Raw genomic sequence first — 72089 nt, forward strand, 5'->3', positions numbered from 1 at the left:
CTAATGTAAATGTGATTCTGGCACATATAATTTAGATGTTAATAAACCTTTCAGCTCAATTCCTCTTTTTGAAACCAAATCATGTGAAAATGCAGATGGAAAAGTTAACTTTGAATTCACCCATTGACCTCTTACAGTGTACCTGGCATTGTACTGAGAGAACAATTTTCTAGAAGTCTTCAGAATTTTAAAAGTCTCCAAGCCTTGGAGCACTTATCAGAGCACAGTGAGTATGAGCTAGCTGGAACAGCAGGCAAATAATGTCAGTAGTGCAGAACCTGCTTTTCCTCACAATTTTTAGAAACTCTCTAATGTTCTAGTGCTCAGCTATTACTGGCATGGAGTTCAGTTCTTCACAGTATCTGCCTGCTGTCCCAGACATAACATCTCTAGACCACAGAGAGGTGTGGATAGAGAAGGAGCAATGGAAACATTATTTCCTTTGGCTGGAAATTTATGCCAATTTTATACTGACACTGCGACCTCCATGACTCTTTGGGGAAGACTTCCATCTAACTCAGCATCTTCTGCTAAAACTACATCTTGCACAAAATGGTCTCTGTAGGTAAACTTCATGTATTAAATAACTGCACATATGGCAGTCCTGCTACAGCTCTCCAGTTTATGAGACCGTGCTAGAAAAGTGCAAGATCTGTGTTCTACACTTTTTATATAAATCTGGTATAACTGAATATCACAGAAGCACATCTCATCAGAACTGTTTTTTCTGGTAAAAGATTAAAGTGCAGGTAGGCTCCACCTCCCCGCTGTACTTTTCAGATGAAGAAGACCACATGAGCAATGATTGTTACTGAGTGATGTGAGCAGACAGAAGAATACTGTAAAAAGTAAAAATTCACCCCACTACAGTGCCATGTGAATCATGAATCCCAATGAACTATTGAAGAACCAGTAGCCATAGGAAGCTTTAAGAGTTTTGGTACAAGGAGAGGAGAAAGGGATATTGCTCACAGCTTGTGTCTAGGAACTAAGAAACAGCAGGGTGAGTTTTCTGTTACCTTAAATGGAAACAATGGTTGGATTCCCAAGGCAGAACTTCAGACCATCTATTTAAGCAAAAATCATATGAAGGAAGGAAACATGCATGAGAGATATAAATATCTACCTCACATAAAAATTGTGCACACCAGTATAATCCCACATTCTCCTGGTAGGATACCCAGTTTGTTTTCAGGAATTGTAGGAGCTTAGAAGAAATAAGAAAATAGCTGTACAGTCTCTTATGCATCTATTATTATAATATTTTTATATTTGTGCACATCCTTTCTGCTGAGAATTTCATACTCATAGCTCTCTAATCTAGTTAGCTACAGTTTTTGTAACATTGGAAACATTAATTGATAAAACTCTGGCATTGAATTGTGGACTAGCATCAGATACTGATAGAATAAAGTTAAATTTCCGTGGTATAGTAGATTGATAGAAAACATGCTACAGAGCGTTTAGTTTGGAAACCTCAAAATTAATTCTGTACCACTCAGGTTATACAAAAGGGAAAGAATCCTGAGTCAAAATGTTTCTGTCTCCCAAAATGGGTCTGACAGCCCTGCTTCATCCAGCATCTAAGTCCTAAGCACAGTTAACATGAACTTCTCTTGCTGATAATAATGTTTAACAGGGCTTCTTACAGATCTTCTCCAAACCTATCATGTCTGGTTCTCACTGAATCATCTATGACTACAATTCTATCTCAAGGTCTCCAAATTCAGTTTTAGAAAAATTAAATGTGATTGTTGCACAGCTTTTATTTCACAACAGGAAAGAAAAAGTTCATTTGATATTTCACTACATTAATAATGGAGAATGGGTAGCAAGGAGGAGAAAAAAAGCCACAAAGACTTAGTCTAAGAAAACAGACAAAGATAAATTGCAAATAAAATTGCATATTGATTGAGTTCACAAATGAAACCCTGGGAAGAAACTGTGTGGGTTGAACCAAAGCAGTTTTTTGGGTTTTTTCCTACAAATAATAATAGCAGCAGCAATAATAATGACGGTTCCAGTGAAAAAGTTACAACTTTTTTTACAAAACTATTCTATGATTATGAGAAATAAACATTATCACATGTTTTAATATTAAGGACAGTAAGAAAGCAGAAGCAAGGAAAAGGGTTATGAGCAGCTCCAGTCTGCGTTATTTGTCTGCAGTTGATTTGAATTTTCAGTCATGGGTGACACAAATTTTCCACTTGCTGTTAATAGATACCATGTCTCATACCACACTAATCAACAGTTCACTGAGTTGACTGGCCTCCAACGTACCTGTCACCCATCACAATTAACTACAGTCGCTGTCGCAAACAATTTAGTAGATACACATCTGTGCTCAGTCAGTCAGTCCCAGCTGTGTTGTGCATATGTCTCATTTGATGAACCCAGCTCAATAACAGGATTCTTGAAAAAAGTGTTAAATACAGTGACCTGAACTAAAGACAGCAATGTTTAATCTGTTTACAAGTGCATCAGGTTTTCATACCTTCTGCTCTCTTACAGGCTTCAGAGATACATTGCAGTGCCACTGCGCAATTCTCTTTCTCTGATAGCTGTCCATTGTCCAGAAAAAAAAAAAATGCAGCTGCAAAGAATCTCATAGAAGGCAGTGAAATAACTAATGGAGGTGGTAATTATTACTATTGGTATGGATTGTGATTGCACCTGAAGAATGCTGACATATGCACACATGCACACACTTGATTGCATTTTGCTGCATTTATTGTTTTGCTGTATTTATTTATTTATGATGAGATTAAGACCTTAAGACCTTGATTCTAGCAGGAATTAAAATTTTAAATAAAGTGTGTTCACCCATGCGTTTGAACTAACCAATCTGCCACATAACTAGAAATCCATGTTCAGTAGCTGGCATAAAGTAGCTTCTAAACTACTGCCAATATCCCAATACCTGATATAAGGAAATGTTTTTCCTTCTTAAAAAAAAAGAAAAAGAAGGGCGTTGAAATCTTACATGATGTACATGTAAGATTTTAAGGTTGCATAGATTTTAAGAGCACAGAGGGAAATATGTCAGACCTGGAAAATGTATATCTGCGTTTAAAAAGTATTTCCCCTAAAGTACCAGTAAAGAATTGTTCCTATCATGCACCCTCCACTCAGAGGCTGTTGCTTTGTTTTATAAGCATGCTTGACATTTCAATGCCTTTTTTTATGTTAGGCTGTCATATACAGCTGTGCAAAATTGCCAAATGAAAATGGCAGTATTTCATAATTCATTTGTCCAAGTAAAAGCAATTACACAAGTCACAAGACAATGAGCAGTTAGTCTCTATAAATGCCTGCCTGAAATGAAAAGCAGTGTGATACTCAAAGAGATTATATTTACTTTTATTCAAGTGTTCAAAACAGTTTTTAATAGGACAGAAACTACTATCATCATATTCTCTAGTCATACTGGGCAGTAAATCAAACAGCCTTGATCAGCCTGTTTTGAGGCCAGACATTGCCTGCCTTACTTTAAATGACATCCAGTAAACATAAGTAAAATCTGATGTTTTCTTTTAGCTCCACATATCTACTCTCCCCAGTTTCAAATGCTGCACTAGTGGAATTAAAAGCTAGTGTGTTGAAGATTGCATGCAAGATGTTTTCCATTACCATCTGTATGGCTGATTACCTTGTCAAGTGAGCAGTTTGCCTTATCTCTCTCTTTGAATGACCACATTCACACCTTCCTCGGGAGGGGACCTCCGCTGATAACAGACTATTGAATATCGGTGCATGACTGATAAGAACTATAACATCCCATTGTGAGATGCTCCGCCCAGAGGGAGGAGCCAAGCACTGCTACCCCATATACTCTGAGATTCTGAAATTGCAGTTCAGTTTTTTTTCTCCACGAGATTCCCCAGAGGAACAGCAGCTACCTTTTCCTCCTGGATCTTCAGAGGAAGACTACATCCTTCTCTACAGAACCCCCTTGCTCCAACAGAACCACACCTGATACTTCAGAGGACTGCAGCCACATTTTCAATCGGACTGCCACCAACACCCTGACCAACAGGGTGTCAGGTTGGGTTCTGACTCTGTCAGTATTGTTCCAGTGGACTGTATTGTTTATTTTATTCTTTTTATTTCTTCCCTATTAAAGAACTGTTATTGCCTGCTCCCATATCTTTGCCTGAGAGCCCCTTAATTTAAAATTGTAGCAATTCGGAGGGGTGGGGAGGGTTTACATTCTCAATTTCAGGGGAGGCTCCTGCCTTCCTTAGCAGACTCCTGTCTTTCCAAACCAAGACATAGTGTCACCTTTATAGCTTTGCCTCTTCCACGAATAAAGTGAATAAAGTAGATTTGGGAGACAGCAGACAGGTTGCTGTGTGCCATAGACTGGGCTGATATTAATTCTGGGGAATAGTTTCACTTTTTCTAGTCAGTGGGAACTTTACTTATCTGCCATAGCCTCTCAAATGTGGTGGTTAGCGGCTTAGCCATTTTATCCATCAGTTTCCTCAGAAGCCATGGATGCAATTCATCAGGTCCCATGGACCTGTGCACTTTCAGGCACCCTAAATGGTCTGGAACCTGATCTTCTCCTACAATGTGGAGTTCTTTGCTCTTCCAGTGCCTGCCTTTGCCCCCCGCAACTTGAACCATTTGCCCATGAAGATTGAGGAGAAGAGTACCTCATCTGTATGACGTGGGTAACCAGCTCTCTCATTTCTCTGTGTCCCAGGGATCCTGATCTCCTTCCTTTCAGAGTGCATACAAAACCAGTTCCCTAGCTCTACTTTTTTTCCATTGACATGCCTGTTTTTGGTATACTTTTCTTTTTGGCTTTGACATCCCTGGCCAGATTTAATTATATCGGGGCTTAACTTTCCTACCCTGATCCCTGGCTGCTTGGACAGTTTTGTTGTATTTCTCCCAAGCTTCCTGTTCTTACTTCCATGCTCTGTATGCTTACCTCTTTGAGTTTTTCCAGGATTTCCTTGCTCAGAAGGAGCAGACAGAAGAGATCTGAACAGACTTATTAAAGATGTTGTCAGCAAGTATGTGAGGAAATAAGATGAGTCTAGATATTCTTCACTTGGTGAATGCTTCTTGGTTCAGACTAATCAAACTTGGTTTCCTGAGTCTGAAATCACTGAGTTTCATCTCACTGAAGTCTGCCCAGAACAAGTGTAAATAAGGGTGCCAGTTGAGCGCTACTGAAGTCAAGTAACAGTGATTTCTCTGTTTTGTCCAAAAGATGGATGGCATCACATCTGAGCAAGGGCAGTGTGTGTGTTGAGATGAGCTGTAGGTGTGGATGATCAGTACACATAAACGTTTTCCTGCTACAAACGTTGAGTGCTCATCTGTTGTAGCCTGCATCTGATGAAGTCTGCAATTTTCTGCCTCTACTAGAACAGACAGAAAATGTTACCTTCCACTGCAAAAGTGGACTTAAAGAACAATCTAATATGAAAGATCTAATAAAAAATACATACAAGCAAATGTAGGAAAAAACTAATTAAAAGGCATCCCCATGCCTTGTGAATCCTGTGAAGACTTCTGCAGAAACTGCCTCAGCTTTACCTCTATTAACTTGTTAGTGGGAGGAACAACGTATAAGTCTTGGTAAAGCTTTTATGGATTGCAGAGTTGTTCACCTCATGTTTTATTTTTTAGTTCTCAAATGCATTGCACATTTCCCAAGAGATTCAGTATACAAATAATTTCTTGGTTCATGGATCATCCCACTTAGAGCATGCAACCAGAGAATAAAAAATTCAGTCTGTGAAATAAATGATTGCTCTCATTATTCAAATACTATATTCCAAAAATAGCACTCTCTCATAGCTGGGATTTCATAGCAGACCTGAATATTTTAAAAAATTACTAGATAACCATTTGATAGAGATACCTTAAATAGTTTATGGGAATTTTCCAACAGAAAGAGGGCAGATTGTCAAGATAAGATAATACATCAAATTTTTTATATGAAAAACAGCAGTAGAAGAAAATAGCATGTAACAAAATTAAATTATGGAAATGCAAAACCATTCACATACTGTACATGCTACCTACAGTGAATCAAAAATAATTAATTGCATATTTTATTCATTTTTATCGAGAAAGATTTTTCCAAAGGGTATGTTATGATTAAGTGGACCAACCAAGTAGCTCATGAATTGCTAAAGACCGCTTGCCCATCCACTAATTTGCTATTAACCTGACCTAAAATTACAGCTTTAAAATTTATGAATCTATCTTTCAACCTTACATGCTATGTATATATAGAACATTGATAGGCAGTGTTACTGATAGAGAATTTAAGATAAAGCAGTTGTTACTTTCATCAAAGGTAGAACAGTACAAGGTTTTCTGAACTCTAGCCACTAAATACTAAGATAATTACATACTCCAACCCTTTCTTCTGCTGCAGTTTCTTCTTGTCCCCCTACTTTCCCTTTCAGTTGCTTTAATTCCCTCTGCACGTACTTCAAAAAGTAAACATGGGATATTTGGTATTGCAGATTTACTCACACTTAGTGAAATGATTTGAAAGATGGTGCTCATGTTGGTACTCTGCCAATGAAGCAGGAGTCACTGTGGTGATTTAATTTTTAAATCTTTACAAGCTCAGCTTTAGGTAGAAGTCTATGACAAAGATTTTCAGTTCTTCTGTTTCTTTTCTAAAAGAGGTATACTTAATTCTCTAGGGATATCTTAAAGAAATTGAAATTAACTGAAAAGCACAGAGCTTTGCATTTTTTCTTATTTAAGTTACAACTATTACTTTAAAATTAGAACTGCTGAGGAGAAGAGAATAAAGTTACAGTTAAATTTTCTTAATTGGCCACATTTAGTACAAACTGAGATCTATAAAATGCAAATGCCATCATAGATCAGGCTAAAGTTCTATGATCTGACATTCTGTCTACTGTATTTATTTCTACTGCATGCCTGTATAGAACGGATATTGTTTTCACTCTTTCAGATTACCTTATTTTCTCAATGAAGACGCATATTTTCCATTGGAAGAATGAATACAGCAATGTTACTGAGACCTATTTAATCCCATAATCTAATTGCAAACTGGCACTATTTTAAAGATGCAACATAAACTGGGGACAGAAGAAAGAAAAACCTATATTAGCAGATATCAAAATGTAATAACTCCTGAAGCATCAATACCCAGTAACCTTGAGCTGTGTGCTATTGACTGTCACAGAGGAATTCTGTTGGTCACAACTCGCCTGCCAGTAATGAAGAGCTGTCACACCTAACACACTTCTGCATTTTTGTGTTAGCTGATGGTATCAATAATTTAAGTTCAAAGAACTTTGATAAAATGAGAAACATAAAATTGCCCTATCTGTTTCCACAAAGGACAAGAAATATTTTGTTGATTTTACAGCACAAGTACAGAGTATGAGATCAAGTTCTGTGTCACTGTTACTGAGGCTATATAATGGACAGTGCATTTCTGGGAATTGCAAACTACACTTGAATTCTGAGGTTAAGGTCAAAGACCTTGGGACTTCAGTCACATGAGAGATGATATAAGTACTCAAATTTTCATACAAAATATAAATTATATTACAAATTAGAATAAGAGTTAATCCCCATATATTTATTATTAGCATAGACCCATTTCATTTTTCATAACATACGGATATTAGACATGATTAAAAGTAAGTATCAGAAAGGAAAGATGTGCAATCTGTCTGAAATAACCCTGTTAGGGTTGAAAATTGCTGCAAAACTGCAAAGATCCATTTATTAAATAAAAGCAAAGACTGGAAAACTATTACCTGCAACAATAACAGTACCTAGATATAATTAGAATAAACATTATTAGGTAGTTTGCAAAGTAATTTATTAAAATTGAACTGTCAATTAGCTCATAAAACCTACTTTCCTAAAGCAAATCAATTCAGTGAATTGAAAAGGATTCTAATCAGAAAGGGGCTTATTAATTTTTTTAAAGGAAAATAAATTCCATTACTGCATACATCAACATTCACTTTACCTTCTTGTGTCTGTAGTGCAAGGTATATTTATTGTAAAAACATAAATGCAATACATCTTCCTATTCCTTCTGAAATTTTGCTTTTACGTTATTTCAGCTGTAAATGCTCAACAACTGAAGATTTATAAAATTACTCAGAAAGTATCTAAACCCAGAAATATTCTGAGGAACAGAACTGTCCTTTTACATGGTAGTTTAAAAGGTCCTTCCCTCAACATTTTCTAGAAATTTTACCTTAGGGAGACATTGGCTGACACAAGCAGGCAGCTCTGACTCAATACTTTTGTGAAAGGATGGGGCAGGAGAGGGGAAGAAATCTCTTCAAAGGCTTTGGCCAGGAGATAAGAGATCAGAAATCATTCACAGGGCTGAATTGAAAAGAACAATATAAATGTTCAGATTTTGGGACACCAGGTTATGGATTATTTCAATTTCTGGAAATACTACTTACTACTACTTTATGAGAAACAGAAATCCAATAGATTTGTGGTGTGGATATTTATACAATAGTTAGCTGACTGACTTCTAATGCTACAGAGAAGTTTTCAGTGACCCCATTTCAGAAAGAATAGAAATAAAAACCTGGTTTTAGTTATTTTTGTGGGTTTTGTTTCTTCTTATGTTTTTATTCTCTCCAAATATTATATTTATTATATATTTGGGGCACATATTGTATGGCTGGGAGACAGGAAGCTATGTCCTCACCTATAGACCACTGAATCGTGTTTTTTACATTTTGTTCAGCGAGGTGTTTTTTGTGTTTCATTTGGGTGGTAGTTGCTTTGGGTTTTTTTGTGATATTTTTCATATCAGAGCATTGCACTGTGGAAGACATCTGAAAATTTTTGAGGGATGAACATGTAGCTCTACATTAACACGTCCATCTTCTGCTTTCCTTGAGCAGGATCTTGAGGAGATATAAACTGCAGCATGAAACAATTTATTTTGTTTCTTATTCTCAATTTTTCAGGAAAATTTATATTGAAAATGAGCAGGATATACTGTTGGTTTTTTTTCAGTAACACCCTGAGTAATATAAATTCTTACAATACCGCCCGATTTCAGTTATTTTTCTCAGATGGTTTATCCAGTGTTTCTGACAATATCAAATGCAATATCTCAAAGTTAAGCTGTTGTTCTTTATGATTCTACGGTGCATTAAAGAAAGAATAGGTCCAAAGATAGATAACAGAAGTTTAACAGAACTGTACTATAGGCTAAACTGCTGGAAATAAATGTACGAACTGTAAAATTATCAAACAATTAACTTTTTGGACTGCATTGTGATCTACCCTTAGGGTAAAATAGACCAAAACACCTGTTAAATAGCATAAAATCTAATTTTACTTAATGGTCTTTATTTCTCTAATTTGCTTAGATCTCGGGAAAAGATGTGAGCAGGAAAAGTATTTTATTCCCACTGTGGAATGAAGTGCCAATTTGTTCCAGTTCTGTTCAGTGTGTGTGTCGTACTTATGCACAAAGAGAAATTCATTTGCAGATGAACTGTATAGCTCCAGGAATTTGCTACAAGAACTATGATATTAGAAAAACCAAAAAACTTTCATGATGTATGCATATATGCTCCTGGAAGGTAAACTTTTGCTTTTGCTGGGGTGGATTTTAATGATTTAGGCCAATAAAAGTACAATGGATTATATTAAAATCATGGAAATAATTCTCTGAATGTGATTGAGTCCTTACCAGCTCAGAAATGCCTAAAATGAACAGCATAGTCTTCTACACACAAAATGCAAAGTGTATGGAAGAGTATTTCAATCTTCATCATTGATTTCATTTAAGTCTTACTATAGTAGAAACCAATCCTTCCATTATATTTGGCTCTTCTTCTCTGCTCAGCATTCAAAATTCTTTGTAACAAGTTAAATGATCTTCCAGAAGTAAATCTTAACTATCTCACCCACACAAATCTTGGTTTCTGTTAAACCAAAATAGTCCAGCAAGCCCAAGTGTTACCTCCTAAAAGTAAGATGACATCAGGAAAGACTTTGAAAAATCAGAAAATAAATTATTTTTCTAGGACATTATTCTTTACAGTCGATTTCAAAATCCTATAGAAAAAGTTGAAAAGAAACTTTTATTCATTTGAAGAAAAATAAAGGGATTAAAAATGCGGGGAATTATCTCCTTGAATGCAACTAAAATACTTCTAAAAGCACTGCTTACCGGTAGACTGTCCAAAAGACAAGAGAGAAGCACAGGAAATGTGGGTGGATATTAAAGCTAAACCAGTTTTAAAGCTAGAACTTGCTGCTTACATGGGCATTTGGTGACTATCTATTTAATGGCAATACAGAGGTTATGGGCGGCATGAAAATTAAGTCATAGCACCTGGGCTCAAATATATGGTACAGGGTAAGACATAACTAACAGAAGAAAACAAATCACATACAAATGAGTCCCACATCATTCATCTGTAATAACAATTAAGTTCAATTTAGGGTTTATATTTCCCCACTCACCAACAAAACTGACTTGAGATTATTTTTCTCCTTTTTCTTCAAAACAATTACAATCTATATTAGTTGAATTATATCATTGCATAGAAATAAACACTTATACTCTCTAATGATGACAATCATTTTCTAGAGAACAAAAGGTTCAGTTGCTTTTGTTTTTGGTTTTTTTTAATATAAAATGTATCTTTGTCTGTAATAATCTGCCATTATTTCTGGCAATATCCCTGCGGCTCCCCTGCCAGCTGGAAGGGAAAACAATTATATAGCTGGCATTTATTTAGGATAGCAGCTTCCGAGTCACTGTACAAGCAACCATTTTCATCAGTGTTATTTAGATACTTAGGAATTACCTTTCCAATTTGTTTCAAGAAAACATTTTCATCCTTTGAGATTCAACCCAAAACTGAAAGATATTTGATAGCCAGAAAGTGATGCTTTCATCTGAAAGTTTCACAGATTTAGAAGTGAGTTTCAGACTGTTTTATGGCATTTACCACTGATTTCTAGTTGTGTATGGAAGAGAGAGATGGAAGAGGTTTCAGGTCAGAGAAAAATTTATCTAATGATAAGATGCCCCATTCCATTGAAAGAATACTTGAAGTATGTCAGTCGCTCTTTCTATTGTGTTTTAACACATATAAGGTTTTGTAAGTAGCATTTTCTAGTATAAGGTAAAAAATAACAAATATGAATGAAAAACCATTATGAAAAAGCCATCCCCCAAAAGGCAAAGGGATGAACTTTTTAAAACCTGAAAGAAAATAAGTACAAGCCTTGTGGAAAATTGTAGCTGCTGTCATTCTTAGTTGGCTGATTTCTTTTTGGCATCACAGAAGATCCTCAGGGAAAAACTGTGAGATGAAAGTGCAGAATGACCTCTGGTATGGAAACAGGCAAAAATGTGATAGATGAAAATGATGATATTGTAAGAAGAAATCTAATATTGGTAGCTGGACTTAGGAGGTAGTACACCCCAAACTTACAGTACAACATAATGTTACAGTGGTTTGGGGAAAATCCTAAGAAAAGGCATAAAAAACATTAAGAAGAAGAAAACTATGAGGAAAAATTCAAATCTGTAAAAAATGGCAAAATTACAATTTATTTAGCCAGGAACAGCACTTTTAAGGAAAGGAATTAACTACAATAGCCATATTTCATGCTGAATGAAAAATATACTGTTTGTGGGTGAAGCCAAAAAATATCCTAAGGACATATATAGTGTGAGGAAGGAAAGAAGATGACTAACAATTGCACACTTAAAATTTAATGTACTCTTACCCCTGAACACAGTGTTATATCCTGTATGAACAGCATTAACACAGGTATAACAAAATGCCACAGATTTTTTAGGTGTCAGGTTGTAATATAGGAAACAGCAGGAGGGAAAGATATTAAAAAAATGTTTATTAAAGACAATAGCAGAGGAGATGTACCTAAATCAGTTGAAACAATCTGATAAGTGTATTGGGAGCAGCAGCTGGCCTAAAGAATTATACACCATAGCAGTATAGACAATTTTGTATTGTTATCTTTATTTAGCAATCTTTCACATGGCAATTTACTGCTGTTCTGTTGGCAGTTCATAGGGATTACTTTGTGCTTCTTCATGTCTTCAAGCTCTTCTTTTTTATTCAGAAGCATGAAATTTTCAGTGTTTGAGTAACTTAGGAACTAAAAGAAAGACAAGATTTGGATTCAGGCACTTACATATCTTTAGAAATCTGCCCTTAGAAACAGAAACCCTATATTTATTTAGTGGATTTTTTATTGCTTATGGAATTTTGTATCCTAAGACACACTGTATTTTTTAAAGTTGGGCCCATGGGCAGAAAAAATGACACATATAAAAAAAAAAAAATAGATTTTATCTGGGGTCATCTACCTACTGTTTAAGACTGGTTGTGAGTGAATTGTGGTCCACGTACTGTAAACTGTAACAGCACACCTTTCTGTGCTAATATCTTTCAGGAAAAGTTATCTCACCATTTCACACATGTGGTTAAATGGCCTTCATAATGCATCTCAAAAACCTAAAACTGAGGTCTGTTTCAACTTTAAAGCAACTCATATACTTAAATACCTAAATCCAAAATGAGGTACCTAGTAAATTCTTTTTCTAGGGAAAACAGCTGAATATGATTCAATAAAACAGTGGAGAAACTGCTCATGCAAGTTAGTGTCTTAATCATGCCTCTTACCATGCCTAATGCTCAGTGAAAAACTGCATACAATTACTACTTTTAGACTGGCCAGATCACTAAATTAAAGGCTGGCACACTGGCAAGCACTACACAACTTCAAAACAGATGTTCCAAGAATTATATAGCCTGTTTGCATTTGCTTTTTATCTCTCTTCTCCCCACACCCTCCTTTTTTTCTCATTCAAGTGTGTAATGCCTCAGTAGTTGATGATGTTCTGACAAGAGCGAAGCTTCTCCAGATTTCCATCAGAGTTATATGCATAGAATATAGCTCAAGATATAACCTTTACATAAGGCCTTGTTACCTTGTGCTCAGAAAAAGGGAAAAAAGAGAACAAACCATTTCTAGATGCATCATGTTCTGCATCCTGTCCCATCCCATGCTTTCTGTTGTAGGTGAAGGCTTTTGCTCTGAAACCAACACTCTGCCTTTCTCATTAGATAGGCCCTTCACTGTAATGAACTACATTATTAAAGCCAGAAATACTAGGCCAAACAAAATTACTGGCAGAATAAAACAACTAGGCAAAGCTTTAGTGTGCTTCCAAAAATCATTAACTGTCCAGATGTTTAGCCATAAATAATTAATAGAGTCATTTTTGGTTTTCAGAAATGGACAAAAAGTTGTCTGGGAAAATCTAGGAAGCGTTTCCTAAACTCCCAGATCAAGGTCTGGCTGCAGCTGAGATGCACTACTTCATTTGTGGCCAGCAGGTTGAGGGAGGTGATTCTGACCCTCTGCTCTGCACTGGTGAGACCCCAGCTGCAGTGCTGCATCCAGCTCTGGAGTCCTCGACAGAAGAAGAACGTGGAAGAAGTCCAGAGAGGAGCCCATGAAGATGATCAGGGAGATAGAACACTTTTCACATGAAGACAGACTGAGTGAGTTGGGGTTGTTCACTCCAGAGAAGGGGGCAAACTTCTTAACAAGGCTGGGATAGGACAAGGGGTCAAGATTTTAAATTAAAAGATGGCAGATTCTGACTAGATATAAGGAACTTCTTATGAGGAGGGTGTTGAAATGCTGGAATGGGTTGCTCAGAGAAGTGGAAGATGTCCCATCTTTGGAAACATCTAAGATTAGGCGAGCTGGGGCTCTGAAAACCTGATCTTGTTGAAAAAAACAGTCCCTGCTCATTCCAGAGGTGTTGGATTTGATGATATCTAAAGATCACTTCCATTTCAAACCATTCTATGATTCTAGCCCATGTTCACAATGAATTACTGTGAATTACTGTCTTTTAGTTTCTGGGCTTTTTGCTTCTTTAGGAAAAACCTGACATTAATATTTTTTTTCTTTTTTATCCTTTACTCTGTACTTTCTTTTTTACTTTTTTTTCTATTTGCTTTTCCCTTCTCTACCCATTTCATGGTCACATCTTCTTCCAAGAAGTCACCAAAATCATGCAATTTTTTAACTTTATTTTCTTGTCAGTCCTGATTTCCTTGAGTCCCTCCTTGGGCCAGGAGGTGTGTCTTTGGTGTATACAGCATACACTGGACAGAAAAATACATTTTTCTACATAGTTAAAATACTAAATCAAAGAATATTTATATTAAAACCATTATTTCAAAATAATTTCTTGATTCAGCCAGATAATTAATTTTACATAGCCCAATACAAATTAGAAACACCAATTTCACATCCACTTCAAACATGATATAAATATAAAAAGGAAATAGACTTGTACTCTTCAGCAGACATTAAAATTTTCTTTTTGCTAGTACAGTATTTAAATGGCATCCAGTAGGGCAAGTCTGTCACAACAAATAAAACTTCCCATGGACTTTTTGTTTTTTTAAATATGTCCATATTTTTAGTTTATTCTGCAAGATAAGAAGATTCAATATGAGGATATCTCCACAATAATACAAATTAGAAAAGCTTATGTATTTTCCCCTGTAGTTCATGTAGTTTACTTTAAATTAGAAGCTTACATTCAGCGTTCCTTATAATCTTGTATCACGTGGTGTCTAGAAAACTACTGAACCTCCACAAACATTGAAATCAGAGAACAGATGAAGAATTTTTTACAGGGTTTAGAAGCCACTAAGGAAATGTACGAAAAGTGAATACTAACCACTAGGTACTTTAACAATATTTTAAAAGAAAAAAAAATAGATTAGGAAGAAATTTGACTTCACCAGTAAGAGTCAAAGAAAGAAACAAAAAGAAATTAAACTTCAGAGAGCATATTTTGCAGGTATGGGAAGGAGTGTTCTAATTCTTCTTTAATAACTCAAGAGAGGATAAATTTTTCCCTAACAAAGTATTGGCTGCACACTGACAGGAATAAATTTGACGCCTGGCAGCAAAAGCATCTGCTAAGATCTACTTAAGGTTTTATAAATCTATCGTGTGGTACAACTTTGCTATACCAGACTAGCATAATAAAACAAAAACCTAGACTTCTGGCATTAAAACTAATTACTAAGTAGAGTGAGGTTTGGGAAAGCAGCCCAGATGAGGTCAGCCACATGGTAAAAGTTTCTAAATATGTAGAGCACCTAAAAAGTAACTATGCAATGACAACAGTTCTTTCAAGTTTTAGCAAAAAAATAAACCCCCTCACAATCAAATAAGCTTTATACCTTTTTGAAGGCAAGTAAAAGCTAGCAACTTTTCTCAAGTTTGTATAAATAGCAGACCCTGCTGAGATTGTAGTAACCACAGTGACTGCTTTAAGAATCCTCTAGCCTTTGATCTCATCTCATCCTGGACAGCTATATAAAAACACTTCGATTGAACTAATGATTACTATTCCCCAAAACAATTTAAAGGAGGATCTGGATTTTCTTTAAATAGAAGGAAGATGCAGGAATGTGAGAAACATGTTAGAATGCAAAAGGATTTGAATCATTACAGAGTAAAATCCATCTTCAGAAATATGAGGGAAGAAAATACTGTATTGCTTTCACCTTCGAAATTTCTCCTGAACTGTGTATTCATGTTGCCACCCAGTTCTGAGGAAAACCACTTCCTAGAAATATTCTTACTCATTTTTATGTTTTAAGCTTCTGTACTGAATTCATGGCAGACACAATGTTAATGAGCAAGTTTTATTTATTTAAAAAGGAGCCTATGCAGTAGTGGGGGAAAATGTTGAAAAATTCTTTTACCTTTAGCGCAATAATGCTAAAGTTTAATGCTTAGTTTTGTACTACATAGTGCTTAGTAGAAATGCCAGAGATTAATGTGGCTTTGTGTTAATTCCCTATATCTGTGACTAATAGTCTTGTGCCAGCTATTGCTTCCTTACCTACATATATCAGTGATTATTATGTACTAGCAGATGTCTTTGTTTTGAGAAAAAGGGTTGTATGTCACAGCAAAGATTAGTAAGAGAAGTATATTATGACCTGACCATTTATTTGAGATGCTCTCAATGAGAAAAGATTCTTTAGATGATCCAGAACCACATCCAAATAAGCCCACAGAAATAAGTTACACGCATGTATTCAGGAAATGTAATGAATACGTAATAGGGATGTAGTGAAAATGTACTGCTTTCATTAATATAGCCAGGTCTGTTAAGCTGCATGTTAGGTGGAGAAATTTCCCCATGTACTCAGTGTGCTAAATAAACTAATATTGTCTTTCTAACCCAACAAACTTGTTTGGTTTATTTTATTTTTATTTTTATTTTTATTTTTATTTTTATTTTTATTTTTAGTTTTAGTTTTAGTTTTAGTTTTAGTTTTAGTTTCAGTTTTAGTTTTAGTTTTAGTTTTAGTTTATTTTTATATTTATTTTCATTTTCATTTTTATTTTCATTTTTATTTTATTTTATTTTATTTTATTTTATTTTATTTTATTTTATTTTAAATTTTTTTGTTTATATTTTTTTATTTCCCAGTTTTAAGTGACACTGAGGAGGTAAAATGCTTGGTTTGTCTTAGGAATCTCAGAGGCTCTTGTATTTTTTTTTTATACTGATATTTACTGTGATATATCCTATATTAATCTCTCATGCTGTTTTGGAAAAGGAAAAATGTATCCTAGATTTATGTTATTTTTTAAAATATGGTCCAAAATTATTCTTAAAAAAGGCCTAAACTCTCATTACATCCTATGCTGACTGATTGCTAAAATAAAACTAAGTTCAGGCCAGTGAGCAGACTCAGCAATGTATGTAATTATTTAAATTTAAATCTGATGGTCAAGGTCTCAGGCTTGATACAGCCTAGTGGGAAGTTTAATGTTGGAATAAAAGCCTATTCCACAGTTGCATCTCTCATCTGCAATGATAAAACTTGATTTGACAGCTGGAAGAGAAGCAGACTTAAAGCTTTGTGGGTCAGCCACAAGAGAGAAAGGCATGCTGACACACAGAGAGCATTAGCACTTATGGAAAAACCTACTCATTGTACAAGTACTAATATATTAAGTTAGAGTAGAAACTCTCATACTGGCAATCACAAGCTCTCAGGAGTCATTTATTGGAAGGAGTATGAGCAAATATTCAACACTGCAAGAACAGCGCCGTACAGAGCAATGAGAAAGAAAAGAAAGAACGACTAAATAATAACGTCTAAGAGCACAGAAAAACTAAAGCAAGAATATTAACTGCATATCTTGATCACTAATTTCCAAAATTGGTTTCTCAAAGAGGTATATTTTAAAAAGCTCTTTGCAGACCCTGCTCCAATATTTTTCTCCTCTGTTGATCTGTAGGGTTTTTGTTCGAAATATGCAAAACCAGAAAGAAGATCATATAAAAATCCAGAATGTTTCTTTTGCATCTGCTTCACCATCTCAGTTGCTAACATTAAATCTCTTTTCACCAAATATCCATTCTCAATCTCTCTCTCCGAGGTCTGTAGAAGAGCTAGAATTTCAGTAGCTGGTAGGAACAATATGCCTTTAGAAATAGACTTGTCAAAAGCTTCAGCCAGGAAAAAGAATTAGAAAAATAAACAGTCCAAAATTATTTGATGCTGGCTGCAGGTATTATTAAATGGATGATCAATGAGGGTCTTCTATTTACAACTGATTTATTTGTTGTGATTTTTTTTAATAGAGAGGTGTATTTCTCTAGATACTGAGTCCTGGTCTCTGTCTGTCTGTTTGTTCTTTTGTTTATTTCTTTCCTCAGATGATATTTATTATTGATTAGAAAATAACACTTTTAATGACAAACAAACCAATGCAATCCTAAAGTCAACAGCTGGCAGAAATGAACAAGTACAACACAATGAATATATGAATAAGAATTGAAGCTCTGAGGTAGGGTTAGATTTTCTTACCCTCTCAGGCTCAGGAAATGTGTGATTACATCTCTCCCAAAATGGCCTGACAACCCCAGCAGCAGTTTCTAAAACTATTTCTAAGGAATAAGTTAGTGAGAAACAAGTACACATGTACTTTTTCCTACCTGTTTCCCTTTCTAGCTCTGTGGTATTTGATTGTTTCACAGTATGTATATGTTTATATATAATAATGTAAGGAGGGGAGACATTTTTTCCTCATAATTTTTCAGCCTTAATTATGTTTCATATCTTACTGACTCATTAAGAAACACTAACAAGAATACTGCTGGTGTTACTGTTCAAAAGAACGAAATAATGGTTAACTTTGTCAGGGTGTATCTGTCAGGATAGACTTAACATTCCAAAATATGCAAAGATTTTTAGGCAAATTATTAATTTTAAAATTGCACAGGAAAGAGAAAAGCAGAGGAAGGAAAACAGATACTGCATCACTTTCAGGGCACTTTTTTGTAATCTCAAAAAAAAAGAGTGAAGTTACTGTACATATTGTTACTCTTTTAGTACTGTCTTACGACATGTTGTGATTTGAATGTTTGGAAAAATCCAGTCAGGGCCATTGCAAGAATGTATATATATATGTATAAAATTAAATCCAATATTTAAGGTGTGTCCTTTAGAGAAAAATCCTAGCATACACTCTGACATCAAAAAAAAAAGTTTCCCTGAAAAGTATCCTTGCAAGCTGTTCTCCAATAAGGCTAATATGTAGCAGGAGTTTATCTCACTTTGTGAAAATGTATTGTGCTTTTTGGAGAGATAGGGTCAGGTTTTCAGAACTGAAAATATAAATCCCAAGTATATTATCAGGAGGATTTATGGCAGAAAACTCTTCCTAAAGATGTTAAAAATGGTACAGGTAGTGAAAGAAAATCTTATCTTTTAGAGCTATTCTTAATGAAAATTAGATTAATGTTGAACATTTTTAAAATGTATTTTTAATTAGGTTATTTTAAAACTTGGTTTGGTCTCTGATTTCATCACAGAAGATAAATTTTATTTTATTTTTTCTGTCATCTCACAAAAGCTTGGAATTTGTAGTCATTGAGAAATAGGATTCTTTGATATCTAATTCTTCAAAAAACTTTTTGATAAAACTTGAAACAGTATTTTATTTAGCAGGGGGAATCCTTGAAGACTAGGCTTTCTGAGCTAGGACAATTCACTTCTTAGTATAATTTAGTGTGAATGTTGTGGCAAAATTACAACTATATTGAAGTTTATCAGTACTTGTTGTCACATAATTTTACAGCTTCAATGCAGGAAAGAAAATGTGTCACATAGCTGGCTCACCCTGGCTCACTGCCTATTATTCTCAGTGTTTGATGAATAAACTAAAACAAAGCTAAAGAATATAAAACAGGACATCAGATGGTAGAGTACATTTCCATTTCTTCCTTGGACAAACATTGATATGAATACTAATGAGCAAGCAGAGCACTCATGTTTCACAATAAACAAGGTTAAAAAAAGATTTGGACTAAGGCAGTACATAGCCCCTGTTATTTTCAACTCAATATTTTTCTAGTGTCAACTATGTGATTTTAGACTTATCTTCCATCTGAATTATGCAGGTTATTCACCATACAAAATTGATATTATAATTTAATCTTCTCTCTCTATTCATTTGTAAAGTGCCTATAAAAATGGCTCCCAAATGGAAGACTGTTAAGAACAATGATATAATAAGTAGAATAAACCATATTTCAATAAATCTCTTATTCTGCGGAAAGCTTCTTTTGATTTCTCTGTAAACTCAAAATTAAAATCTAATTTATGGTTTCAGTATTTTCAAATGCTACTTCTTCAGCATGTGTTAGGAATGTTTTATCTTGGGTTTCGCAGTGCAACAGCAAAAGATTATTAACCAAAGAATACTACAAAAGAGAAATTAGAAGAATAACATAAAATCTATATTCAATTATGGGCACACATTTTCTAGAATATGTAATGTACTGAAGAGGAGCTAAGTAACTTGTAATTGCTAAAAAATAATATACTCTTATGCATTTAGAGGAAGAACATAAAACAAAAGCAAGTCAGAATTTTATACCCAGCACTCATTTTTTTTTAAGTAAAATATTTTCCTACATAGTGCTCATTTTGAAGATTACTTATTTTCTACCCACTAATTCATTGTTTCTTTTTTATATGTACAAATGATGAACAAATATGTCCCTATTGGAATAAGACAAATAAAATTTGGAATATTCACTGTCAGTGTTATCTTGGTTGCTCAGCTGAAGTAGACAGCATTATTTCTGGACTTGCTCTGTATAAATTCCAAGCAGCACATTTTTCAGAGAAACTGTGTGTATTTTCAAGGGTAACTGCTGTGCATGCATGGGTGTGGTCCTAAGGTAGAAACACTAATTTTTAAGTCATACTTGCAAATAAAATGTGCATTACATATCACCTTTGTAAAAAGAAACATTATCAGAATAAGTTTTTACTGTTCAAGTAATTGTGATTTTTAAATATCTTCATTATGTGATATAGTTGTATTTTCCTGAAATTCGATAAATATTTAAGCACATTTCCCTGTTTTCTTTCTCTACCTACAGTGGTTATCCAAACCCAGCTATGAGCAGAGTTATTCCCAAAATGTATCACATTATCTTTCCATTGTTGTTGCTAAATTGTTGATTTTATAAGAACAGTTGAGAATTATATTCCATTTCCATAAGCAGAAAGATGTTCTTTAAATTGAAATTAAAAGTCAAATCTGCCCACAAATGGCTTCTTCACAAACCAATGCCTTTTTCCCTGAATTTGACAATGCTTTTGATATCTTTTTATTGTTCTCCCAGGCATGAAGACAGCAAGAGTTCTTTCACTTAGCATGAAATTCACATCTGCAGAAAAGTACAGACTGAGCAAAGAAGGGTTTGAGTGGGTGGTAATTAGTATAGCTGGATAGGGTTAATCTGTATGTAACAGGAAATTATCTTTTAATGGACATGAAGACACTGCTGCAGCCTGCCTTTGAGAGTCATGGTGGTTTTTTGATGACTTCTGTCCCTGTCTGGAATTGTGTAAATGTATTCTTGAGGTGACCTCTCTCTCAGCATGGGAGAGCATTTGTGCACCCAGCAAAACATAAATACAGATCTTCATGTTGAGGGGCTGGAGCAGCTGAGCAAGGCACAGACAGTGACTGTGTCTGGGGGGCAGGCACTGAACTTGTAGAAAGACACAACGAGGATGAGTATAGCACCAAGGCACTGCTCTGAGGTGTTCAGAGAGCTGGAAATTATGCATTCAGCATGGAGTAGGATCTCTGCAGGATTCTGGAAGATGCTTAGTACTGCTATGGATGTATCTGTTGGGTCTTTGCTGCTTGTTGAGATAAGACTCAAGTTCACAAAGTCAAGTGGCCTAATCTAATTATGCTACCTAGTGTAACAAAACCTCAGTGTGAGCAAGTTACTGACATCACATTACCAAATTGGATTGGTAATAAGTACTTCATTCCTTAATAAAGTAAATGGGAAGAACAACAGGAAGATATTTTAGAGAACTCATTATTTTATGTGTTAGTATTACCTCTTTTTCCTGAAGATTACCGAAGTATGTAAACTAGCGTCATTTTTTCTTCCAGGTAGATCTGCAGTATCAAAGAGAGTTTCCATCAGCACAGTCAGAACTCACATGAAACTGGGAACCAGTCTGGATTTCAAAAGTCATAAGAGGCTGCAGCTCATAATGTTGCAGCTGGTATTCTTCTTTTGTGGAGCTAGAGAAATTCAAATTTTTGTGAGTCACCTATTCCGGATGAGAAAAAGGTATTACTCTCGATGAAATCCTCTTTACAAATACATTTTCATTCCCTGAGCACAACAGAAATCAAACAATAAAGCAAACTACTTTTGTTCAGTGCTCTGAGACCTTTTAAATAGTATGCACCTAAAAACTTTTTCTATTTCTTCTTAGCTCAGGGTAAAGGAATCTTTCTTTTATTGCTATATACATATCTCTTAGCAAGCTACACCCACTAAGCCTGTAATCTTTGCATTCCTATTTTTCAGGTGTTTTTTTTCTTTCTGCCTAGCTACAAGTTTTGTGGCATATTGTAAACTAAAATTATTATTGTTTAATTATTTATTATTATAGAGATTTGATTTGGCATATAGTGCCAAGCATGACTAAGGATGACAATGAGCCGTATATGAAGGCAGACAATTATTAACTTGACTTTGCCATTTAACCAACATTACCTGATTTTTTTTGTCTTCAGGACAAATACTGGCCCAAAAAACATCTTCATTCCCTGGGTAAGCTCTTCTTTGGACACAGCTGTATTTTTGGGATGAAATTTTGGAAACTTAGTGGTTTAACCATGCTCTTACTCATCCTGCCTAAGATCAAACAGTTTACAGAGGTCAGGCTGAGTGAGGTCTAATTTATACATAGTAAGGAACAATGATTTGGCAGCAGAAAGCTCATCAACACTCAACAACACTTTCTTGCATACAAGCTGGAGCTGAGTTTCTCTTGTCTATGCAAGGCACTTTTCTCACATGTCCAAACTACGATGCCTGAGGATTTCTAGAGCACTGATACTCATTATTTACATTTGGGATGAAAAATTTACTTCAGTGTGGCAGTTTTCACCTATATTTTCTCTTCATAAATGTTTATAAGTGTATTTTTTTTTTCATTTTATAAATTTCAACTCTAGGAAACTCATTGAACTCTAAGAAAAGAACTATGATCTTCTGTAACAATAGAATATATTCTTCAAAAGTTGTTTATGTGACTGCCAAAGGCTTCAGCTTCACTTCATTACTCAGTCACTTGCAAAAGCAATCTTCATTGAGTACTATTTGTCCTTGAACATTGGTAGTTTGCTTTTGAGGAAAGTACTTATTGTCAATTCTGATAGCAGGTTTGAATGCTGATAAAAGCTAAGAAATTAATTTGAAAATGAACCAGGTAAAATTAACAGCAGAGAAACGACAGAAGTGCATTTAAAACAGTAAACTAAACCATAACTTTACCATTTTCATTAAACAGATATCTTGTTTTTCAAGTGGTTATTACAGACCAGAAGTGTCAGGTTTACAAGAATAATATAAATCAATGAACTAAAAAAATTGAACCTTAACAGATTGCTCTTTCAGAGAGCAGTCTGTTCTAAACACAACCCCTTAAAAAACAACACGTTCCCAATCTAGAGCGAACCAATCACTATAAATGGTAAATTGTGGTTTTCAAATTCTTTGAAAGCTGTTTGGCAATGCTGCATGTTCCTACGGTGTCACACCACCCATAACATGACAGGAGACTGTCCCAGAACCCCATTATTGCCTATGATTTCTGCTCTCTTTGTTGTTAAAATCCAATTCCTCACTGCCACAGCTCTAGGTGTCTGCTTATTGCTCCTTAATTATATTCAAGTTTCCTATCCCCACTCTTCCATTCTGTCTCTTATAACTCTCTTTTACACACACTTTTTTTCTTTTTTGGAAGGGTCTTTCAAGTTTCCTCCTTATCAAAGGGCCTGTGTTCAACAAATTTTTTCTTCTCTTGTCATTGCAAGTTTTCCAAGATTTTTGGCCTTATAAATTCTTTACACTATATCAAATACAACTGTGCTTGTGTTTCATCTCCCATCTTGCAAGTAGCTGAAAATACCTTCAAGTTCAGCATGTTTTATTGCTGAAATACAGTATTTTCCCACTCTTGCTAATGCTCATCATGCTTTATGCCTTGCCTTTCCCTCTATTCTCCCCCTCTTGCCTCTTCTTTCCAATAGGGTTATTCTGTTTTGTTCTCTTTCTAAGATGCCTGCTTTCTCTCCACCTTTTCAGATATGTACTTTTGTGTTCTCTACCATTATTTTCCTGTTATGTCTGGGAAAGCTATTCATGGTGTTTGCATTTTGACCTGTAATAGGAAGAGAAGCTGTAATGAGACAAAGGAAAGTAAGGTAGTTACTAATGCCATTATCAAAGCAGTAGAATATTCTGAGTTGTGGATTATTTGCATTAATCAGATTATTTGTACACATTATTTTTTAGTACAAAATAAACCAATTATATATTCCCACATTCTAGACATTTAGCAAATAGGCAGATAGATAAATTGGTCTGTTAGATTTGTGGGTGTTCTACTTCTTATGCTAAATAGCAAAAAAAATAAGAAATTGTGTGTTGAGCTTTTAGTATGCAATTTTCTGCTATCTCAAAGTCAGTCAATATAGCTTTCCTATCACAGCTATGGTTCCTATAAAGTTAGTGAAGCAAAAACATACAGATGCCATTAAAACACAACCAATCTATTCAGAGCCAATAAAGTAACAATTAGATAACTTACATCTGCATAAGTTAAAATAGGCAAGAGGAGTTAATTAGAAAATCTTACATCTGCCTGTTTTCTTTAGGAAATTACCTCACAAGATTCTTCTTCCTTAGCCCAGAGTACTTCAAGGAGAGCACATGTGGAGGAGAAAAGATAAATTAACTCTTAAAGGTTTTTATGTTCCTAGTTTACCTGGTGACTAAGCCCCCTGAAAAAATATCTGATCAGGCTAAAAGGAGTTACTGCCCAAGGGCTCTTAAATAAATGGTAAAAAATAGCCATAAAATATTGCTTCCACATGAGCTATTCTCAATATATTTCAGATTTTACTTGTAACACAGACAAAGAAGAAATGTGCATCACTTTCCAGTGCCCTGTTCCTTTTATCAAAGACTAAACTCAGCTCAGTCATAAATTTTTTTAATGCTTTCTCCCCTTCCCTGCTCAAAATGCAAATGACTCAGAGTTGGATTTTGAAAATTATATACTGTGGAGGTACTGATTTTTTTGGGGGTAGTTTATCAGAGACCTTAGCAGACCCATTTGCATCTATTTGTTTTAAATTAAGTGGTCAAATGATGATAAGCTTACAAGCTCAAGTCCACATGATTAAAGGAATTCTTTGCCAGAGTTTGACTATCTGACCAATTATCTCCTTCCCTTCCTTTTCCTCTTTAATTTTCCTGAAAAATGGTTTGTTATGAATTACCTTTTGCATGGCAAAATAGTCCCTTACACACTTTTATATAGTAATTAGCTTCATTTCCCCTCACCAGGTATAGATTTTTTCCCTAAACTCTTCTAAGAAAAACTATAACAAAGTCACTTTTGGACCATGTTAATAATATCTGAGAATGTCAGCTCCAGTATGTGTTCTCTTAAAAAAATATTTTATGAATTTTTCTTGAATTCTAATAGTATGTGAATGCCACAAGTTAACTGGAATGAAGGGAATATAATCATATTACTTTACAATATTAATTGATATAATATTTTATATTTATATTTATAGTTATAGTTAGTTATATTTATAGTTATAGTTATAATTACAGTTCTAATTAACTAATTTAGTAAATTAAAATAATAATTATAATAATAGTTATATTTATAGTTATAATTACAGTTCTAATCAACTAATTTAGTAAATTAAAATAATAATTATAATAATAGTTTAACCTTTTATTATATATAATTTTTCTCTTGCTTTTTATAACATTTTTGGTACAATTTACTCTGTTATTTGTTGTCTAATTTTCCCTAGTTGTTTTTTTCAATTTTTTTTTTCTCTTTAGGATTTTTATTTGCTTTTTGAATCCTTCTCATTCTCTTTTGTCTCATAACTTCTTTCCTTTGCCACTTATCTGACTATGTTTCAGTTACTGTGTTTTCTTTGTTATTTTTTCCCTCATGAACCCCTGGCTACCAAGATGTAATGAAAACACAATATCAAATATATTTAGAGTGATATTTTGCCTTATACAGTTTCTATTTCAAACTGTGTTGCTGAGTTTTATCTTAAATTCTGTCCACTCTTGTTGTTTATTCAGGAATCTGGATCAAAAAAATCCAACTGATCAAATGAACAACAACAACAACAGCAACAAAAAAAATCACCAATAAAAGCCCAGCTAGACTAACAGCTGCTGATCATGGTGTCCTGATGTGATTGACACGGCTTTGTATAACATTATGATTTGAGAGTCTAAAGGTAATCTTACCTTTAGAAAGCCAGCCACAAAATCTTAAAATACTTTAAAAACTTGAAATTAGATTATGTGCATGTAGCAAATGTTTTATTTAGCTTTTCCCTCTGCTAATATTTCTTCTTAACAATCATTGTTTATCATCAATATTTGTCATAAAACTTATACTTAATTTCTGTCTGTGCTATATGCCTGCTGAAATGTGTACCCTAGATGAATTACAGGACACTCAGCTGATAAACCTACAGACCTAATTTTACTAGATCGTGTAGAATTAGTTTATGATGAGGTTGTCAAAATTTCAGGCATATTTCAAGCATCATCCTGTGTCTTAAAACCTCAATGAACTGAAAACATTTAATTTAATTTCGTCCAGGCTTCATCAGCTTTTTTCATGTAGGCCTCTTCCAGACAACAGACATTTACTTCAAAGAGAATCAGATTTAATTATGGAAAGAAAACAAAGCCCCTCCTTTCCTTTCATTTGGTTAAAGCTGTGAAGATGAAACTCCATCTGTTTACTTTTTTCCTAATGTATTCTTTTGTGTCAGGTAACTGCTTCAGTGAAGAGAGAGGACCATATACTTTTTAGATGGTGCCCCTAGCCTTTAAAACAAGTCAGATTCAGAGGTATTTCCACAGAAGCCCAGACCCTGTTCCCTGATGATCCTTGCTGCCTTATTATTACTTGACAGCTCGTCTCCCTGAGGGGACTGTGAATATTTTGCCAACAGCCATCCCAACCATTGTCTCCAGACAAAAGGAAGTGGGGCCTTTGATGCATACGCTATGAATTCAAATCTTTGGGATTTCTCAGGAGATAGGTACCAAAGGGGTTTGATGAAGCCTGGTTTTGGGGGAAAAACTGTTATCTAAAGCTTTTTGCTATAGGTACTGAATCCTTTGTATCTATTTTAGCTTTAAGAGGTCAAATATTTGGCAAGTGCGGAAAAAAAAACAGGAGCTCTGGCTTTGTCCTGGTGCATTGGAACATAAGGTCTGGTCTTTCAAATATCTCAAACATCTGATAATGTACCCTTTCTGCTCTGAAACAAAGATCTATTTCCTTCAAGCTTACCCTACAACAAGTACTTACTACTCTCTCCACCACATTTTTATATGGTTTTGCAGAAACATTGCAGCTTAAATTACTTAACTATTCTTTCATTAATTGGCAATTTTCTGCGGTCAGAATAATATACTTAAACACTGTGCTCTGTTTGTACTGAGACGAAATACAGGGAATTTTATGGTGGCAATGAAGCAAAATCAGCAGGTGTGGTTATCATGATAACTACACCCCTGGGTGCTTAGAAGCACATGGCTGCATCTGGTCCGTGGTTATCTCTCCAGGGGTGAGATTATTTCATGATAACCACACCACCCTAATGGCCCATTGCTTAAGTAGTATTCATGACCCTTATTCAGAATCTTGCCTATATGGAACAGACTGAATTTCTCCCCCACCACAGCTGTCTCTACTTTAATGTTTTTAATGTAATTCTTTGTCCATTTCTATTCATTAAAGAGAAGCACTTGATATAAATGCAGAATGCATTGTCTTTAATACCAAAATTGCAGATGAGTAAAATATATGGTTTGGATCAAAACAAGCATTTATCTAGATTCTAGGTATAGCCTAACTGATTTTGTGTCACACATCTGGTGGAATCTGACTGGCATTATTTGCTATGAAAATATAATTTCCAGAATAAGGATTTTTCCCGTGCTCTGTATGAAAAATGATTTCTACCTTGTAATTTTATTAGTGCTTCAGGAGACGTAAAGAAATGAGAGCAGGGGCAAGAGTTTCCTATCCTTTCACACCTTGTAGTCATTGACAAGCAGTGTGATTAGCAATTAGACTGAGAATATTCCAAAATGTTACAGAGCAAGAACTTCAGAATTCAAAGAACCAAGGGCTGGGCAATGCAGATATAAATTTAATGCCACCCTTGCTATTCCTGTCATCATCTGATTCCTGGTACATATCTTCAGCTGTGGCCGGGTTCTTTTAATATATTTCAATGTCCTATGTCACCTAATTAAATCTGGCTAAGAGTGTGCAACTGTAAACACTGCCTAAACACTTAATGAGTACAGAAAGAAAATAAAATACTATAGCTTGAAGGAAATATTTTTGTATTTCATATAATAGATTATTTTGCCACTTCCCTTTAAAGGTTAATGTATTTTCCCAGCAGTTGAAGTTGAACACAAAGGCTTAGAAAGAGAGAAAATGACAGGAAATTGAGTGTTACCAAGTAAAAAACAAAGGCTTTCTTCCTCTTAATGGGACTCAAGACACCACTAATCTCATCTGGTTTAGCTGATAAGGTAGGCACCGAGATGGAGAAATGGATTCAAAAGAGGAATCTTTCTTTATCAGGCACATTCAACTTTCATCTTCTTTTTGAGATTTTTTTTCCTTCATAGAACTAAAAAGCTAAGATGATTACTTTTCACAAGGTAGTAATCATTCAATGACTTAAACCAATATTTTATTTTTTAAATTGAGGGGATGCCACGAGATATTTCTTAATTAATTTCATAATTCCTAAGAGCAATTAAAAGGATTATTGTGAGAATGACTGTTGTAATTGAAATCAATTTTAGTACATAAAATCATTGTACCACCATATCCTCTCTCCCTAGCAACAGTGGATCGGAGCATGACAGGGAAGTGAAATATGCCCACTGCATTCAGACTTGGTAAGCACAAATTAGAATGCTTGATTGTCTGAGTCTCACACCTGCATTGACTCTGAACAATACTTTCAGGCTTTCTTCCAGGGTTTTCATGTTTTTAAAACACTCTGTATTTTACAATTAGGATCCAAAGCAAAAATATTCTCATGCAAAACACAGAATCATAGAGTCAGAGCATATCCTGAGTTGAAGGAGACCCACAAGGATTATTAGGTCAAACTCCTGGCTCTGGACAGGATCCTCCCCAAGAATCCCATCCATTTGCCTGAGCCCACTGTCCAAATGTTTCTTGAATGTTTGGCAGGCTTGGTGCCATAACCCCTTCCCTGGAGAGCCTATTCTAGATCCAGCTGCCCTTTGGGTTGAAAACCTTTTCCTACTATTTAACCTAAATCTCTCTTGACACAGTTTCCTCCCATTCTCTTGAGTCCTATTGCTGGTCACCACATAGAAGAATGAGACTGGTGCAAGTCCTTGGGTGTCATCTTGTGAGGAAATTGTAGAGTACAGTAAAGTCTTCCCTCAGTCTCTTTCAGTCTAGACAGACCTAATGATCTCAGTAGCTCTTCACACGACTTCTCCTCCAGACCCTTCATCATCTTCAGAGCCCTCCTTTAGACACTCTCTAACAGCCTTACATCCTTCTTATATTATGGCACCCAAAACTGCCCCCAGCACTCAAGGTGAGGCTGCCCCAGTGCAATGCAGAGTGGGACAATCCCCTCCCTTGCCTGGCTGGTGACGCTGTGCCTGATGCCCCCCAGGGCATGGCTGGCCTTGTATTCACTCATTCATACTGTTGACTCAACCTGACCAGGACTCTCAGACTCCTTCCCACATCATTGCCCTACAGGGTCTAATTCCCCAGGTTTTATGTACATTCAGGGCTGCTCCATCCCAGGTGCAGAATCCAGCACTTGCTCTTGTTGAACTTCATGGAGTTGGTGATCACCCAGCTGACAAATTTGTTGAGGTCTCTCTGCAGGGCCTCCCTGCCTTTGAGAGAGTCAGCAGCTCCTCCTAGTTTAATTTCACTGTTGAGCTTACCCAATCTACCTTCAAGCTCTGTGTCTGAGTTGTTCACGGAAATATCGAAAAGTGCTGGCCCTCAATGGGAACACTTCGGAACAAGTGACTGAAACATGAAATTTGTATTTTTTGGTCCTCTTCTTATGAAACATTTTGCAAAAAATATGACTAAAAGAGCTAGGAGGAATGCATTATATGTTATAGATGGAAGCCACTGAATAGAATTGTTCTGCTACTTTAGTATTATTTTTAACATTAACCAGTAGTACAAAACTTGGAAACAGAGAAGCAATAAGCTTTTAAGGAATTTATTTCTGCACCTAAATTTTGCATCACCAAGTCTATTCAAGAGACAAGCAACAGCAACACTATACTTTGTTTTCTCTCTTAACTTCAGGAATCCCAGCTCAGTAACCCCTAGAGAGCTCAGTGAATAATTTACTTCTCGCTCTAGAAGGAAAAAATGCTGAAATCAACAGACTTTTCCTCTTAGAACATCTACACAAAATTGTCTCCCCATGCAAGTCATAGTTTTGCTTCTCAAGCAGCCACTGAAGCCCATCTGTTATACTTGTGTGTCACAAGGTATACAAATACAGCCTTAAATTCAAATATTCCAGGTAACTTCATTGTGAATGTTTCTTTAATAAAAGTTTTGTGGAAAAAAGGGAAAAGTGTGTTTATTATGTACAACTTTTCCTTCAGTTTTATTAAGAAATGTCTCTTTTAATCTAAAAGAGCTTGAATAAGTGAGATATAAGGGAACAAAAAGATAGATTTAAATAAACTTATTAAGTTCTGTTATTCTCTAGCTGAATGATATTTGAACAATTCTTAGTGATCAACAAAGAATTAAGTACTTCTGAAGAAAACATGACCTCCCATTCATGACATGGGATGAAAAGTGTAGAATGAAATTTTTCATTCCTAATTTGTAAAATAAGTTGAAGGGAATTTCTCCTGTGTAACATAATAGTCTATGTTTCACATGCCATCTGCAGAAGCACATGTTATGCTGCTTTTCTTAATTCTATTCTACTCAGGAAAATATACAACCTTGTGCAGAGCTGTCATCATGTGAACTGTCCCATAGGAGCTGAAATTATATGACTTTAAAGATTATTTGCATCCTTAAAGCTAAGCTTATTTAAATTGTTAAATTGAACTGAGATAATTCTGCTTAAAATTGTAAAATATTGAGCATCACAGGTTTTGCATGACAGTGTACTTATCTATGAAAACATTTTTATAACTGAAAATGAGAGTTTTGCAAACGAAACCAGAGTTCCTTCCCACTTTCTTTTGTAATTGTCTAAGAAATGCTAACTAATCTAGAGTTATAATATTGGAATCAGCCAGTGTCATCAATGAGATATGTAACCACAAATTCCATTGTACAAAAATGTTTTTAGGGTTATTTTTTTCTTCAAATTCACCATTTTTTTATATGTGTTAATGGAAATTTTCTTGCTTATACAAGTAATATTTAAATAAATAAATTTCTATAATAAATATTCTAACTTTTGAAGGAATATTTAGAATAAATATGATTACTACAGTCCCAGTCTCTTAGGTAAATTTCATGTGCTGTTTCTTTTCAAGCAAGGAGAAAATATTTTTGTTGGAATGCAGACAAATGCTTTCAAAGAACAGAAAGCTTTGAGAGCTGTGCAGTATTTTTATGTGTCATTTGGAATTTCCAAACTAAAGAAAGAGAAAATTACTACCTTTTCCTGTTTAGTACAGACCTGTTTCAGATCATAGCAAATGTAGCAAAATTAGACACGAAGAATAAGTAATGGGAAAATAAGGATGAAAACCACCATTAACAGGTCTGAAGAAATTAACCCTGCTTATAAAGGTCACATGGTAAAACCTGGCAAGTAGATGAAGGGAAATGAACTTCAATATTTATTCATCATTATTTTGAGTAGGACTGTTAGGCTTCTCTCTTTAAGCATTGGGCCATTACCAAACATTAAATAACGCTCTCTGTGATTTATATCCATGACTAAAGTATATAGCAATCCATTCACACACATTTTGTCATCTATTTTATTTTATATCTATTTTTATAAGTAAGCTATCTCATTTTAAAAATAATTTTCAATAAATCTGTATATTTCTTAATTTAAGAAAAAGAATGTTTAACCAGTGGCAATATTACCAGTGACAATAAAACAGATACTATAATGTCTTGCTTTAACTCTCTGTCATCTAATTCAAGCTATTAAAAAAAAAACCAAAATCTTTATTTGTAACGTTTATGGTTTTTCTGAGTCTGTGCAAAACTGTAAGTATATAATGTATAGCATATTTCATAACTTATTCTCATTAATCTTTTGTTTAATAACTAAGTTAACAGTAAGAATGTCTTATTGAAAAGCAGATTTTCCTTCCGAGATGGATCATAAGCACATATAAAGATTGTTTATTAAAAAAGGTACTCAAAATTTGCAAGATTAGACTAGTGATTATAAATCAATGCACAGAGATATGAAAAGACAATTGCAGTCCCCTTTGAGAAAAAAAAAAAGAGAACTTTGCAAAAAAATCTTGTTTCTTTTTTAAAAACACAAACATATTTGCTAATTTAAGTAAAATATTTGTAAAGGAGTCACTGAACTCTGTGTATCATTATAAGTTCTCTCCTGTATAGATATTAATGTTAGAGAGAAATAACATCACTGCACTTTCAATGGCAAATTGTCTTGGCACTAGCAATACTTACAAATAACATCTCCTTCCAAATAGAGCACATGTTTTTTGTTCCTTAGATAATTGAGATGACAAACTTCATGAAATGATACGTTATAATAACTGTTACTGTTCAGTAATGAAGCCATTTATGTATAATAAAGCAAGACCATTTAGGCTGCCAAATAGAAAAAAGCCATATAAGCATAAAGCCCCCATATACTAACAGAGTAATTCATTTTCTGACAATGGTTAAGAAATTTCTTTTATGTATCTATTGAATAGTCAATGGCCTCTACCCTCAAGAATGCTGAGAAGAAGCAATGCAATTATTCTCAATAAAACAACATGAACAAATAACTATCCAAAAGAAAGATACTTTTAACAATAGAATTTTAACAAAAAATTTAGGAGCTGAAAAGTTTTTATATATAATGGAGTATTTGGATTTATTAGAACAAACATTTTGTCTCTTATTACTGATGAAACTACCTCCCTATGATATTAGGACTATCTACCTATCATGTAGTGCATAGAAAACAGATTGGCTATTCACCAGCTAAAACATGCAATGAAAAATCTCAGGAAGAAATGAGGCCAAACAGAAAATGACAACAGCTCATTATGAATCCCGAAAACAATGAATGTGACTGTGGTCCCTCTTCCATTTATTTAGAGACAAGGGATATTTTTAAAAGCCTTTGGAGCTGAATCAGGTAATTTCTCTGACTTTCTTCTCAACCCAAGATCATTGTTCCCAGATCAGTCTTGTTTCTCTAAAAAAACAGAAGCTAAGGACTCTCCTTAGCTCTCTCCTAACTCTCTCCTTTCTCCCCATGGCACCAGCCTGAATCTGTTCAGCAAGATTTCAGGTCAGCATGCCTCCACCATTTGATTTTACAGAGACAATTAAAAGAAATGAGATAGAGTTGTAAGAGGCTACTTAAAAAGAGTTTTCTCTGAAGGATGTTGAATGGGTTATTTGGATGATTTTGTATGGTTAAGCACTAACAGCTTCTTTACTTAAACATGAAGTCATTTAAACCACTTATTTTTGGAAAGGCTATAGAAGCCAAGCCAAAATAAAAAAAGTGGAATTAAATTCACATCTAATGCATTTTTCACTCTCATGACAATTTTCTTTTGAGAATTGGCTTGCCTTTTTTTCAATTTATAAAACTTAGGGAAATGTTTTTCAAAATGATGAAGGTAACTTACAATGACAATCTTGTCAATTAATATCTTGCCCATTTGTAAACATTCACAATTACCAGAAATAGAGGGAATAGGTATGTACAAATTGCAGAAATAAGATGTGCTGGTTTGTTCTGGGATAGAGTTAATTTTCTGGTTAGTATCTTGTATGGTGTTGTGTTTTGGATTTGGGACTTTGTCAACACTGGGATTTTTCAGCTGCTACAGAGCAGGGTTCACACAGTCAAAGTCTTTTCTATTTGTAGCACTGTCCCACCAGTGAGTAGTCTGGGGGTGCACAAGGAGTTGTGAGGGGACACAGCTGGGGCAGCTGACCCCAGCCATCCCACACCGTCTGTCCTCATGCTTGACAAGAACAGCTGGGGGAAAGAGGGAGGAAGGGGACAGTTTGGATTAACTGCATTTCTCTTCCCAAGTCAGTGTTACATGTGATGGTCCCTACTTTCCTGAAAATGGCAAAATATTCCCCTCCCTGGGAGAGAATGGATGGATTTCATATTTTCCTGTGAGGCTTTTGCTTTCCCTATTAGAGTGTCTTTATCTCAGTCCATGAGTTTTCTCACTTTTCCCCTTCCAGTTCTCTCCCCATCCCACTGGAGGGGGAGCAAGCAAGTGGTTGTATTGTGTTTAATTGCCTACCAGGGTTGACCCCAACATGAGATGACAGTCTTGCCAGAGGTAAATCAACAAGAAAATCAGACTTGGTTTGGGTTTGGTTTTGGTTTTGTTTTTTTTTTTTTTTGTTTTTTTTTTTTTTAATTTTAGAATTTAAACAAAGTAAATAATTGTGGGTTTACTCCTCTTCTGGTTATGTTTTTGGATCCTATTTGTCTTTCTCCAATATTAAAATTGTCATAATTTATAGTCATTATTTTTTTGTTTTTCTTTGCCATTGAGTCCCAATTGAATGAGGACAAGTGCAGGAGGCCAAAATTGCGCTGGCCATGAAATTAAATCTGGCATAAAGAAGAAGTATTAAGAACTGAGCTTTATCTTCTAGAGTACTCAGACTTAGTTTTAACACTTTCAGTGTTGTAAGGTGAAATATGACACTTCATAAATTGTGTGATTGTCTTTAACATTATGCTACACTGTCGCTGTTTTCTGTGTTTAGCACTGAATCCTGTAATATCTCTGCAGGCTGAAGATCCCATCACCAGTTTTCTTTGCAACAATGCAAGTATGACCAAGCCAAGGTTGTTCTTTTTTTGAACTCATGTATTTTTTCATTACAATAGTCAATTTTTCTCAATCGCATAGTCACTCTCATTTCTATTCTCTTACGAATCTACAAAAGTTTGTTCATTTTCCTCTTAAATCAGAACCTATTAATTGTTAACATAACAAGAGTATGACTATGTTTATATGGAAAAAGATAAGTTTTTGCAATTATTATTCTCAAAGAGAAAATATGAGCTAAGTTTTGTAGCTAAATCTTCTCAAAATCTGAAGTTACTGCTGCAATAAGAAAATTGTTGACTAACTGAGGCAGCAACCTCAACTCTGTTAAGAGATTTCTTAATAATTTTATCATCCTTCTCTTTATACTCTTTTCCATCCTCAATAGGGGAGAGAAATACTTGTTTAATATGTCAGTATTTTGTAAATATTAATAGCCATATAAAATGGACTAGTCAGCACATTTCTGGTCTTTATTTTTAAAGTAGTTTTAATAAGAAAGTAGTAAGATGTGGGCATCTTCTGGATTTTCTTGCCTTAAAAATATTAGAAACAGTTTACCTGTAATAAATCTGGGAGTTTTCAAGTTATTTTGAAGTTCAGTTAGTTCAATCTAGGTCTTTATGCAGTCAGATTAAATGTTTGGAATGAGATCTTCTGGCCTTACATTCTGTGAATGTATGACACAAAATGTATTTTTTAAAAGCATCATATCCAAGCTCTTGCAATAAGACATTTTGTAGATTTTGCTTGGTCTTGACAGAAAAAGATATACAGTAAATATTTTTTAAAAATCAGAAAGGTACTTTTTATTGAACAATTATTAGCATAGCTACTCCATGTTATATGGTCTTTCAAGACTATTTGATACAGACAATTTTGAATTTAACATAACACCCCTGCACAAAATAAAAATGTAAGACCTTTTTTTAAATGCATATTTAAATGTAGATAATTTGGAATATAGCAGAAATGTTATAGGTTCAGGATCACTTCTTGATCTAATAAAAAAGTTAGGTGAAAATTGTTGTTAGACTTTAAGCTCAGACAGAAAATATCTCACTGGATGATCTCTGTAAGTCTCATATTAAGTCATTACCTTAAGTCTCATGTCCTCAGCTCATAAAGAACACAAATGCATTTTTGAATTAACCACTCCTGCAAGTGGGAACATGAAGCTGTAGAAGGGAAAAGGCCAGACACACTGAATTTTGAAAATAATCAAAGAAAGATGAGGGATAGAATGCAGTCTTGCTCTCTGAAAGGTAGCATTGCCTTGTAAATTGTGTATTCTACAAAACAGATTATTGTAACTGATCCAAATTGCAAAAATTTCACCATAAGTGATCATAAACTGCTTATAATTGTACTACTAGCACTCTTCTCAACAAGATTTGGTATTTACATGTTGCCTGCTGTGATCTGAAGTTAATGGATACATATCTTTCTTACAGCAACTTTTTTATTAATAAGGATGTCACACTTCAAATTATGAAAGAAATAAAACATTTTTTGCAGTTTTCCATAATTTTTCAACTACTGTCTTATTTCTTGTGAAAAAGTTATAAGATATTGGCAGAAATTGCAGTAACAGTAAAACCAATGTTTTTTCACAGTTACGTATTGAATTCTGCATAGGTGATAAAGGTCTTCAAGTGTGTTTGACATGCCCAGAATTACTGAATTAAATAAAAGTGCTGTCTGGAGAAAAGCATTCCAGAAATGATAAAGGTCTTCAAGTGTGTTTGACATGCCCAGCATTGCCGAATTCAATAAAAGTGCTGTCTGGAGAAAAGCATTCCAGAAAATGGGTTTTGTAAGTGGTTGTTGCGAAATTAGCATAATCCTACCACTAATTTTATACTGTTAAAACGATACTTGTAATTATGGCAGAAGTTTGTGAGTTGTCCTCATCACTGGGACAAGTTACAAACATTTCTTTTTTAGTCTATTTTCTGTAGCTACCAGTATCCTAAAAAGCATGTACTTTAAAGCGTTCTGTTAAAATAGTTGGATTTCAGAGATTTAGGTTTCTTATTTTCTAGCTTTATGGCTGAATAAGTCCTAGGTTAAAACTGCTTTATTCTTGTTACTTCAGTTTGCTAATACTTATCAGAACATCATAAGTGTCAGAATAAACTGTCTTGGCTGTCTCACTCCACTTGCTGTGGGCAAAAATGTTTGAGATCCAGCCAGGTCTTTTTTTTTATTCTTTGCAAAGTAGATCACTGTCGGTAATTAGCAATGTTTCTCAGTTTAAGTCTGGAATCTACTTCAGGGTCTTAATCTTTCAAGTGAGTTAAATTAGTCAATGTGCTTCATTTTCTGATCTAAATAAGATTTTTATCACTGATTTTCATCATGAATGCAGGAGCTGACAAAGTTTATTCACACTTTTTGAGTAGATTGAACTACTATCGCTTTGATGATAAACTGGCTATTACTGCATTTGGCTGTGATTTTAGTTATTTTGGATGTTTCTTTTTTTTGTAACTGTGGGGTTTTTTGATGTCTTAATGAATGGCAATTTCAACTCTACTGAGAACAGCAACAACTCTTTAGAACATACAATTAAATATCTGCTTTGTGCCTGTGACTATTTTTGCCCTCATTTCTATTATGAAAGCTGAAAGATTGACCTTTGAATGCCTTAACGCCATTTCATCAACAGTGAGATTAAGACATAATTGCGTACAGCACAGGAAAAAATTGTCTACCAAGAAAATTAAAATTGAGCCATTAGAGAGAACTGAAATTTTAAGAAAACAATTCTTTCTCCTGAACCTATGCTAGGCACATCTGTTAGGGAAGAAAGAAGCAGGGTGGACTTCCTAGATAGACTATTTTTATTTGGTACCTGAAATCTTTGAAAAGTGTTTCAAAATGAGTTCTGGATATTTGTAGGCAGGAAAAGTCTTCTTTTCCATGTGTTGTATCTACTCATGAGAATAGGATCAATAAATTTCAGTAATTTTTCAGTAATAAGGCTTTAAATATTCTTTTTTAAATACAAATTGACTGTACATGAATAGCTGTGGAAAACTTGAAAACCATGAAAGTAACCAGTATAGAATCTAGAGCATGACAGTTATTACTCTGCTTCTTTTTTTAAACCAGCATGCCAGCATACATTTTTTATACTCAGCATATAATTTTGCAAGTAAAAGAAACAAACAGTCTAACAACAAAGTTCACTTACAGTCATGTACATGTCTGCATAGCAAAGAGTGACAACCTCTTCATTTAAAAAAATGTACAATAATGTAACTGATTCCAATGAATCAGATGTGCATGGGAGTGTAGGGATTGGAATGGGTGCTCAATACTGAAGAAAGACAAACTGGCTTAGTAGAAGTGAGGAGAAAAGTAGGTGATGAAATATATATGCTCAACTTTAAAAAGAGCAAAAAGCAACACGCACGTTTATTTTTATCCTGATTGTGTTTCTTGTGTTTATTTACACATTTCTCAGCTTGGGCACTTGAAATTGCAAGGTCTTTGAGACAAAAAAAGATTTTTCCTATGTCTTTAGAGAGTGTCCAATGCTTCTGAACAATATCAAACTCTATTCAATAGATATATTTCTTTAATGTATTTTTTGTTTCATTTGCAATATGCTTGCCAGAAGCAGAGGTTGGTATATTTATAGACAGTAATTGGGCAGGAGGTCAAAAACATTATCTAATGTAACTTTTTTCATCTTTAATTAAATTCCATTTGCATGCACTGCAGGAATAGCTACAAAATTAAGTTAAATAGTTCCGTATTTTAATGTTTATTAGTAGAAGGTCATGATGACAACAGCCCCCTTTTGCAAGATTAGCAATTTTAGTTCAGAAACCAGTAGATGCCTTTTATCAGTTTCAATTCTTATGTGCGTCCAAAGTTTTCATTTTTATCAAAGCACTACAGTGGTTGTTGATAAGAAAATTAGCCAGCTGCCTCTTGCTCTTTCTTCATGAGATTATAAAATTCTTTATCATCATAAGCAGATACAATGACACATTGTAGGTCAAGAACAAAAAACCTTAAATGTAACCCTTTATCATATTTCTTATTAGATAAGAAGACTAAGAATTCAGATGTCAAGATTTTATCCAGCGTCTATCACCGTGAAAAATTACTCGTGAAGAAAATCAAGACAGGCAAAATGAAGGGCCAACTCCAGCTTCAATACAGTAAACTATATTTTTGATTTCAGACTAGAAAGTATGGCTTTACTAACTATATCTTATGATTTCAGACCAGAAACTATGGCTTTACTAGGAGTACCATGTACCTTTTAAATCTAGGAGTGAATGTATTTAATATTCTAAGTGCTCTACAATGCAAGTTTTTTGTTTTGTTTTTCCTCTTGTAGCTTTGTTTAGAAGCATCGAGTATGCTTTTCCCTAGCAACAGAATTTATAATATTAGCACCAATATTACTAGGATGCTTGTATATTTACATTGTAATCGTTTCATAGGAAACAAGCTTTGAAAGATCATTGAGAAATGGTCTAATCCATACCCTGTCACAGGATAGTGAAATCATTCCTATCAAATTGCCTAATTTACTTTTTAAAATCTCCTGTTTTGGAGAGTCTACAGTCATCTGTCTTAAATTAGTGCTGAACTATCCTTACTGTTTGCAAATATTTTTTTTTATATCTAATACTGTACCATCCCTGATTTACTTTTACCTGACATTCCTTGCTTTAGACTCATAACAGGGAATTTATGCTTTTCTCATTTTCAGTTGTCTGATCTTGGTACCCTCAGCATTCTCATCCCCAGACTAATCAACCCCAAATACTCCTGTCTTTGTAGTCTATCATTATTACCATTCTGCACTGATCTCCCACTAGTTAATTCTGTTTTATCTTTCCCAAAAGAACGATGACTTCAGTAGGATAAAAGGCTCTAGTATATGCTTTATCAGCATTGAGCAGACTAGAGGACACACTTCAAGGGTCTTTCAAGCAGTTCCTACCAGTCTTTTTCTGCAATAGTGCTTTGTTAAGCCATGCCTCAAGGTTTACTCTGATTTTTACATTTAAACTTATTTTCTGTTGGGCCCCCTTAGCTTAAGCATCCACACTGTACTCATATGAGGTGAATGTCAGGATCTCTTTTGCTTTAAACTGTCCAAACATTTCCTCATATAAATCTATGTTTGACTGAGCTACGAACTCCTTCTGTAATATTAATGGAATCATGGTTGGGTTTAAAAGGACCCTAAAAATCATCTATTGCCAGTTGCATTGTCATGGGCAGGGACACCTAGACCAGCTTTCTCAGAGCCTCAGCCAGCCTGGCCTTGAACCTATCCAGGATGGGGCAACCATGACTTCTCTGGACAATGATATGCTTTGGTCTGCAATAAGTATTCCGGCTTCCATATTTCCAAGTATGTGTCCAATGCTATGCCAGCAGGTCTTCCTTATCATGAAACCTAGTATGGAACTACCAGATTAAGCTTCATAACAAGATATAATCTAATAAAAATATTGAGTCAGAAAACTGCTGACTGGAGTAGATAACTGATCTAGAAAGGCCTATGGACTGAGAAATTGAAAACATTCATACTTCTTGTAGGAGGTACTAGAAATGTCAAGGGTATTGAGTGCTATACTCCAGACTGTTCAAGAAAGGACTAGGAACAGATGGTGTCAGTGAATCTGTTACCCAGACATGATGAAATCACTTCGAGTGAGAACAATGTTACAGACATTTTCTACTCAAGTTGCCTAAGGAAAAATAAAAAAGAAAGTAATAGCTGACTTGATGTAGCGAAAATACCCTGTACAGGCTGTATTTTGTGTCTCCCAGAAGCTCATATCATCAGCAATATGACAGCATGATTTCATTAATCTATAAAGGCTCAACTAAGACCAGGTCATAACTGTGGAACTGTTGCTTGGCCAGTCATCCTCTAGATAATTTTTCTTCAGCTTCTTACTTTTCATTGCACTTGTCCATCTTAATGGACATCTTATTTTTTTCAGTGAGGCTTCCCAATTCGTCACAATCATTTGGCATTCTAGCCTTCCCCTTTAGAAGGATATCCTTCCCAGCCTGCCAACTCATGCAGAATAACCAACATGCACTGCAGATCCATCACTCAAGTAACTAAAAACAAATACTGCCAAAATAACAAAAAGCACTGCAATAACCTCTCCAGTTTGATAAAATCCCATTGTGAGGGAACAATTTGTTAAATACACCCCAATATTTTATTCTGCCTAATTTTTCTCTACATCGCTCTTATGGATATGTCTATGCAGGTAAATAGAAGACAGAAGGCAAATGGTAATGGATTGACAAGTGTCAACAGTTCATGAGGGTGCATCCTTCTACAATAATATGGAATATGCTTCCAGATGATCTTCCCCTAGCTTACTCTGTCCTGTGAGAGAGAACCATCAACACATCAGTCACTATGGACCCTGGGCTCTCAAGTGAGTTCTGCATACTGAAGTTCAAGGATGTGATTCACTTTATTCACTACACAACTGATAGTTCTGTCTCTGTTCTTAAGTCAGAACTACTTCAGGCATTTGGCTGTGGAAATAAATACACATAAGAGACCTGTGATGTGCAGATATGTGATGAAAGCTCATCTGTGGGGCACAGAGACCGAGGGAGGAGGGGAGCCTGAATAGCACCTTGCCTCAGCTACTCCCAGGACCATCACAGATGTTGTCAGCCCATCAAACTTCGATTTCCACAAATTCACAGGAGAACAAGGGAACAGGCACAAAAATTAAGGCTTCAGAGAAAGGAATGTCCTGTCCAATTTGCTCCCATAGCTTTCTCAGGAAAGCCTCAGTTTAAAAATCTACTTGTGACATAGAACCATAGAATGGCCTGGGTTGGAAGGGACCTTAAAGATCATCTAACATCACATCAAAGTGTGCCAATGCTGCAGGAGCACATTTTGCACTGAGGAGGGTCACTTTTTACTGGGATGGATGCAGGGGAATTTTGGAATTCCACAGGACTTATTAACACATGTTTAGAGTGGGAACAAAAAGTGGGAGGATCTAGGTGATTTGGGAAGGGAAATACGTGTGAAAGGAACAATACGGGGATGAAAAGCCCTGGATAAGGAATTCTATTTCATGCATCTGCATGTGCATGTGTCGTGAGTGTCAGCACCTGGAGTGGATTGTAGAGGCCTGTGATACCAGCACCTGGAGCGAGCAAGGTCTGGGTGCCAGCAGCTGCACTGGACCACAGGCCAGAGGCTCTGTGTGCCTGGGTGAGGGGGAAGACCCATGAAGCTGCTCGTGCTGGCTGTGTTGGTGTAAATGACTGCAAGTCAGAGCTCAGAGGCCAGATTTGGCTGCGAGCAGTGCACACTTGTGCTTGGTGCGCATGTGCCTGGTGGGAATGTGTATCTTCAGCCTTGCCACTTGTTGAACCTGGGACATGGAGCTGCAGCAGCATAGCTTTTCTTGGACTCAGATCTGGACTGATAATTTAGCCTAGAAAAAGGTTCCTGTAGACTTTTGCAGTGCATAAACCTACCCAGCAATGAATGAACATCCTTTGAAACTAAAGAAACTTTGTAAGTTACCCATACCCATACCCTGACTGAATTGTTGTTAGATACAATCAAAAATTAAATGAAATAAAATTCCCTGCAATTTGATAATGCAGATGACACCTCATGCATATGGTATCACATTAGATATATCAAATAGAACGATGGCCTCTCTATAACCTTCTTTCTTTTTCATGTAAAGTAAATTAATAAACCACAACATCCAATAATAAGGATTGTAAGGAAAGCCGAGGCTGAAGTATTTTGTTTTCATAAATTGGTTCCTGTTTATCTAACTCTTGACTCCCTGAATGTCAATTCACATAGGATATGAATCTGAGAAAATGCACTGCTAAATCCTGGCAATATTATTCAATTACTTATTTCAGGACTAATTTTTCCATGATATAGCCACGTCTTTTCCAACACATCTTAAATGTGTTAGCACAGGTCTCATTGTCTGTACTGCATGAAGAAAGCTGACACTCATCTGAACTTCAACTCTTTTGTTCTTCATTTTAATTGGGATATTGTTACTGCTTCTATCTTTCCTTTCTCTTTTTTCCTCACTATTGTTCTGGCTGACATATTGCTTGATTATGTTTTTTTTATCTGGCAGATGTCTTCATCATCACCATCCAATTAGAGGACAATCAGTGAGGATGTATGGAGACTACAGACTAAGCACAAGCCATATTTGAACTACAAAATGCTTTCTGCAGCACCCACACAATATCTCTTTGGGGCTGTACCACTGCAAACACTAAAGTCTCATTATACAGATAGAATAGATCTCTGAAAACTTCAGGTATTTGTGAGATTCTAAAGCCATTGTATTTTTACCTAATTTTTGAAAACAAGCTTTGAATATACAGAATATTATGTAAATTTTTTTCCATAAAATTACTGTGTTTTCTAATACTTTTAAAATTTAACATCCTCTATTGCAATAATTCCATCATTTTTTACAAAATTTTCCTTCTAAGAACATTTGTCTAATACCTTTTTTTCCTACATTGAACCAACCAGTCTTTTCCCAGAGTTTTATTTTAATTTTGGAATTTATTATTCTAATCATTAAAACCAAAAACTATGAAAAATCTTCCAGCATGTTCCTTGTAGTAAATAAAATTTCCAAAGTTGTTCAGTGTTTTGCCAGAGCAAGAAGTGAATCTGGCACCTTAAAGCACACCAACCTAGGAAAGATATGTCCTCTTTGTGGGGTTTTCTGATTCTTCTAACTTTGTTTTGGGCATTACATTGCTAATTATAAAATCTGGTTAATAACATAAATCTTTAAATTATGTTTTATAGGGAAAAAAAGCACATTAAATCAACTATTCAATCTAATACCTGTTGTTATTAGATTGCATGTATAGCTTCTATAGTTATATACAGCATTACTTCTCACAGTAGAGACTGTATGAAGACAATGTAATTGCTTCACATATAAAGAACTTGAAAAGGATGAAAATGAAAGAAAAATGTGCTTATCTCACGCCATGACAAGCTTACTGAGGTTTTAAATGAATATATATATTTATAAAATTGCCTTTGACAATTCACAAGATCTGATTATGTGGCAGGATGCTCTGACAAAGGATTTGATTATATGGTGCACTGAGCTGTGGCTAGTAAATAATAACCTTCAATGTTCATGCTTCTACTTGTTATTGTTAGAAAAGAGGCACAATATTGAAAATTAGTAAGTGCCATAAATTAATCTATTGAGGCAGGACAGCATGTACTATTTGAAAAAGGTAAATAGGATGAACCATTTTATTTCTGCTGGAAGGAATTTTATAAGTGGCTGCAAGTGAAGTGTAGATCCTTATGCATGAGCCATAATTCAGCCTAAGGAAACAATGCAGGAAACCTTTCCATATATTTATCTGGAAACCAAGCAAACAAGAAACAAAAAACCCCAAACAAAGCAGATAAAACACCCATTCAAATCCAAAAGCCTTCTCACCACTGCACTAAACAAACTGTAAGGGATAGCATCTAAAAGAATGACACAGTGAATGTCTCAACCCCAACGGTATTCTCTGGCCTTACTGTCCCTTTTCCCTGTTCACTCTGTGGTCTAGGGCCACAATTCAACTCAGCACAAGAGTTGAAATGTGGCCCTTCAAGACAAGCTGAAATCACAAATGTTTAAAAAGTCATTTAAAGAATTTTGTGGTTTATGATTGATATTTTTTCAGTCTAAAACCAAGGTGTAATTCACAAAAATATATTAAATACTTAGCCTGACACAACTATATTCTGAAGAAAATAAAATCTGTTTAACTGTTCCAAATCCACAAGAGTTTTTGAAATGTATCTGCTGTCTCATCTCTGTTTAACTGACAAGTTTGATTGCTTCCTCAAGTATCCAAGAATTTGCAGCAGCCTTTTGAAGCATAGTTGTGTCAGTTTTATTTCACAGTTGGGCTTGTGCTGTCTAATAAACGGTGGTAAGACTAAGGGAAATGAAGGAAACCATTGTAATCAGAAGACCTTGCTAATCTCTTTCTGCAAGGATAGTTCTGACTTACACATTTTTGTCCAGATAAAAGCTTCCAGAGCAACCTGTCGAAAGTTTTATTATGAATACTGCCTTGATCTTGAGGTCCCTAGATCATGTCCTTTAGTATATGAAAATCCTGGGCAGTTTGTCAGGAAAAAACCAAACCAACTTAGTGTCTGCGTTTGCTTCGGAATGTGAGGAAAAAAAGAAGCGCTATATATTTATTCTTGTTTTTGAATATGATATAGTTTATGTTTTAGTTTATAGTTCATATATGTATAGTTTTAAATATTAGGATATGGTTCTATTATCTTTCAAGAAAAGTAATGTCTCTTCTATTGCTGGATGATGTTAATATGCTCAAAAGAATTTTTCATGTTTGGAAAGGTTTGAAGATTTGATGCTAATGGAAAGTAATAGAGAGAAGTCCATTTTTTTTTTTCTTCCTAATATATGGCCAAAAATTGTAGATTTTGTTTTCCTTGCTTATTACTTTTTTACTTTGCTTGTAGGCTTTTGCTTTCAAGGAAAGCACTTCTATATGGCATTATTAATCATAACATATGAGTATAAAATGCTTAGCTTACATAGATAGTCAAAATTGCTATCCCATATTGCACTTATCTCTATCTGTTCTCTATTATTTTTGGAACAGGTGGAGACCACAGTATATTTCAGCCCTGATTTCATAAATACAGCCCACATTACCATATTTTGAAGGAGATGAAAGCTGAAATAATGACATGCCAATTTTTTGAACGCCTGCCATGGTGCTAGCCATTGCTCTGATCTACACATTACTCCATATTGTAGTGGGACAGACATGCGCAGACTTTGGAAAAAAATATTGCATGATCCAGAACAGATTGAAAGACCTTCTGATTGGAAATAGTAGGAATATGTATATTATACTATTCTTCCAAAAATTTCAAAATGGCATTCCAATATTCATTGGCCAAATGGTGATAATTCAATTTCACTTTTTAAATATTTTTATAAGACTGAATTTTGAAAAATAACCACTTCGAATTTATAAAATAAGACCCTCAATACTGATCGAAATGTTTTATTAGTTTCAAATATTTTTTCATATTTGTAAGTGAAACTATTTCTACCCAACAGTTGAAGAGCAAACACATGTGTACTTTCACTATGAAAGTATGTTTGAATTTGGGGAGCAGAAGCAGAGGCTGCACTTATAACTTATTATTTGACCACTTTCTGAGAAGGAATAGATCACATTTCTGCTTTAAACAAAAGAGTAAATTTTGAAATGCCTTGATTTATCAAGTATAAGTAGCTGCTGAGTTATCAATATACAAGATGCATAACCAGAATTCTCTTACCTATGAAAGTGAGATTTATTACTGCACATGAGTTGCCTAAAAGGTGGAGTGTTAATAATTGAAAAAGAAAAGCAGGTTGGTCCACAAGCAGCAGAGCAAAATGCTTGGTTACTGATGACAAGAACACTTCATCCTTCAGTTCTCCCTGACCATTTTCCAGTGTCTGTTTTGAGAACCTTGGAGTGTTAAAAAACAGCACGTGGTCTCACAGACACATTCAAGCTAAGAGTTCAACTACACACAGAAACTGATGAGGTGCCCATGTACATGTGCTATATATGCAGGCTACTGTTGGCCAATAAATAATGGATAACTCTACATGGTTTCTTTTTGAGATCTCCAATTCTTATTCTTGACATACCTAAGATGAAAGAGACTTTTAATCCCAAAATTTACTTAAAACTCAGCAAGATATTAACTCGGGGACTGATAAATAGACCCAATAATCATCAATACAATCACATTAGCCTTTTCTTCTTAGCCTAAATGATAAAAAGTATCTAATCCAAAAAATTGTGCATGTTACCCAGCCTGGAAAAACTATAAATAGGTGTGAATTTTTGACTTTCCTCTTCATTCTTGTTTTCAGGTGTCATAGGGTCAATTCATGAACAGTATTATGCTTTCTAAACCAAGTTTCCTAAGGGATAATTTTAGTTTGATTTCTATCCAAGTTTTATTTTGAATACTGTGAAGCAAATTGTAATTGAATTCATAGCACGAATAGAATGGAAAAGAAATCTATGAATCATGCTTTGAGCATACAAAAAATCCATTTGGAATCAAGGAGAAAGACAAGTGTTTAGCATGTTAGAAAATCAGACAAAGAAAGTGTAGCATTATAGTACATTTTTGGATAAAAATAATATTTTGCTATTGAAAGCCAGCCTGTAATCAGGTTTCAGAGGTCACCATTGAGAGCTGGTGAACATGTTTACTGAGTTTGCAGGTGATCAGAACCAAACGTTTAATACATTGTATTAAATGCACCGGGCATTTGCTATGCATTATTTTCATTTACTTATTTTTGTTAGAAGTGAAAAACTGAGATGTCTTGACAGGCTTGATATGCTAGAGAATAGAATAAGGACACTGGCATAAAGCAGCAGGGATTTGCCTGCCTTTTGTACTTTCATGTGAATGTTTCTTAAACTCCTATCTATTCTTGCAAGCTGCCAGGAAAAATTCCACATATCCAATGCTGAGAAAACTCACAATACATTCTCTTTAAACATCAATAATCTTCTTTGATTGTAGGATTTTAAATATTCTTTTCTTTTTTTCTTTCTTTTTGTAACTTTTCAGGTCATGATGGCACTTCTGGTCAACATTTTACATTTTGATATGGTTTTGTACTGGAATTTAAAAGAGTTTAAGTCTTCTGCACTTGTCAAAAAAATAAAAATCTGCAGCATATACAATTTTTTCAAGAAATGTCTAAGTATTGTCAACATCAGCAGGACAGAGAATGACAATGAAGTATAAAACAAAAATACAGTTTTTTTCTTACACGTTATCTTAATTTACTACAGTATTAAAAATAAAAATGACAATATTTTACTTGAAATGAGGAAACATATGTCTTAATAGGTGATGGACCAAAGCAGTAATGATTTTAATCATAAAAGACACTTAAACAGCATGACCCCAGACAAATGCATAAGAATTTTTTACTGTGTTACTGGCTAGGCTTTTTAGGTAGATTATTGTAGTGAGAGCAGATGGTCTCAGTTTATGCCTTTTGTTCTGCACAATTATTGATGTGGATGCTAATATGAGACAATAAGTGGGCTATTTTTTGTTTATAATTGACACTAAATGGGTAATATTGAGGAAGCATTATGACAAACTGACAGATTCAAATCCATGTAGTCCTTACTAAAAATCATGCAAGTTCAGAATGCTGTAGCCAAATTACCACCATAATTATCCACATACAAGGGAAACAGAACAAAGAACCAGTAGGGGAAAAAAAAAATCTTTAAATGGTATTTATGGTATGCAAAGTACCATACCCAGTACAATTTCAGAGAGACAGAGGCGGCATTGGAGCATCCATCCATTTTCATGTACTCAGAGCTGTATATGCACCCTGCCACGGGCACGTGTCCTTCCCACATATATTTACAAACCCTCCTGGTATACACAGGGTCAGTCTCTGTGAGCAACAGCTGCCACCCAGAAAGAACAAGTTTTTGCCCTATCAGGGCTGCATCTTCTTTGTACCTAACAAATTGCAAAATGAAATCTGTCCAGCCTTGATAATCAGCAATGTTATTTGTTTTCTTATTTCAGAGTTGTTAATGGTGAGCAAATAGGAATCAGGAAGCCTAAGGATATTCTGTATTTAGTTTTTTCAGGCCAGTGCTTGTTTGTCTTTGCTGTTTTGGGGTTCTTTTTTTTTATTTTTTTTAAGGCAGTGTTTAACCTGTCCATTGCTCTTACTAGGAGTGAGAATACATTCCTTACAGATGTAAGGAATACAGTTTTGGAAGGTTTTAGGACCAGGTTTAACTAACATCTGTCAGAAATGTCATTGGAAAAACTGATCCTGCCTGAGGCATGAGATGGACAAGATAATCTCTTGAGGTTCCTTCTAAGCCCATTTGCTGTGATAATATAGTGTGTTAGGTTTGGACAAAGAAAAGAAACCATCAAATTCAACTTGGAATTTTAAGGTTTTAAAAGCTAACTGAAATACATGACTTGTAATACTTTCCAGATCCATCCAACTTTGTTCTATTTCAAAACCACTAAGACACAAATAAGCACATGTATACATTTATTACATGCACCCTAATTTTCTCCTTAGCATGAGTTTTAAAATAGATACAAACTACTTGGAATGTTTCTACCCTGATTTTAGCAGTCTGGAATGAATAAAAATTTTATGGAATTAATAAAAAAGTCTTTAAACAAAACTGATGTGAAATCCTGATTGTGCTCATCTCAGCAGAGGTTGGCTGTTACTGATAGATTTTTTTCCATAGATGAGTATTCGTACTAGCAAAACAAAATGCTATTCTGCATTTTATAATGCTGATGGGTAATAGAAGTTGTACAAACTTTTAAACTCTACAAATAGTTATTGGTTTGTTTTTTTTTTTTTTTCCTTCAGGAAACAACCTCTTTTCAATATATTTCAAATTCTGAGAAGAAAGTCAGGAGCTCAAGTTTTACCATCAGGATGTTGAAAGATGTTTGGACACCACAAACACATTAGTAATTCTAGATGTACAAAAACCATTATAACAACAACAACAACAGTATTTTGACATGATGCTTCTCTCATTTTGGAAAATCACTGAATCTGTTTCAGTGTTCTGTATTTTCATTAAGATAGATTGTTAACCTTGCTTACTTTAGACAGAAGCTTGCAAAATATAATTTAAGAATGCTTTTGGAAGAAGATTCATAAAAGTGTAAGATACATTATTTAATATCTATATAGAACCTTCTAATTTCAAATATTTTGATCTCTTCTGTTGAAAGGAAGTAATCTTTACTATAACACAGGTTTATGGCAGATACTGTGTAAGCATCACAGAAACACTTCACAGGCTTCTGCTTTATTCTTTCTGGCAGCTGGACACATTTAGACTTCATATTTTTAAGACAGCTGTTTATTTTACTAATTCTGTCATTCTTGTATCAAATTATTCCTTAATGATAATGTGCATTTAAATTTAAAATCTCATTTTAGTATACTATACACTTCTGTGTTATCCTGAGGGGGGTGTAAATAGGCAGAGCTTGGTTGAGTTCACTGGATGTTTGTCAATATGCATCTGTTTGGTATCTGGTTGCTTATTTTCAAAGCAATATGTAATTTAGGAGGATCAAACTGGGTTTTGTAAATAAATACTATGATATTTGCCTTTTCCTCAGATGACAGCTAAAATATACACCAAACATGAGAATGTTTATTTGTTATGATGAGAAATTATGTGCTGGATTCTAGAGAGAATTCAAGTAAAATTGAGATGACACTCTTTAGTTCTGCTGCATTCAGTTTCTGAATGATCCATCCCTAAGGTGAAAATTTCCCATCAAGGGAATTGTTATTTGGCTTTTTACTGATTGTGTTGGGACTTACCTTATCCATATCTCAGTCTATTATTCCATTGACCCTTGCAAGAAAGCTGCTGGTAGAGAAAGAAGCTGGGGACAATTCATTGTGCACTGTCTCTGATTTTAGTAGGGATCTGTATGCTTATATTTGTAATTAGATCTTTATATCTTATTCAATTAAAAATCCCACTCTTTTCAGGTTCAATTTGCTTTTCTTATTTCACTGGACTTTTGATTTTTAGGGTTTTGTCCATGCAAATATTAAGATAAGTTATTAGTCAAATATATTTAATAAATATGATCAAACTTTTTTGGAAATTGAGACTGAACAGTAGATCAGTGTCATCCTTTCTGCTGCATGAAAAGGAATGGGGACTCCAGGGCTCACCAGAGAATGTATCTGTCTCAGTCACAATATACGTGAGGCAGCCTTACTCCCTTTCATTTTATCTTTAAGGAAGGTAGTTTGCTACTCTGAACACAAACAAGTCAGTCATTATAGTTTGATTTTCAACAGTTGAAAAAGCTGGTCTTTGCTTTAAAAAAAAATAAGGTTCCTGAATTAGTTTCAGAATTACATATCTTACACCTCATTTTTTCATTTTATCTGACAAAAAATTGAGAAACACAAACCAAAAGTAGTCTTTCTATGCTAATTTTGAAGAACTTAAGGAATTAAAACTTTTTTTTTCTTGCATAGCTCGCATTTAGTGATTCTTCAACTGATCTAATGTGGTGCAGTTTATCTGAAATGAATAAACTCAAAATATAGTCATAAAATATATTAATTTGCTTTTGAGGGGAACTCTGTTGGATCAAAGTCCAAGACACACTAGCACACCTTCAAAGTGAGATATAGATACTATGAATTCCTAATATGTCTGTTTGAGAGAAATCTTTGTATTTCATTATAAAATCTGGGCACTCACAGGAATAAAAGAAAACCATCAACCCCAGAGAAATAACACTTCTGGCTTATAAAAGCTTTCTAACTGAACATCAAGCAGCTCCAGATGAGGATCAAAGTGTGTTAATAAAATCTATTAACTTTGTGTCTGTGTTTTAACATCCTGACACCTTATTCAGGTAACATTATGCTATCAAGGCAAACATCTTACCTAGTTCAGAGATCTTTTATTTTTCTGATACAGTTTTGAAATAATTACCATTTTTGATTGCGCTGAAAACAACAAGAAACATGTGAGCATGTATTATATCACATATACACTTGAATATCTGTAAATATTTTCTGTTTTGAAATCCCCATATATGTTCACTAAGGCCTCTGACCACTGTCAGGCATCCTGAGTACTTTTAATTTTTGATATTATCATTAACACCCAGAAAACTACACTGATGCAGGCACAGAGATTCTCTGGATGATCCATGGGAAGTGATAACCATCAACCATCCTTCACAGATAGCACTGTGTGTCTTTTAGGGTATTGCTCAGACCAGATCCATGTGGAGGAGGAAGGCAGCAGTTGCAGCTTTCCCTTGCCTTTGTTTCTTCCACTAGAGCTGCAATTTTTCTCCTGTTTCTATCAGTCACCTTTTTCAATGCTGCACATGTTGCAGAAGTGTACAGTCCATGGCACACCCAGAGAAAGGATTACTAAGGTGGAATGGCAGCAGGCAGACGCTTCAGATAATGTCTAAAGGCATTTGGGTCTAGTGTTGTGGCTGGCATTCCAGTAGATATGTGATTAGCAGCAATTAATTGGTAGTTAAATTCTCTCTTATATAACAAAAACTGTCAGGATCTGAGATGGCAGTTCACAATAGCTTCAGGAAACCTGATGGATGTTGAAAAAAGAAAGCCCAAATTTTACAGGCTTGGTCAAAATCCTGAGTTACCAGGATCCAGACATCCAACCTAGGTCTTTCCTTAGGAGCCTGTGGCAGCAGTTTCCAGATAAGAGCAGGCCAGCCTAGCAGCCAACAAAAAAGGTGTCCTGTCCCCCCTACTGAGTCTCTGCCCTGCTGCTGCCAACCACATATTTCCCAGATCTGTTCTACACCCTTCCAGTCCTCATCTCACCAAACCTGTTACTGAGCCTGCTCAACATAACTACTCAGGACAAATAAAGAGGACAATTAAGGAATTAATAAATGAATTGCTTTTGGAATGTCATGGAATCATAGAATGGCTAGGGTTGGAAACCTTCAACATCACCTAACCCTAGCGCCCTTGTCATGGGCAGGGACAATTTCCACTAGACCGGGTTATTCAGAGCCTCATCCAACCTGGTCTCGAGAACTTGGAGAGTCTACAACCGGTCTGGACAACCTATTCCAGTGCCTAAAGCATAGAATTTCTTCCTAGCAACTAATCTAAACCTACCCTCCAGACAGCCCAGCAGGCACTGGGGCGGGGCAGCTCCTACATCCAGAAGGCATTGTGGAGGGTCAGCATGAAGGGAGCATGGAAAGTCAAGTGAGGCTGTGCCTTTCTAACAACTGTGAGACTTCAGATGCTCTAAAAATCTCATTTCAAGTTGCCTCCTCAAATAAGATACAAGACAGAAAAAAGAGGGGGACCAGTTTCAGACCTGCAGATAACTTCTGCAGTTTACACAGCAAGAGGATCCACTATCTCACATCAGTTCCCTCAAGCAGAAGTCAAGATATTAAAATATAATTACATTTTTAAATAACTAATATATTAATTATTAGTTATTAATATTTATAACCAGACACATAAATACCACACATATAACATTTACATGAGTTAGTATGAGGTAATTAGAGCAAACTTGTAGTCCTTGGAACCTGAAAATCAAATTAAGTGCCTCTAAGGCTTTTTTGGTTGGTTTAGTTTTTTCTCTCTACCTGGTTTACCCACTTGCCCTGCCGCACAGAAACAGTTTGCCACAGGCAGACTGCTAACAACAAAGCCTATCCACTGAAAAATATGATTAATCCAGCTCCAGTGTGAGTAAGAGACTGCGATCAGAGACAAATTCTAATGGGATGTACTACAATTCTGTCTTTACTCCCAGGTCAGGTACAAGTCATTGATGTAGTGCCCAGCAACAGGGGAGGCTTTATCATCATTTCAGAACAGGATCTGTTGCATCCAGTATTTTGCTAAGGTGTCATCACACCTGGACAAAGTCAAGAATATTTGTGGCCATGATTTGTATACTTTAAATCAGCTTATAGCTTGAATTATGTAAATTGTGTTTGCAACTGTCTCTCACTGAGAAAAAATGTTTTATTTTGCTTAGAAGTTATTACAATAGACTGTGAAAAGTATTTTTTAGTATTGGCAGTGAACCTTCTATTTAATTTGATTGTGCAGAAGTAATTTGCCTTTTAGTGTTTTGCTTACATTACCGGCCAAATGAAAATATTTTGAAAAATATTTTAGAAAATATGTCAGATTTGATGCAACATTTATGCCAGATCAATGGTGATCTTGGGCAAGTGATCTTAATCAATTACTCTAATTTCTTTTGGATTCCTGGTGTCCCAGAGGTGTTCATAAAGTGCCATAGAGAAGAAAAAATAATCATAAAACATATCACTTGATGAAAATTACAAAAATCTGGAGCTTTCAGATCTCACTTATTAATGTTTTACTATGCCCTGTTTTCTTCCCTATTACTGATCTGTCTTATTTTATTAGCATAAATTAAATAAAATTTTGAATGAACATATTTGCAGTAGTTCTCCAGAGCAAACAATATGAAATCTGCCAATTCATTTTGTAAATTGGCCTTGGTTACATTTTGCACTTACTCCATATTCATACTCCTTTAAGAGGATTTAGAGATGGCAAACTACATACAGATTATTGAGAAAACTCTGGAATTATCGTCTGAAAATATTCCCATAGTTACACATTCTCATGGATACTTCTGCATATTCATAAGCTTTTGTGAATTTGCACTGAGCACTCGATGCATCTCATCTACCTCTCCTTCCTCCCACACCAACCTGCACAGAGACTGGATTGTCATTCATTTCCATTATTACAAGTACTCTTGTGCCTCAAGAATCTGTTCTATCTTCAGCAATCATATGTTGCCACACTAAGTACATTGCACAAATATTTATGTAGACAACACAAAACCTCCATGAGAATTGTCTTTACTAAAGATGAAAATTCAACAGTTTGAGAGAACTGACTGTGTACATAATTGACACAGCTCAAATGTTTAAGTAGGGAGAACGGTTGTGCTGGAGAAACAAAAACCTTCCCCCTGTAATTATAGTTAGTAATATACTATTGATAATCAATTGTTCAAAAATCAACCAATAGTCTGGTAAGTAGTAGAAAAACCTGAATGCTCAGGAACCTATTCTGCACTGATATTTTCACAGATGTCAATGCCCTGGCTCTCTCTACTGCCTGTGAGACACCCATGCATGCAATATTATTGTTATTTTTGGACCCTGAATGTCATCACCTTATTAGGTGTGCAAACAATGATACCTTACAAAGGAGAGTCAGAGAACTACATTGTGCATTTTCAATCACTTTTACTTTCATGTACTGGGGGGGGAAAGAAAACGTGTATCTACAGGGAAAAAGTTTCATCCCTGGTTTAAAGTGAAATTTATAAAACTATGCTTGATGAACCCCTCCCTTTTTGAGATTTTCTTTCAAAAAACCCAACATTACTTTAGAGTGCTAAAAAGGGGCAAAGAACAGGTCTGGTTTTACAAAAAAAATGTGGCAAATTAAAAATTCATTAACTCTATATTGTTTTCCTGCCAATGTGTGATTAATCTTGATGTCTCTGTGGAGGTTTGTATCCACTTCTACCTCATTCTTTTTTAATTTGCATACTATGGAATTCAGATCACAAACCTTGTTTGTAAATGAGGCCTGTAACTGTGAAGCTCTTAAATGTATGTCCGATTTTATGTAAGTGCCCCTTTGCAGGTGGATTGCTCAAATGTGAGACCTAACTTTCCATGTAAACAATTGCTGGAGGAAGGCCCAAAGAAGATATTTTTGCATCAGATTTTTATTAATTTATTTATGCACCAACTTGGTGGATTGCATACTATGTTTGTGGACTTCCTGAGCAAGTGTTTATTAAGGAAAACATCAGCACAGATGAACATGGATTTGCAAGAGTAACAAACACATTAGCTTATGCAGCATCTTTATCTTCTTATTTAATACGCACTTAGGCATCTGAATGAAACACAAGGCTTAAAAATGCCAGTCATGATCATTTATTATAGACCATTAAAAGCTAGCTGCCTAAGAACTTTTCATCAATTTTTTTCAATATTTTATTGATTTTGCAATAAACATACAGTTGATGAAACCAGTGTAAGCATATTGGGAGATGCATGTCTAACAAATCCTGCAATATATTTGCTGATAGGTAACATATCACCAATCAGCTTTTAGAATTTTCAGCGGGACACAATTTCCTGTGTGTAAAGGTTTATCTCATTTAGGACCAATAAGCAACCATGCAGTACAAATTAATCTGCACTTCTACCATTTTGTCTGATGACCACTATCCAAATAACAGATACTAAACATTGGCTCTTCAGATATTTTACAGATGCTCAGAATAAAGAAAATGGAAGATCACAGTAGCTGAAATAGGCAATTTATCTACAACATTTAACTTCAGTCATATGCTATCAGAATTAGGAGCCTAAACTATTTAATGACAACTTCAGAGAGTGATGTGATGTACTGAGTCTCTGCCCTCATTACCAGACTCAGGTACCCTGGAGAGCTCCAGGGAGTTCTGATAGCAGAAGGGGCCCCAGCCACTCACTTGGCTGTCTCAATCAGATGGGAATATCTGCTGTGTCAACATCATCAGTTCTGATTCAGTAAATTTCTTTTTCTGCTCAGGTGTGTCCTGTGTTGCTGTATGAGCTGGTGAGCAATTCTGTTCATTTGGAACAATTTGAGGCTTCTGAAGCAGTACTCTGCAGCAGTCTGCACCCCTGTATAAGTGACTCTGCAGGACCCTGCTATCTCCTTCAATTTATTTTAATCCAGTGTCAGGCAGGAAGACACTTTTTAAAAATAAGTTGTGTTTTGAATTTTCTTTTATCTTTCTTCATCTTGGGGATTTTTCCTTGCTCATTTTATTCACCTTTTCACTCCTAATACTGATAATTGACACCTATGCTTTGCTGTGCCATTTCTCCTTGAAGCATGCCTACCTAGCCTATCCAAAATTACTTCATTTCATTTGACCATAGTCATAAAATATTTTTCTTTTTCCCCCAGTGTAAACATACTAATATTTAACTCATTAATTGTTTTTTTTTTGTTTATCAGACCCTCCTCTCCAAACACATTAGCAGAAATTTTTGCAAATTCTTTCAGAACACTTTTACCTTTGCTAAAAAGGGATAAGAATCCAGATAGGAATGATATAATCAACTATCTGCCAAACATAGTAAGTTGCTAGTCTCAAACATTTCAGTTATATTTCTTTAAACTCATTCTCCAAGTTCAATGGATTTTGACATAATCAAAGAAAGAGTACCAGCAATATCCTACCTTGGAACTGAAGTTTGGTAGCAGAAGTGGAAACAAAGTGGGACACAGATGAAGCACCCTAAACAAAGGGAAATTGAGTTGGTCTTGCTCACATGGCAACATCAGACATCCTCAGGAAAGGATAAGACCTATTTCATTATAATTACAGACTGTATCAAGTTCTATATTCACATAATAATGCATATCTTTAGGAAGAACATCTCCCATGCTGGTCTAAATAATTTAAATCCTCAAGCATCCTTATTCATTTCTTTTGTAAGATGTGTGTTTGGAACAGGTTCTGGAATGAACATTCTTTGAAAAATGACATCTCCCCTACAAGTTCCTTTGGAGATGCAAGTGTAATTATTTCTCATTTTAATAAATATATTTTTTTTGTAAATCTGAGTTTTTGTCTTCAAATTAGGCTGTCTGCAAAACTGACAGCTCTAAGATAGCCTTCAGGTGGTCACTGGAGCAACTGCTTTAAAATGGCAAAGTATCTGCCACACTTAGAGCAATGATATTTTTTCCACTTTTTGTATTTTTGACTAATTATTAAATGTTCTTTGCTTAAGCAGGCTAATGCAATATCTTCTACCTGCACAACCTGGGCTAAAACCACTTGAGTGAAGAGAGAGAGTGATGTTAATTTATGAGGTATTTTTTAAAAAAAGGAGAAAAAAAAACACTTGGAAAAGGATATTTTCTACTTCTCCCTCCAAAGAAATGTGATTTTCAGAGAAATTAACAATTCTTCCTGGAGGGTCTCTGCTCTGTGTCTTTCCTCATGATAGCAGCTGTGTCTTTACTCATGTGGGCAGCCAGAAGAACCCTGTTTTTACTGCTGTACTGTCCAGGTGGGAGAAATAGATGTCCATATGATTATATTCCCCCTTGCTACATCCTTCACCAGAGAGGAAGACAACATCCAACCTCAGCTATAGCACTCAACAGCTTTGCCAATACCAGCCCATCCTGGTGCTCTGATATCACACCTGAATTAGACGGATTTTGTCCTACAACCCTAGAAAGGCCAAAGTGGAAAAAGGAATGCTTCCAGCAGCCTTATAAGAAGTGAGAGTCTAAAATATATTATTACAATCACAGAATTTCAGGAAAGGCGAAAGAGTTTAAGACCAATATGTCCAGAGAAGGGATGGTGTAAAAATGGCATAGAAAGAAACCAGCCAAGAATTTCAATGAAATTTCATGACCATACTATCACCTTTAGTTGCATATTTATATAAGTAGTAATCCAACACAATGCCTTAATGGCTTAGTTTGTCCCCATGGTTTGGGGAGAGTGCTAAAATAAACCACAAATTATTAAAAATGAGGCATTGTTTTCTCTTTTTTTTTCTTTGTTTGAGCGATAACACTTTTTTCCAGCACCAGCCTATTTAGACAGATTCAGACATAAAATTAACAGAAAGGAAAAATTTGCTGCATATCTGTAACTTCTATTAATTTACAGCCTTAGCTACACATAGTTATATTTATGTTCCTACCAATATAGAAACATCAAAGGTCAGAAATGCTTTCAAATAGAAGCATGTGGATTTAACATTTTTAACAAGCTAAATTATAGGTATGAAACAGATTTCTATCCCTATTGAAATCTATTGTTGTGCTTTCCATTTTCAGTACGTATTTACAATAGACAAGCACAGTGGAAAAAAGCAGAATTTTTCAGATGCAGCCCACTCTATCCCCTATAATGAAAATAATTACTTTAGCTTGTTGGCCTATAGCCATAGCACATGGAATATGAATTTCTGTGGGAAGCTCAGCAAAGGTAGAGAGATGGAAAGTGTTTTTATCACAAAGCAAGTTCAGATGTATTCATTGATGAAGTTTCTAATTACTAAAAATATCCATAATGAGAAAAAGTATGACTTTTGTTTGCAGAAAGGCATCAGTATCTGTGGGAACAGATTTTTTTTTGGTAAATTACATAAAATTATACCTTCTTCTTTCCTTTTCTTCTCTCACTATATCTCACTGTAGGAAAAATTAAATAATAAGAAATTTTTGTGTTGTAGTGCCTGTGATCTATTACCTCCTCAAAAATGCCTTTTAAATATCTACTTGATTGCACCTGAAAATCTTGTCCTCTGATGGGGTTCAAATCCCTAAAATTGTGCTAATAAGAGAAGCTTCTCTTCTTTTTCATTACCTAAATATATATGTATATTTAATAAGAATGGGATTCACAGAAAGATACCAAAGGCCTGTTAGAGAGTAACTGCACTGATAAAATGGTGCTATGGTTAGAGAAACACTTCAGCATATGTTTGGAATTAGTGACCCGGTCCTCCCCAGATGGTGTGTTTTGCTTGTCTCCCCAGTCCTTTCCTGCCAGATGAAACTGCACAAGAACATGCTCCTCAGGAAGGCACTGAATATTCTCCAACCAGTAATGGTCATTTGCACAGTGGGGTACAGCTGCAGCAAATATGAAATAAATGTGCAAGGAATGATGCAAGCTCCTCTATATGTTCTATTTAGGTCTGTCCCTCTCTGGGTTATGCTGTCTCTTAATGCAGCCTTAACTTCTGCATTTTATAACACATGGCTGCAAGACTGAATCCTAACCACATTTTTAGAGTCCACCATACTCATAATCCCCCAGTCCTTAAGGTTGGGGTTTTTGTGGCAACACACCTGCCATCTGCACATGAGAGTACTGTAAACAAGAAGAATGTGTAGGAATTGTGCTACTGCAAATATTCAGGGCACACAGCTCTAAGGAAATATGAATTACTTTCTTGTTTACTCAAAGATCTGAAAATCCTTCTCTCTGAAGGAAATCTCCTCATACACACGCAGGCAATCTACAGATGATCAGATTTCACTGAATATTTATCTCATACCAAAGCATTCTGCTTAAAATTTTGTGTGGACATTTATTTCATATAGGAAAAATAAAGAGTGAAATTACTATTACACTCTGACTATTTCATACAGGAAACTCGACTGTATGATATTCAGATTTTCTTCCTTGAAATAGGACAAAAGAGTGTAAGAACTATTCAATATTTGACTTAATATTATATTGAAAATAAACACTCTTAAGTTCCACAGGGAATAGTAATTTCTTGCATTACTTTTTTTTTTCTTTTGTAGGTTAGATCTTGGTTTGTTTATCTTTAATTATCTGTGCTATGACCTGAGATCATTAATTATTTCTCTGCAAAACAAAGTAGACCTAAGTGATTTTTCTCCTGACTTAATAAATATACATAAGAGTGTGAACTAATACTTAAAAATCTCCATATGAACATCAGCCGCAGCTATCTATTTCTTACAGGACATGAGAGCTGGGAGGAGTGCTTCCATGCATGAGTGGTTTTTTGAGATCTTCTTTAAAGTGTTTTTAGTGGACATTTTTACCTCCCTTTCAAAAATATAGAAACAGAATCACTTCAATAATCACTCCTTAGGTACTGACCTGATCACATAAGCTGGGAAGGGAAGCTTCTGATTGACATAATCTTGTTCACTGAGCAAATGATAATCAGGGTTGTTTGTTTTTTTCCATGTGTCAGCATAAAAAATGATTCAGCTTTTTGTGAAATATTTCAATCCATATACAAAGAAAACAAAGAAACTCCTAAAACTAATAATAAGGAATTTGCTTGTTTAATGCATAAACTCAATGCATTTACCCAAGGAATCAAAAGACCAGTTAGAGATTCTGCCATTGTTCTAAACAATATTCAGATTTTCCTAGAAGAAAAGTCCAAGGTGTTCAATCAAATATGCTGTCATAATTTGGATGTTTCATAGTTATGTTCTCTGTCTTCACATGAAGTATTAAACTATATCCTGAAACAGGAACCAGGCAAACGGCACTGTATATGGGGTCATATACATTTTTATTTTACCTCACTATATTTGAGTATATTATACCCCAGTATATTATTTTATACCAGAATATTTGAATATTTTATAAGCAGTTGAAAACCTCCACATACAAAGACTGTAAACACAAAGTGGAACCTCCATATTCTAATAATAAAATTATTTATACCAAATGGGGCAAACACCAGCAAGAGATTGAGATAATTTTCCCTTGGAGCAAGTTAATATATTTCAATCAGATTTTTTCTTACCTGTGAAAAATACAGACTCAAATACAGTGCTCTTAACTGGGCAAAAGGTCTAGCTATAGTAAGGGAAAGTAGTTGCTCATTTCCTTGTGAATTAGAATCTATAAATTGATTTCAAAAAAACACACTACAGATAAACTTAAGAAGAAGTCACAACTAGCTCTGAACAACTTAAAGTATAACTTAATAGACAGGAGGAAACTAAGAAGACAAGGGAAATTATGCTAGTCACTTCAATGGAAGCAAAAATAAACCATAAACTTTTACTACAATAATAAAAAAATTTAAACCACTTTCATAACTTCATTCTGCTTTGACTATAATGATTCATCTTTAAATACTTTCCTTTAAGTCTAGCATATTTTGAAGAACTAAATTCAGGCAGCAAGACCACAGAGCTGCCTAGGTACCCATCTCATCATAAATAAATTTTCACAAAATGTGCTCTCACATCATTGAGTATGCAGTAAACCATAATCCCACTTCCATACTGTCTTCGACTGTGTCGTATATCAATTTTCTGTCTTCCAGCAAAATCTTTCTTATTATATTGAATCACAATGAAGTTTTGGTGAGGGAGATTTTCAGTGTAAGATTTCTTTCTGATGAGCTAAAAGGCTTACTGGAAAGGGCTTCTTAGTGGTTAGCTCTTTCAGTAATACGCTTTCTAAATACAAAGATCTGCTTCACAGTCACTCTCTGCTTGCAGAGTGAACTGCTTTAGTTTAATTTCTAAATGCCAAATTCTCAAATGCTTCTGTACAAAAGTTGAACTAATGTTCCTAATTCCTGAGGGAAAGCCATGGTAATTCTGCCTTTCCCAGTGTCATGGAGGGCTGCCCATCCAAAATAGCAGTACCAGTGATCTCAGTGTATGCTAACACTTCTAGAAATGCTAAATGAGTTAAGACTATTCTTCACTACAAAAGTATCATTAACTACCTGAGGAATATATCTTTACTATCAGTCATTAACTAAAGCTGTAATCTTCACTGCAGTTAAAATATGCATTTACTAATATTGTAAATTAAATATGCTAATACTTGGAAACAGATTTTAAAATGGTAACTCAGAAGTTGTTAATAATATCCTGATTAATGTAAAGAAATATACTAATATTTAATTTGAAAATATTCACAAATATAACAAGAAACTTTTGTACACTAGTCCTTCAGTAGACTTCAGGGTGTTGGTAATATTTTCCACAATAATCATTTGGGTTTGTCTCCAAGAACAAGGCCAAGCTTCTTGGAAGAGCACCCTGCTTGTATCTTCAAAATGCCAGTCAAACTCCTGTCTGTATTTCTTCCTATATAGCTGGTGTCTTTATTTGTGTTCTGTTAAGATAAAGTGACACAGGGCAGAGGTAAGAGTGATGTAAGAAGTCCTCACTTCAAACTGGGCAGAACTGACATCAGTAGCCTGGAGAAAGCCAGCACTAAGCATATCGAGTGCTGTGAGTGCCCTTCTGATTGATAGGGTATGTGCTTCTGCTGGAAATGACATTTCCTGCCTTTGGAGCCTTCTTTGTTCCTACACAATCAGTTTTGGTCTTCTCTAGGTAACAGGGCAGGAAGGTGCTCCCATGCTGAAGAGTCACATTTTTAGAAGTAAGAAATACTCAAATCTTCTGAGATGCCCTGTGTTTTGTTTTGTTTGAATAATTTTATAATTTACAATTAAAAATGGCTGAGATTTTTTTCGCTTATCTTGATTTTTAAGGTTCATCAGTCATGAATGTGCTTTCAGCTGGGTATTAGCAACAGATTTACTAATTTAGCCTCATGGCTGTAATCCAGACAGTGTTTTCTTTTCTTTAAACCACCAAGTGTTTAAGGAAAGAAGAGCTGGGCTGTGTAGCTTACTGATGCAGTGTCATAAAACTTCCAGTATTACATGATTTATAATGTTGCAGACAGCTGCTTCTGCTTTACAAAGGTTCATCTTCCTCAAAAAAAAATATAGATTACTGCAACTAAAATGACAGACACCTGTACTTTTTTCAGAATAAATAAAAGTGATATGCCTACTATGAGCAGCACATAGCACTGAATCTGGAAAAACAATCAGATTACCTCAGAACAATCAGTATTTATCTGCCAGTCATTGATTTATATAAAACATATAGTATAAGCAATAATACAGTTGTACTTTCAAAGACACCACATGGCTGTGATTCCGTGGTAGATATATCATTGTATTACAGACTTTTCTATACCATTTAACAGAAATTCTTTGTATGTATAAGAATTACCTAGCTCACTCACCCATCTGAGAGTGGTGTATTGACTTTGGCCCCAGGCTTAGGCATTAGGCACTGTCAGGTCCTGTCCGTTTGTGCATAGAATATAATTTGTGAGCTTTGAAACCTCTGAAATGATGAGTTAATAAAAATATTGACATAATCTGTACTGGAGCATCTTAAGCATGCTGCTGTACAATAATATCATTTTTTTCCAGAGGGAAAATCAAGAATTGGATACCATTAGGATAGCATTTATTTTTTTCACTAACAGGAGAACTGTTATAATTAACACTGAGAAAATAGGCTATAGTGACAGAAAATGTGCAAAGAACTCATTAAAATATCACACAAAGCATTTGTTCTCCTGGACTGAAAGTTCAGAAGCAGGGGGCAAGAAAATGTCAAATAGAATGATATGAAATAGCCTGAGCCTGCCTGTCTTTGTGTTGTCATGGCATTCTAAACCATTTCTGTATGCTAATTCACTTCTTTTTCCCCCTCCATTCTGATTTTAGCCACTCACACTTTACAGTTGCATTTGTCTAACTTTTTCAAAATATTTTCAATTTTTAATGTGACGTTTCCTTTTGTGAAGGGTGTCACATACCTATCATTTGAATACTGTCTAACTCATAAAGCTGAGACAATATCTGATACCACCCTGATGGCCTGGAAGAGTTAGATGTGTCAAAAGAATAATTTCATTCCGTACTCAGGTAATATTTTGTATTTCTCTAAGTGTTCCTAAGCGTCTAAATAATAATGGAGAATTTAATGACATTTGTCTAACTGGATTTTTGCACTCATTTTTTTTTGCTTATAATTTAACAAGAAGAAATAATAAGAACAAGCTATTTACCTCTCTTTCTTCTAACTCTCTTTTAACTTATAGTTTTAGTTAAATGGAAGTCTTCTGAGTGAATTTTAGTCCTCTTTTCATTAATAATTGTTTATTTTAATTTTATTTTTTCCATTCACTCTTAGTTTTAGCCACACACAGAGGAAAAAATCTGAGTGAAAAAGCCCTCAATCTATTGTCATTCCTCATGCTGAACATTTTTCAAGAACATTATCCAATTGTAATTCTATGAAGGTTGACCCTGCAAATACTAAGTCTTTTGGACCATGGAGTGCTGTACATCTTTAAGGTATCATTTATTCTAACTCAATGCATAATCAGAATGACCAGTTCTCTTTTTGTACCTTTTTTAACCAAACCATTCTGTGAATTCGGTCAGCAAACAAGCATAACAAAGTCCAGTTCTAACAGACACATTTTAAATTACAATAAGGAAAAACATGACAAAGAAAATGAAGTCTCCATGAGAGATTGCAGTGTTTTCTTTTTGCTTCCATCACACTGTACCAGTTCTAAAAAGAAAAGTAGATTATTTTTTTAGATACGGTCATAAATAATTGTATGCACAGTTCACAGAGAAATCAACCTGAAACTTCATAACACAACACTTAAAAAAATGAAAAAAAAAAGGATGAAGTGATTTCAGTCTACTACTGAATTGCTGGGCAGCAGGACATAATGAAATTAAAGGATGCATAGCAGACTTGTAATAAAATACTGCCATTTTAATTAGGTACAGTTTAATTAGTGATAATATTGTATAAAGACAATTTTTTTAATGAACTATAGCCAGTTGAAAACTTGCCTTCTAAGTCAATGAAAAGGTGATCTTCAACCTATGTAAGGACTCCAGCTTAGGATGGATGTAGAAGGAAAATCTTATGTACATAACATAATGAAAAAAAGTTGTTTGGGTTTTTTTTCTCAGTCTCTTAGCAAAGTAAGCAATGAGTGACCCATCCAGGTCCCTGTGCACCATCAAAAGCTTCTGGACTACTACTGCTGTTCCAACGTACTATATAGAAATTCTTGTGCTTTAGGGCATAAGTCAGTCATTAAGCCTGCAAATACAGCTGGTTTCAACAGTTTTCATAGGACTAGCTTTCACTGAAATATGAAACCTTGCCAAAATCAACATGTTTAAAGAATCAGGTCAATTGATTGGAATTTTCTTCTGAAAGAAAAACTGGAAAGGTATCTAATGTTTTTGATACAATTTACAGTCATACATGCAGAATTTTTTTTTCCTGCATCCATCTTTCTGGGATCTTTCTGCATTCAAATTCTCTTTTCATCATCAATTCAAGTTCTTGCCATTGCACTCGTGAATTTCATGTGGGCATAAGCATATTAGAAACAATAAATTATTTTACGTATTCCTATGCTGGAAATTGCCTATGTTCTCTTACAAATTGCTTGCAACTATCTTAAAAAGGAAAACATTGCATCAGAAATATCCTGTCACTGTGTAATCCTGTCTCATGTTATGAAAGGGACCAGTGACTTTACTTCCCTGTTTCCCTTTTCCATATTGCTTAAGCGGGATAAGGCAGCAGATTTTTCCCATTTGCTTCCACTTCCACTCCAGTTATGGCTGAAGTTGTATTATTACAATAATGTTTAGAACAATTCATTAGTTGGCCAGTGTTCAAAGTGCAGTTTTAAAGACTAAAAAAGATTAAATAACAATGGACAAAACTTCTTTCAGGGCAGGGTGTTACCCTCCTTTTCAGCCTTTACATGCTCTCATTACCCTCATACTGGCACAGCTTCTTTCCATCCCTCTTGATCTGGAAAATAGGGTTGAAGATGTACTAAGAAGTTGGAGCGCTGTGTTGTCCTGGAGTGTTAGTGGCACAAACTTTTCAGGAGACTGGTAATGAGCAGGAGGAGGAGAAAATAGGAAGCACTGTATCACTCTCCTTTTTTTTTTTTTTTTTTTCAGTTATTCAACAAACACATCCAAGTAGTGGTTCACTGGGGTTTTTTTCCCACAAAAAGCTCAAAATTTAACATGGATTAAGCATAAATTAATTCCTGATTCAATTTATTCATCAACTAGTATTTTATATGTTTTATTTTTAATCTAATCTATTCTCATCCCTTTTTCTTCTTTGAATAAATCATCTTTTTTATGTCTGAAATAGGCTTTGCTACAGCTTTGGTCTCTTATCACTTACGGACAAGAGAGGGAAAGCCAAACTGAAGTTAGCACTAAAAAATCTATCAAACTGCGTAGAAGTTTTATTAGTGCTAGAATATAATCTGGTTTTAAACTTCAGTCACTTCTATAGGCATTAACATAATTTCTAAATTGACCAAATTAAAGTAAGAAAAAAATGTAATAAATCTTAATTCAAGTTTAGAAATCTTGTCAAGATGTACATCCTAATCAATATGTCTTCTTTTTCTGCAAATAGGAGCTGGTGGTGTGAACCTTCCTTTTACCTCCTGCCAACAACACTTCCAAAATTGTAAGCATCCTGTGTGCACTATCTGTTGTGAATCACAGCCAACCTATGTCTTGTTTATTAAAGCAATCAGTTTCACAAAATGGGAATACTTTTCCTTGTTTACCTCTTATAGTCAGTCTTTTGAAGTGATCTTGTAAAATTGCATAGGAAAAGTAGAGTTTTAGCATCTAAAGAGGTTGGAGAACACTTATCATCTGAGGGTTTTTCCCTTTCTTTTTTTTGTAAAAAACCCAAATGTTTCTGAATGTAGAACAAGATCTCAGCAAAAATGGACTCATGATTTTCTTGAGAGACCAGTAAATCTCTTGAGCCACAAGGTGTTGTGTTTGTCATGCAGAGCAGTACTCTCTCTTCCTTTTCTCTCATGAAGCACCAGGCTTTGCAATTCTTACCCAGTCTGATATGAATTTAAAAATAAACAATATCAGTATTGTTCTTTTCAAAGTCTCCACAAATATCTGTGCCTACTGAAAAATCTATAGTTATCTGCAGTTTTGTTGTGTTTCCATAGAGGATTTTTTTAATGTGTTTGCCTGAAGAAATTGGTTAACTCGAACATTGTTTCCAAGGAGTGAGTGGGTTTAAAGGAATGAACAGTTTTGTTTGCAATGTTAATGTCAAACACCATGTCCATTAGTAGAACACTGTGCCAGGAGCCTTCCAGCCATGCTTTCACACGACGCCAGCCCTTCTCACAGGAAAACAGCAGTGTTTTCTGAGAGCTGCCCTGCTTCACAGGGATCAGAGGAAGGGTGACATGTACATTGGTCTTCTGCTTAGAGGAATTATTCCTGACATCACTACTAATTAATGGTATTCATGTGTTAAATACAGCAGCTCAAGAGGTAAGTTTGCATTTTCTAATAAAGTCAGGGGTATGCTTGAGGAGTTCTTTAGCTGCAGATTTACATAGCTTACTTTCAGTGAGAGTAGAAAACACTAAAGCCATCACTAAGCCTATTTCTTTATCTGCAGTTAAGTTGTATGCTGTGAACATTTAATTTTATTATTGCTAACTGCACTAAGCCATTGATTAATGCTATTATAAGTTGACTTTACACTGATTTAATTAAAAGTCGATGTCATGGTTTAACTACTGCCACCAGCACACAGCCACTTGCTCACTCCTTCACCTGTGGGTCTGGGGAGAGAATTGGAAAACTTAAAGCTGGAGAACTCATGGGCAGAGATACAGACAATCGAATAGGAAAAAGAAAGAAAAAGCCACACACAGAAGCAAATCAAAACAAGGAATGAATTCACTGCCTCCCATGGTCAGGCAGGTGTTCAGCCATCTCCAGGAGAGCAGGGCATCATCACATGCAATGGTGACTTGGGAAGACAAACACCATCACTCCAAATGTACCTCCCTTTCTCCTTCTCCCCCAGCTTTATGCACTGAGTATGATTCCATATGGTCTGGAATATCTCTGTGGTCAGTTTGAGTCACCTGTCCCATCTGTGTCTCCTCCCAGCATCCCAGCACCACCAGTCTCCTCACCAGTGTGGAAGAACAAGAAGCAGAAAAGGCCTTGGCTCTGTGTAAGCCCTGCTTGGCTGTAACAAAAACATCTCTATAATTTTGACTCTGTGTTTAGCGTAAATCCAAAACACAGTCACATACCAGCTACTATGCAGAAAATTAATGCTAGCTCTGCCAAAACCATCACAGTCTCATACTTTAGCATTTTCCCTGGCCCTTCATGGTTTCAAAAGCACTGCTGGGATTCCTAGGTAAGTGCTCAGTTCCAAAGTCAATGTTAACTGAGATTTTGCAAACTCATTATTAAAGCTACCTGAACTTTCAGATGCTATTACCTCTTTATATGGTGCATTCATAACAACACAAATCATAGTTCGGGGAAGGTGGTATACAAACTACCAGTGGAGCTGTCATGTGATAAAATGGAATTTGTAAAAATTCAGTCTTTACAAATTCCATGCTCAAAACCTAAGTATGTTGTATTTACATGATGGACTCAGTTTGGCTATCTGTTCCCGCTGTCACTCAATTTTGTCTCTGTCCCGATGTCACTCATCTTTCTGTCTCTGCTTGTCAAGAAAGTGTAGGGCAGATTTTTGCCTAGATGGGCGGATTGATGTGATCTGGTTGGGTCATCAGCCAAATCACATTAGGGATTAGGAATTTGGGAAGCACTGAAGACCATTTCACTTCATAGTTCAGTTGTAGCCTCAGGCTCTAAGTACCTAAACCCGTTTTACATTTTCTATTTGATTAGTCTTTTAAATACCAGTAGAAATGCACCGTGTAGAGAAGCAAGCAAAAGTTCAAGACTGGGTTCTGAAAGAACTATATTTATGTTGTCATTGATTTGCTTTGTAGTAATTAGCAGGGACTATCAGTGGCAGTGTTAGCTTGGGTGAAATGACATGCTGATTCAGGTGCATTGCCTTTGATCTCTGCCCTTTTGTGGAACCTGGTGCAGTTATAGTACAGACTCTGGAAACTACAGCATATATGTTTTACTCTATTTTACTTTGAGGCAGTGTACCCCAATATTTATCTGTTTATTCTTTTTGCTCCAGGCTCTTGTCATGATAGTGTTATTCATGTGTTTCTAGGACACTGACATGTTGGAAAAGAGGGAGAAAAGTCACAGCTGTGTCCTCCTTATGCCAAAACCTTTATGGTAGAATCTGAGTCGCTAGACAGATATATTTACTAAATTGGGACCAAGAGGATATGTTCAAGGTGTCCCAAAATAGAAACTTCAAGCCCCCGGAGAGCCAAGCAGATTTTCAAAAGTAAATGTCCTCAGTCAGCAGAAAGTTTAAAGGAAGCAAGGAAGGCAAAAATGTCTGAACATTGTTATGGGATACTCTGCATATGGAAAGAAAAAAGCACCATTCAAGTGCAAAAAGTGAGACAAATTATCTTGCTCATAATGAAAAGTAGTGTATTTGTACCTGTTACAGAACACTCAACACCACAGTAAAGTTGACAAGTTAAATCAGAGTACCTTCTTAAAAAAATAATAATTATTAACTCCTCAATCATTAAAAGTCTTCCCTTTTTGGTGCACCAGTCTTGGGCTAACAGTCTTGTGAATACTTTGCTTTCTATTTCATGGGAAGCTTTTACACAAAAATAGAACTGGGCTTGTTTGCTGCCAAATTTGATTCAAGCGTCTGCTCACAGGTCTAACAGAGAGAGGTGTGTGAACAAATGTACAAACGTGGAAGGTGATTAGAAGGAAAAGACACGTAAGTTTTAGCATGTCTGTAGATGAGAGATGATAAATAGAGCAGCAATGGGGATGAAAGGGCACATATGCACGCAAGCATGTAGGGTGATGTGAAAAGTTAAATCGTGTCTCAAAGTCCTGCTAGTATCAAAGCAAATTATTGATTTGTCAGTGGTTGGCATAGTAAGAGTTTTTGAAGGGATGAAGAACAATTATGGTTCTAAAATTAATGGTGGGAAATCTTGTAAAACAGATCTAAAAGAGAAAAGATGTGGGATTTCCTCATTGCTTAGTATTAAAGCAAAGAATTCAAAAAAACAAGGGCCATGGAAGAGAGCCTTAAAAATTAAAGAGATTTTTATCTTAAACATCACTAAACTGAAATCAGCAGCAGACATAGAATACCTAAGATGCAAACAAATACACTTATCATTTTTTCAAAATTCCTAACAGAAAATCGGAGCGATAATCCAATTAAATTTTCATTAAAGGACATTTCATGAATTGTAACTAGTCTAATGTACACAAAACATGATCTTTCAAAGAAAAGCAATAAAGTTGCCAAATAAACACATGAATTTCTTAAATAAACTCTATTGCAAATTCATGGAATGCAACAAGTCAATGTATTTCATTATTCAACAAAAACACTAAGAGCTGCAAAACAATTCATTATGTACATAACTCAGTATAGCCCCCAAAAATGCATTAGCCTTTGTTTCTTTTCATTGTATCTTTGCATTTGCTTGGTATCTGGAATGGAAATGTTTGTACTACTTTAAAAACAGGGGGAAAAAAATACTGAAATAAACAAATGCCGTATTTATCTATTCTGACAAATGCTGTATTTATCTATTCTGATGGGATTTGAAACATATATATATACTTAAAAGTCTGGTTTGTAGTCTTATTGTATCCAATTTGCAACAACTCTTTCACACAAAGAGGAAATTAAGGAGCAGATTGTTAAATGGAATATAAACATGATTTCACTCAGGCTTGCTAATACATCAGGATGAAAGCCGACACTCTGCTTTATTTAAAATTACTCTAAACAGTGCATGTCAAATATTTTAGACATTATTGAAAATGGCTGTCACATAAAATGTAAAAGGGCTCCACATATATTCGGCGTGGCTTTACTGTCTGAATGCGTGAATCTCTACACTGACACAAAATTGCTACCCTGTCAGCATGTAAAAGGACGGATCATTTAATCTCTTTAGTGATGAAGTTTCAAATCCACAAAGCACAAGCTATCAGTCCTTTGAGATGATTATGATGCCTCGAACCTGACAGCTTGTGATGACAGCTTTCACAAATTCTGGAAATCAAATTGTTCCTGCATCTAACAGAAGAAGGCAGGTGTGTACATAACAGAAATGGATGAGGTTAAACATGAGGATAGTGTGATCTTTATGTTGAGCGTAATTGTTAAAAGTTATACCAGGGAAAATTATAGATTTTGGTTTTGAACCTCTTCATGATATACACACATGAGGGCACCAATAACCCATATGGGTAAAAGGTTTGCCAGGAAAGGAATATCAAGATAAACAGATGGCTGTACCATTGCCATATGGCTCCTCGGAAATTGGACGATGCTATGGCATTTTGCCACAAGATAGATCTAGTGTTATTTCTGTGCCAATATTTTAAGCAATGCAAGGAAAGAATACATAACTATCTGCAATTAGCTGTGTTATGTAAATATAAAAACCTAACTGGTTTATGGGAAATTTTGTAGTCTGATATGTTTCTGAAATGCAGATAGCAATTCACTGGAAACTTATTTGCTTCAGCTTTTCATTTTTCATACTTTTTACTCAGAAAAATGTGTTAAATAAACTAAGTTGCTGTGCTGTTAAGGCTTAATTTCACAGTTTATCTCTTTGTACAGAACAAAGAAATTGTCTATGAAACAGTGTTAGCAGTGCTAAAAAAGCAAAGGAAAGCAGAAGGATACGGCAGAGCATTCAAAATAAGGTCAGTAATTCCAAAACTCAGCTCAGCTGGATAGCTGCATACATAACAAAATTATTCAGATATGACCTTGTACCCAAGGTCAAAGGTTTGGTGTTATCACAGAATGAGTACTTAGTAGGACTTTCTGATGGTTCCAACACTCCTGGCTGACACATCAGGTGTATTGCTACATTTTCATGTATGTTGCACTCAATCAGGATTTTGCACTGGCTCAGACATATCATTAGTTTTGGTTCATACTGGTGTTCTTTTAAGAAATCAATAGAAGTACAACATAAGGTACGGAAATGCAGAGGGTATGTCCACTTCATGAAATGATAACTTGGCTTCTGATGTTATAATAGCCGTAAGAGGGCTTTCAAAAAAAATTAAGGAACAATAAATGAGTATAGGTATTACATTATTTGTGTACTTAAATCCAAAGCACAAAGCTTACATTTTTATTATTAAATTACACTCTGGGCAGATCAGAGGGAAAGTTTCACTTAT

Source organism: Geospiza fortis, unplaced genomic scaffold (genome assembly GCF_000277835.1).
Source record: "Geospiza fortis unplaced genomic scaffold, GeoFor_1.0 scaffold40, whole genome shotgun sequence".
Lineage (NCBI taxonomy): Eukaryota > Metazoa > Chordata > Aves > Passeriformes > Thraupidae > Geospiza > Geospiza fortis.